This window comes from Haliotis rufescens, unplaced genomic scaffold (genome assembly GCF_023055435.1).
Source record: "Haliotis rufescens isolate VD_foot unplaced genomic scaffold, xgHalRufe1.0.p SCAF_6, whole genome shotgun sequence".
Lineage (NCBI taxonomy): Eukaryota > Metazoa > Mollusca > Gastropoda > Lepetellida > Haliotidae > Haliotis > Haliotis rufescens.
Genome location: NW_025964334.1, coordinates 38,924,790 through 38,985,737, shown reverse-complemented (window position 1 = coordinate 38,985,737; position 60,948 = coordinate 38,924,790). Strand labels below are relative to the sequence as shown.

The 60,948-nt window shown below is 39.1% G+C and overlaps 2 protein-coding genes across 9 annotated transcripts; one reads left to right on the top strand and one right to left on the bottom strand.

Annotated features, from left to right (window-relative positions):
* Nucleotides 1-1,893: 1,893 nt before the first annotated feature.
* Nucleotides 1,894-40,689, bottom strand: LOC124145812 (transcriptional activator protein Pur-alpha-like). Of its 7 annotated transcripts, none has more exons than XM_046515740.2 (9): nucleotides 40,506-40,651; nucleotides 24,977-25,083; nucleotides 13,125-13,227; nucleotides 12,514-12,528; nucleotides 9,113-9,231; nucleotides 8,328-8,457; nucleotides 7,393-7,499; nucleotides 6,044-6,085; nucleotides 1,894-5,410 (listed from the first exon to the last, which is right to left on the bottom strand). In XM_046515740.2, exons 1-9 carry the CDS (start codon nucleotides 40,555-40,557, stop codon nucleotides 5,297-5,299), a joined length of 789 nt encoding a protein of 262 aa, XP_046371696.1. In that variant the 5' UTR covers nucleotides 40,558-40,651; the 3' UTR covers nucleotides 1,894-5,296. The 7 variants fall into 7 exon arrangements, with proteins under 7 accessions (XP_046371696.1, XP_046371698.1, XP_046371699.1 ...); XM_046515742.2 differs by having other exon boundaries at nucleotides 8,337-8,457; XM_046515743.2 differs by lacking the exon at nucleotides 12,514-12,528 and having other exon boundaries at nucleotides 40,506-40,680.
* Nucleotides 40,690-40,867: 178 nt separating this feature from the next.
* LOC124145813 lies at nucleotides 40,868-54,321 on the top strand. Of its 2 annotated transcripts, none has more exons than XM_046515749.2 (5): nucleotides 40,868-40,935; nucleotides 50,996-51,351; nucleotides 52,242-52,573; nucleotides 52,737-52,989; nucleotides 53,295-54,321. In XM_046515749.2, the coding sequence occupies exons 2-5, from the start codon at nucleotides 51,031-51,033 to the stop codon at nucleotides 53,604-53,606; spliced, it is 1,218 nt and encodes a 405-aa protein (XP_046371705.2). In that variant the 5' UTR covers nucleotides 40,868-40,935; nucleotides 50,996-51,030; the 3' UTR covers nucleotides 53,607-54,321. The 2 variants fall into 2 exon arrangements, with proteins under 2 accessions (XP_046371705.2, XP_046371704.2); XM_046515748.2 differs by having other exon boundaries at nucleotides 40,882-40,935; nucleotides 50,982-51,351.
* Nucleotides 54,322-60,948: the final 6,627 nt, after the last annotated feature.

Sequence of the window (60,948 nt, the reverse complement as noted above, 5' to 3'; positions counted from 1 at the left end):
ATGAGCTAACATGAGGTGGGCATCCCAAAAGAAAACCAAGCAAGCTTTGCAAGGTTTTCGCTCTACATCGCACGTCACCATTATGACGTCATATCGCTCATTGTGACACAAAAGAAATGACGTCACAGTCATACATAGAAAAGCACCAAAATTCCAAGCTCTCTCTTGACTCCAAAACGTAAATACATTTCCTTTGTAGATTTCTATCGTGTTTTCTGCACATAATGTATTGCCACACATCCTTTGAATATTGTAGTAACTGCATCTGTGCATTTTGTAACCTGTAATTGTAGATATAATTATTCAAATATGCCTATCGACAATGACTGAAAATAGTACTATTCTATGAATATTAGCTTCAGTCAGAAGATATCCTTTTCTGGTGTACTTTGAATTACATTGTAGTAGCTTTCGATAACCTTTGGCAAGGAGTCTATTCTGAACTGTCTGTAGGAAACCCATTTCTCCAGCCAAGTGTCTTCTCTTGTGGTCTTCTTGTTGTCTGGCCAGATTAGTAGTATCTTTGAAATGACACACAATGAATATTGTATTGTGTGCTACAGCCGTTTGGTCCTAACCCATGCACCATTCCTATAACCTGAGCATTAATCATGTTCATACTGAAATTAACAACTCTTGTTGCCATTAGTAAAGCACTTTGAATGCAGGCAAACTGTTTTAGTGGGGGTCCAAAACAAGGTTATGATGAAAGTATTTGCTCATCTCACAGAAAACTGCACATTTTGTGTCCCTGCTATGGAGGGAATAATGCAAACTGTGGTGAAAAGTCAGCCTTTAACAATGAGTGGTGTTCTCCCAAGAATTACAATATCACTCCATATCATTACACTTCCATTCCTCCAACACTGATGATGCTAGTAACGCACACATCGCTAAAACCTTCTGGTGAAACCTAAACTAATCTGGGAACAGTATATTGTCCCAGTCTTGTACCTGAACCTCAGATGCTGTCTACACTATTTTGACTCAAAACAGGAATTGTCCAAGCTGTTAATGTCACAGTTTGGTATCAATTTTGAGATGCACCAGCCGAACATGGTCGTCTTGTTCATGTGACATCTCCTGTGGAGAACTCGCCCGTGGCTCACGAGTGTTGCCCTGCTGTAGAAGGAGGTTGTCACACCCAGTAGATTTTCAGCAAGCCATGACATTGCGCATGCGTTACTTATGGTTACGCAAACATGTTTGTTTAGCTATCAGGTGCTCATAAAATCATTATGTGCTGTTCACATGTGTGAATATCATGCTCCCAACAAACATACAAGTTGTGTGCCGTGTAAATTGTGAATCACAACCTTTAAGAGGATATAGGAATGGGTTCCGTTTGTCTGTCATTCACATGTTTTTTTTCGTTTCCGGAGCAGAACTAAAAAAACATAAGATATCTCTTAAGTAAATTTGGCGCACAGATAGGTCTAGTGTTAAACTGGTGCCTTTTGATAATTTTCGGATTTTTCTTAAATTTATTTTTCGAGTTTCAATAGCTACAACTGATTGAACATGGCGGTAGTGCTCTTTTCCTTACACACAACAGGACATGTCATATTGGAGGGGGACATGAGTATGTAAACATGCTTGTTAAATTACAGAGTAAATGAATTTTTATTGAACACTTTTCCAAATAATAAGGTAACAGCTGGTATCATGTGCAGGGCAGGTGCCTTGTGGACGAAGTGCTTCTGGTATCACCTTAAGAGTAAAACAATGCACATATTCCAGACACATTGAGGTGAGCTACAGAGTCCTGAGGATCTTCTTGTTTAATTTGCTGTTTTCAGTCTGCCATTTTCAGTCTTGTAATTCTTGTGACCTGAACTACAGTGTCCATTGGAATGGAGATAGATTATCAGTCCACATATCACAAACAACTGATCATGTCAACAGTATAGATTTAATGGTTGCACAACAATTTGAGAACATCTTTTCCATGTTAAGTAAAAGTACTGTACATTTTAAACTGCAATTACAACCTTGAATACCTCTAAGAACCTACCTAAAAAAATAACTTCTTTGGGCTTCTTTGGACTCTCCCCTCAACAGAGAACATGGTGGTACAAGCTAATGTATGAAATAGCCGGCTATAGTATAACAAAGTTTTGCTTGTGTATTACAGCCTAGCTCAGGGGAAAGGCAATAGGTGATAACAGGCTAGCTCAACATGTTTGCCTCTTATAATGGACCAATGGCTAAAACACTGGTACATGCCTTTCTTTGGCGAACCAGTGAATTCCTTCTGGTTAAGAGTCATAATGTCAACTAACCAGTTCTCATCAGATCACAGTGCTTTTTTTGTTGCATAACCAGTTGTACCGAGTGGCAAATTTAGGTGAATGAAACAACTCTTTTGATCAACTGGTATGAAAAATTGACAGCCTTGTTCAGAAGAAAAACCAGTGCCCTTCAGCGCATCATTTACAGTGCTTTCAGCAAGTCATTTGTACATCAAACTACGAAAGGAAGCACACTGAAAACCAAGAAGATGTGGTATTGTGCAGGTTAGCCAATTGATGATGAATACTGGATAGTGTTGACATTCTGAGCGATATGAGGAAAATGGTGTATACTAGCTGTATCAGGGAGGAGATGGTAAACAAGTCCAGGCCAGCCGGCAGGCAGGCGATAAGTTTTAACACCTGGTAGCTACAAATCACAGCTTAGTAAGAGCATTAACAGTAGGTAAGGTATAACAATCTAAAGGTCACAGTGTTGGTAGTAACAACAAGAAGCCCAAAATATGTTTTTTGTTTTGAGGCATGCAACATAACGAGAACAATGATAAGAGTTTGAATGAATAATAATATCTATAGAAGTGCAATAATTAATACATCAACATAAATAAACTCTTCAATTCGAAGACTTGAAAGGCTCTAAGCAATAACAGAGAAACAATTTATTTCCCTGGTTTCATAAATACTGTGTATTATCAATACATTAATTTACAACTAGTGATAAACAAAACGTTAAAATAATAGTAGTTAAAACATGAGGATATTGGGGACATTGTTTGATCCTGGCAGAATGAGCCTACAGGAAGCTACCATGATTGTGTGAGTGACGCAGAGGAGGGATGAGCAAGATAATCAGCAATGCTGGGAGAGACAGAGAGGACTAGGCAACAACAGGGTGCCCTGCTCAAGCAGAAACAATCAACATCACTATGTGCCTGGCACCATGTTGTATCTAATAACGGTTTCAGGTTATATTTCAGCTGTCAACCAATTCAGCCAGTTGTCTTGCCCATCTAACCACTTGCCACTAGGTTGTCGGCCCTATGCATTGTCTAGGATGGGTGGGGTGGGTCAGGGGTAGGTGGGCGAGTGGACATGGGGATCGACACTCCCCAGGCAGGGGCTAAAAGAGGGGAGGATTGAGACCCACTTGTGATTTCTGTTTAATTTTCATTGCTTAATTTTCATCAGTATCACAATTTCATAATCAATGGTTATTTACATGCATGTTCTCAATGATGTTATTATATTCTTTCTCCTTGAAGGCTTATGTTGATCTCATTTTTTTGGTATTTTTTAAGACTTTTTTCCACCGGACAAGTATATTGAGGGTGATCTCCCACATTAGACGTTCTGCTAGGCCAATCAGGTCGGCCTCAAGGACCTTGCTCGGGACATTTTCGTCGCCACCGCATTCAGAAAGCGAGCCAGAAACAAAACAGGAACATACATACATACCGTAGTCGAGAACAAGACCATACCAAAGTCCACAGGGTCAATCAACATAGTGGATGCTACCAGATACCATGTACACTGACAACAATAAATATTGCAACCAATTATCCACTAGCAAAACCATGTGAAAGAATATCAACACCTGAATGTAAAGTGCCAACCAATCTATATCCAGCCTACAATGGATGACTGAGCTCTGCAGCTGTGACAGGCGAGAAGGCAGGCAGGCAAGCAGGTGGATGGATGGACGGACGGATAGACAGATCCACATCTGCTGCCAGCATACAACCAAACAGAGCTACATCCAACAAGCACTGACTGATGCACTGGCAGCGGACATCAGTATCTGGCTGACCGGCCATCCATACCTCCCATAGTCAACAAACTGACCAATGCTTGAGTTTACACTACTTAGCCACAGCTCCCATCAAAGCAATGGTTCAGTCAGTAAGAGGGAGTGTTGTGATAGCCTCTATCCAGCAAGCCAACCGCCACGTTCTAGCAACAAATCATCAAGTGTTTATAGCTTCCCATATATTAAGTCTCATTCTGTCTGTGTACAATAATTTACAAATCCCAATCCATCGTTCAACAACAACAAAGTAACAGGGTTGCTAAGAGCATAACAAGCATTAAACCTTGTCGTCCATAACCACACTATTTAAAACCAAGTATGACTACATAACTGTAGATATACTCAAACAATGATGGGAAGATAACTCTCCTCGTAAGTCAGTCACCATTGACCAGTCCAAGTTGCAACGACCGGACAGATAGACAGAGCTGGTTGCCAGCCTGGTAGCGACAAAGGAAATGTGCTTAATAATCACCTTGAGTCCAACATGGATGATTTGGTATCAAACATAAAAAAACCACACCTGAAAACATGAGCATGTCAATGGGCAGTGTAGGCAAATGATGAATGATCTCGCTGCAAGCCTTTTTTGCCAACTAGGCACTCAATATGTTACAGCTTGGCTTGCCAAAAGTCAAACACAGTTAGTTGTTTCCGTGGGATGTCATTGTCATATGGCTTCTGAAAGCAAAGGTTGAACCTTCAGCGGTGGTTAGAAAGTAGCCATAGTCTTTGTGTTGCACTTGCTACCATCTTCAGATGAATGGCTGCCTGTCCTGGTGGTCAATAGACAGCCCATTGCCCTCAACTCTTCTCGGACTGTGATTCCACTGCCGTTTATGTTGATACTGCGGCCGACCTATCCATTTCTCTGTTGCTGCTGCAGCTGCTGATGCTGTTGTTGCTGATGATGCTTCACATTACTTCTAGTGGACACCAAATTAGAGCCAATCTTGACAGCATAAAAAACTTTATGAATGCATTATCAACAAATAGTGTGCTGTGGACCCCTGTTAAACTGTTCATGTCGCAAGTCCTCCTGCTCTCATTAGTAAGAAAGGTCCACAAACAAACGACATACATACACATGACGTGTGCCGGTGCTGGCTAGATCTCTAGCCTGTACAGTAGTCTCTTGGACACTGACAATGACGGCAGACATGACCAAGCACATTCCCTCTGTCACACTGGTTGGTTAGCTGTTGAAGAGTGTAGCCACTACAAGCGCCGTGTTGGCTTATTGGCTACCCTCCTTCTTCCCAGATTTGTCAACAAACTCAGACAGGGTGTCTCGAAACCTCGCCCAGGAGCGCTCTGGAATGGTGATGGCAGTGCGGAAATTGTTTCTCACCTGAAACAGACAAAGCATAATTGATGCATCATGGAAAGAGATTCTGTTAATGTGCAAATATATATATATATATATATGTAGGATGAAAGGCTGCATGGTAGGTAAACACATCAACAAGTCCCTGAAATACTCACAAATGGGTGAACTAAAATCATTATGGACATTTCTGAAATCAAAAACACAAATGATTGCTTCAATTTACCTTGCAAACTGTGGCAATTTATCCCTTGCAAGTGATATGTGTCATAAAATGTGAATGTGTCGAGCAACATCAAACTTAAAACAGAGCATGTGTGCATGAGATGTGTGAAAGTGAACACCTTGATGAACAACATGTAGTATGTGTTCTGTAGGAAAGAGGAAGGTCCTGTGATCATGCAAAGCAGGGAAGGGTACTGGGTCTAGTAAGAGGTGGAAGGAACATGAGAGTTAGTCTGTGACTAACGTGTACTGCTATCTACTGAGGACACTCCAACAACATCGCTCCCCTCTGTTCCACTGGAGTATGTCATAGCCACAACTATTGAAACTGTCATAACACCAGAAACCTGTGTGTGCATGTCAGCTAAGATGCATGATGAGACAACTAGAGGTAATAGACAGAGAGAAACAACCCAAATATGGCCTGGTTACCTGAGGGCTTGACCTAGACATGTAATTCCGATCAGGGACAACCTGAAATGAGATTAACAGCTTTTAGCACTCGGTCACAGACTGCGTCTAACTGAGTCCGCATGTTAGCATCATTACCTAGGCTATGTAAGTTACCCATTGGCATGACATTAGTTGGGACTATTGGCTATTAGGGGTTTCGTATCATAGCTGACATGTATACACCGGCTGTGTAGTGGTGCTACTATCAGCTTGTGTTCAGCACATGTAGAGCTAACTGGACCATGTGGACAAAGCAAACATATGACCGAGCTTATGTTAGGAGCAATACAGCAGAATTTCGGAAACAAAAACAACTAAATGAGATGGACTTTCATGCATCTAATAATACTGGCACTGTACACAAAGGCCCAACAATGATGATGAAGACAGCCATCAAATGGTGATGATATGATAAGACTTGTGATGATGCATGATGATACTCAGATAGCATGACTCAATGCAGAGTGACCACAAGGAAATTATATACAGGCATTATAAACACACATGTAACGAATGAACAACCATAACTCTAATCGTTTATCTTCAAGCTGATAATTTAGACAATACTGATCTCAAAAGGTAAGAATATTACTTCATCACGCCTGAGCAACCTTATTTTTGGTCTTTAAGATTTATTGGTCAATATCCATGAGGCAAGAACTACCAGTAAAACCATAAGTTGCAGAACTGACAAATGTAAATCATAAAATGTTTAATTAAGATAAAAAAATAAATCAAAGTTTTATTTGCAAAACATTTGTTTATAACACACATACAGTCTTCAGTAATATTTAATATAACAACACTACTATTAAAAATGGGGGGGTAGAAATGAGCATACTTTGAGAAAATAAACATTTTATTTTTTATTTTTATAATTTTACTTTTGCCTAGTCTATGGTACCCTCATCTGCAAAACAAACAAATGGCCTTCAAGAAGACAAAAAAGAAAAGAAGAAATTCCCATAAAAATTGGCCTAAAGAACTGAATTCACACATGCAGATCACTGCATTACAATAATGATCACAGGAAGCATCTGGACATCAACATGATCTTCCTTGTTTCACTTTGTCATTTCTGCTGTTAAATTTTTCTTAAAATCTGACTAGTCCTGTTTTTTAGATAACTCACTGGCAATGACCAAATCCTTCAATTCATAGAGTTCCAGTTCACTGTCATGACACTGTACAAACAATCAAACATCCAGACTCTGTATCAAGCCTGCATTATGGCCATACATATTCTAGCAGACCCCATCGTGACCATGCCAGCCCAGCCAGCATGTTCGCTTGTCAGAATGAGGTAGGGATCTGGGGACATTTCTTACCTCTGATACACGCATGTACACTCCTCGTCGGTTGGAGCCAACATCAAAATAGAACATTTTGTTTTCTACTCGCATAGACCGAGACTCTGGCAGCTCACTCTGAGGTTCTGAAAAGGAAAACCACTTTGATTTGACAAACACTGTGGGACAAATGTAGAAAACTATCCTTATATGAAATTGTTTTTTCAAGTAACCCTGGTAATGACTATGGGCAATGTTGACCTAGAGTGCACCATGGAGACAGAATATTCAGTTGTTTCTAAGCAGATATAAGTTGCTATTATTCATTTGTTTATGGTGCCCAAGAACCATGACTATCTAACAGCATGTGTTAGCACTAAACATAAGCACACCAGCAATATGCTTAGGAATTGTTCCCTGCACATACTGAATTTCCTCCAAAGGAAAAAAACATCTTATTAGGGTATAACTTCCACTAGTTACAGATTATTCGTATATTCCTAAAAATGTCAATGACAAGTAGTGATTCATTACTGAACATAAACCTGAAATATTATATCCATGCTTTATTTGACACCAGTTAGTAACATAAGTCAAAGACATAGCCTCTTGTACCATTAACCATTGATTTGAGTAACACCAGCATGTAAGAATAAAATCAGAAACAAATGGGACTATTTTTGTCAATAAAAAGCTGTAAAACAGATAACTGATCAATACAGAAACTAAAGAATTGAAAATGTCACATCTTACCATTTTTGTAATACTTACTTCTTTTACAGAAATAGAAATGTATTACACAAATAGATAAATCTATCAGGATACAATACAAAGTAATTCAAAACTTAAGTTACTCATATCAACATTAGTAAGTATCATCCAAGGCAATAAAATGAACTGTAAGAAGTTAGTGAGGTTACTGGTGGAGCTGTTGTGAGTAGGGAGGTACCTGTGTCACAGGAATGATCTCTTACCCTCCTCACCTTGATCGTCAGTACCGTACTCATCCAGGAGCTCAGTGAGTGCATCACGGAACTCAATCATGCCCTGGGCAGGGATCGCTATTTGCGACCGTGGACCTCCACGAGGAATTGTTTGTGAAACCTACAATGCAGATGAGATAGAATTGTGAAGCATTCAGAGGAAATACATGTATGTACCCACCATAGGTAATTGTCAATCAATAACTTGTTAGTGAACATTACCGCATTTCTTTCTTATCAAAGACCAAATTAAACTAACGTTGCAACAGTTTGCCAAGTGTACAGAGGCATGAAGCAGACAGCCCAGTAGTGTTTAAGCAACACAAGAAGTTTTCCTTGGCAGTCACCCATTCATGTATTAACAACACTAAAGACCCATTGTGGACAAATTATCCCCTTTCTCATCACTCACGGACTACTCCAGTAAACATGCAAACTCTTCATTTGCAAATTTTACAGATTCCTAATGTGCATACAAACTGCACTCACTAAAGTAACTGTACACACTAATGTTGTTTCTTTGTTGTTTAATGCCGCACTCAACAATATTACATCTATATGACGGCAATCTGTAAATAATATTAGTCTGACAATCCCGTGATTGAAATCATGAGCATCGATCCACACAAATGGGATACAAGGACATGCCTCAACCAAGTCAGCGAGCCTGACTACCCAATCCCAAAGGTCGCCTCTTACGGCAAGCATGGGTTGCTGAAGACTTATTCTAACCTGGATCTTCATGGGCTGAACAATAGTGTACATTTCCTGCTTACCCTGAGGAATCGGCCTCGTTGGTTCTCCTTGAGGTCAAGGTAGTATCTCTTGTTGTCCTTGACAATCATCTCACTCTTGAGCTTGCCATCTTCAGGCGGGTTCTCTGTGTTTGAAGGGCCTGAAACATATATGCACCTCCAAATTAAAACACTGATACATCACAGATAGGACCTTCTTGTCAGAAAAAAAAAACGTCTGATGAAAGAGTCGGATGCTTCTAAATACCTCAATCCTCACCTCAAATTCAGGAGGATTCTCAATACCAATATTTTCATTTCTAATTAATTGTTACATGTAACAAGAATGTGAAACATGAAACTTACTTATCAATATGCAAACAGAGATAGGGTCTATCGCATGCTATTTGAGCTATCTTTCTTCAGGACCTGATTTAATACCTTCTTTAATTATTTCCTAAAATTGTTATTGCATGACAACATTAATTAACTTAAATGTCTGACTAGCCATTGTCAAACATTAGTTTTTATTGAAATTATATTATCCACTATTTGTGCTCATGTGCCAATCTTCCTTTTCACTAGAAGAAAACAGCCTATTAACTAGCCTTAGTTAAAACAGATTGAGTCATGACACACAAATTGTTCATTCTCCAATGGCAAATGATACAATCATAAAAAGACTTTTGCAGATAAAAAAGAAAAGTACCACAGCCCATAAAGTGTGTAAAAACAGATTTGACACTAAAAGCATTTACCAGTCATTATGAGATTACACGCTTTGTTTATGTCTGATCAGTATGACTCAAACATTTGTCACATAGTTTGCTCAACATTCATAATTCACTGTCTACAAGAACATTTTGAATATATGTGGAAGAAGACTCTAAGCATTCTTTGCTATATACTAAACAGATTCTTCAGATATCTAAGTCAATATCTACAAAGGAATGTGCAATAGGTCCACAACCACAATGTACATCATCTACAAAGATGAAGGATTATGTATTTGTGTATATCAACATGCACAGACACCCAACAAAATTCTAGTATAATCCACCACTGCTAGCACTGTCAAGAGATGCTTGGGTAGGTAGGTGTGAGAGGCAACAGTGGAAGAAGAGGAGCAGTATCTAGACAAGCATGCTTGGTGGGTGGTGTCTGGTCACAATACTGTCATGTCACCAGTGTCTTCAGCACAGGGTCAGACTGTGTATCTAACTCCACATCACTCCCCAGGTTACAACTACACGGGACTCCTGTTATATTCAGGTTCAAAGGACCAGTGGGAAATCTCCGATAACCTTAAGGGTCTTTGGCTACAATATTAATCAAAGGAACTTATATAATATTCAGTCTGTGCCAAAAACTTTCAGTCTACCAGTCCGAACATTTCGGCAGATTTTAGTGTTATCATATTGACTATTAGCAGTTGAACTCACTAGATCTAACCAGAATTGTAATAGACTTGGACTTTGGATTAATTGCTGACTAAATTTTTAATCTTATCATGCTATAATCATGACTTTCCCTCAAAAACTGGATATGAATATATGAGAAGTTACTGTACAGAAGATTTTGAGAACTAACTGTATTAAAAGTTTGAGATAACAAGAGTCACTTGTGGTTGTACAACAAAGGGCACTGCAGTTCTTGATTTGTATTGCTTGGATTACAGTTTTAAATTGGGCAGAAACATGAAAGCAATTCAAGGCTAAATGGTCTAAATGTAAACTGCAAATTTTGATTATGTAGTTTGTGCTCATCGTTTAAATACAAAATCCATTTTTCAAGGTTCCACGTGCAGAAGTCTTGGAACCTGAGTTTGAGATGTGAAAAGGCTACCAAGTTAGTAATAGTTGTATTGTAGCATTTCAACACAAACCATTAAAGGATCTATTTGACCGTGCTGTAACGCAAGTGTACACCTGGACATGTGCCAATACTGGACCAGCAATGGTAACCTGGATCTAGAGAAAACAATGTATGAGACAGGGATCCCTTTAAGAAGGTTAGACATAAAAAGCAGTCTCTGAGTTCTCGCTATCGCTCAACAGAGATCTAAGGACATCCTATTAGGCATCACGCCTGAACGACATTTCATACGACCAATCAGAGCGTCACTTACCAGATTGGGAAAGTGACATTTGGAATGTGTTTTCTAAAAATGCAACCGCAAAAAGGTTAGTACAGAGTATTCAAAAAACAGTTACATGCTGTACGACTGACTCTGTTAATATATTTGTCTATCTCTCGCTAAAATGAGATAAACATTTGAAATGGAAGAGACTTTCCATAGCCTTAGGGAAGCACTGCCATACAAAATCAGACATCTGTTAAGACATTCTAGATTTTTCATTTGTACAGTTTTCCAAATTTTGAATTGATTTTATTTCGAAGTGTAGTCTGAAATGGAAGTCGTTAGTTTGAAATTTGCGCTCAAGAAAGCTGCTTTCTAATTGGTCAGCTTCTTGTTAGTCAAAGTTCGCAAAAGGTCGTTTTGACGTGACCAGTAATAGGAAGTCCTGAGATCTTTGTTTAGCGGTAGTGAGAACTAATGTCTGATTTTAATGAGATCGAGACATAAAGGGAATTTGTGTTAATAGATAGCTATTTTGTTACAAAACACATTAATGATTTATTGCTCAAGAATGTTTTTCTTCTTATCCACATTCATATTAAATATGAATATCTCATATGCCATACATCATTCCTATGTCCAATAGGAAGAAGTTCATAGAATAATTCAAGATGAAAATGCAAAAGATTACTTCAAATATGCAAATCATTACATAAAATAACATATTTGTAAAATTTAGATGACAGCAATGTTAGTAACAAGCATTACATCTATAAAAAAATGAAAAAGAGTAAAATGTATTAATCTAAAGATTTTTCATTTTGTTTCAGTCACAGTAAGTTTTTTTTTCTACTTCAGAAAACTTAATATTTTTATTTGGATTCAAATACAGCAAGCATCAAGCCATGTTATTACAGGACGAGCACAGATGCTAGCATACATTGTTTTCCCAGTGGCTGAGCCGTGCAAGACAATGCAAGATGAGCCTGCAACTACAATGTTAGTAAGGAGGTGGTGGAAGGAGTGAACACAACATAGTTCTTCCATGTTTGTTACGACACTGCCTCTGGTTGCTCTGCATTTGAACTGATAACAAATACACACACTCAGAGAAGTCTACAGCTCAACAGAGCTAGCCAAACTCAAAACATTACATAGTCGCAATTCGGTTTCAGGTGCAAACATTCTCAGGTAGAACACAAAGGTGAGTGTGGGACAATTTTCCCCAATTTTGAAAGTAAAACCAAGCTGCATACAGCCAGTAGCGAGTAGCAAGGACGGAGTGGATGGAGTTAACGGTGACCACGTTGTAGTGAAGATAACATATGGTAGAGAGATATCATAGCAATTTGGTAGTACTTACTCTCATCATTCGCATCTGGAACAAACATGAAAGATTGATTGTACTCAGACAGCCAGGACAGTAACACAAGGTAACCAAGACGACCACAACAAGCAATGCATGTCGGTCGTCCTTATACATAGCACTGGGCATTCTGTTGAGATGTGCGGTCACACCGTTAGATCAATAGTCCACTTTTCTTAAACAAGCCAGAGAATGTATACACATGCAAATTTGGCAACTTTGGAAAGCAGCCTGTAACCTCAACCTTCCAGATTGTCAACAGATATGTAAATCTGAGCTCATATTTATGGTTAGCTCTAATTGCAATCTGAAAGTAACAGAAATGCACTGCAAAGTAATTTTTTTTTTATCTGTTTAGGGAACTAAACCAGAAACAAATAATTTAAGTCTGGCATAGAATATAGCTTACCTAGGTGATTCCGTTTTTCACCAGTCAATCCACAACAAAAAAACAAATGTTTATTCCTTACCTACACATTCCACATGAGAAGAAGGTTCAAACAACATTTCTATTTAAACATTTGGCCCACAACTTTAAAAAATTGAAAAAAAATTGTACTTCTTTCATGTAGGATGATGTTTTGTGTCCTGTACGGTCTGCAACCCACCTAATGATGCATAATGTTCTGTGAACTCCGTGAGATAGTCGCGGAACTCTGCAGCTGAAGACATTGCCAGTAGCAGACGACTCTTCTTGCCACCAGCACCAACCTAAAAAAGAAACACTCATCATCATGATCATCATGTCTGGAAGTTGTTAAAGAAAGCATAATGCTGCACACTACAGATGAACTTGCCTGTGCCAGCCACTGTTACTAATGTGAATACATAATGCTGGTCCAGGAGCAACTAATGTGAATACACAATGCTGGTCCAGGAGCAACTAATGTGAATACACAATGCTGGTCTGGGAGCAACTAATGTGTTTACACAATGCTGGTCCAGGAGCAACTAATGTGAATACACAATGCTGGTCCAGGAGTAACTAATGTGAATACACAATGCTGGTCCAGGAGTAACTAATGTGACTAAACAATGCTGGCCCGGGAGCAACTAATGTGAATACACAATGCTTGTCCGGGAGCAACTAATGTGAATACACAATGCTGGTCCGGGAGCAACTAATGTGAATACATAATGCTGGTCCAGGAGCAACTAATGTGAATACACAATACTGGTCTGGGAGCAACTAATGTGACTACACAATGCTGGTCCAGGAGCAACTAATGTGAATACACAATGCTGGTCCAGGAGTAACTAATGTGAATACACAATGCTGGTCCAGGAGTAACTCATGTGAATACACAATGCTGGTCCAGGAGTAACTAATGTGACTAAACAATGCTGGCCCGGGAGCAACTAATGTGAATACACAATGCTTGTCCGGGAGCAACTAATGTGAATACACAATGCTGGTCCAGGAGAAACTAATGTGAATACACAATGCTGGTCCAGGAGTAACTAATGTGAATACACAATGCTGGTCCAGGAGAAACTAATGTGAATACACAATGCTGGTCCAGGAGTAACTAATGTGAATACACAATGCTGGTCCAGGAGAAACTAATGTGAATACACAATGCTGGTCCAGGAGTAACTAATGTGAATGCACAATGCTGGTCCAGGAGTAACTAATGTGAATACACAATGCTGGCCCGGGAGCAACTAATGTGAATACACAATGCTTGTCCGGGAGCAACTAATGTGAATACACAATGCTGGTCCAGGAGAAACTAATGTGAATACACAATGCTGGTCCAGGAGTAACTAATGTGAATACACAATGCTGGTCCAGGAGAAACTAATGTGAATACACAATGCTGGTCCAGGAGTAACTAATGTGAATACACAATGCTGGTCCAGGAGCAACTAATGTGAATACACAATGCTGGTCCAGGAGAAACTAATGTGAATACACAATGCTGGTCCAGGAGTAACTAATGTGACTAAACAATGCTGGCCCGGGAGCAACTAATGTGAATACACAATGCTTGTCCGGGAGCAACTAATGTGAATACACAATGCTGGTCCAGGAGAAACTAATGTGAATACACAATGCTGGTCCAGGAGTAACTAATGTGAATACACAATGCTGGTCCAGGAGCAACTAATGTGAATACACAATGCTGGTCCGGGAGCAACTAATGTGAATACACAATGCTGGTCCAGGAGCAAATAATGTGAATACACAATGCTGGTCCAGGAGCAACTAATGTGACTACACAATGCTGGTTTAAACTAAGCCGAAAACAGCAATCAGCTGTACACACGTTTTCTTGGAATGTACCTGTGATTCAGTCAAGACACATCCAATGATTTAACAAGGATTTTAATGCAGGGATCGGCAAAAATTTAAACTATTTTTTTTACCGGGAATAATATATTCCAATGTCTTGTTATTTTAGTTGCAGCTTTTACTGAATATATTTAAAATAATTATAACCCTTAGCAAAGCACCTGATCGCTATTGCCGGTTATTATTTTTCACATGGAACCAGTTTGACCAGTCACCCTCGAGGCTTTTAACGAGTCAAAGTATGGCATTTATGATATATGTTATCCATTCTCTGTCAACTAAAGTTAGTTTCAAGGCATCAATAGCGGTAATCTGACCGTAGTTGCTGTTAATAACGGTAAGTTGTGCGATCTTCCGATCGCTTTACACACGATTTCACCGAAATTAATTAAAACCATATTTAAAGTCAAGATATACAAAGAACACTTTTTATAGCCAGACTGTGTAATTATATGATTAATTTGCATACTTCAGTATGAATTTGTTGACACGATATTTCCAGTGTTACGTGCTCACGGTAACGTCTTTCCGTTCGAGGAAAAAAACATCAAAACTCATTGTTGCGTGTATAATGTGCACCTCCTTCTACACAGCTGTGTTGTTGTTTTTTAAAGTGTGCACTATACTCAAGAAAATATGGTAATCCAAGATAACCTTTGTTCATGATATCTGGTTTAACTAACATCAGTAAACATGGCGAGATCCTTTTTTTACATAAAAAAGATACATTGGTGGAGAGTGCAGACCAATGAAAATGTGGGATGCAAAGAAGATATATGAATGTACACATGGGACTCAACAGCAAGGCCACAGCCTTTACCATGTTTACAAGAGGCAAGACATGGATATTTTCATATTATCTGAAAGGGTCCATGATGCGACATACCACTTTTTGTTGAAGTAGTTGTAAGTTAGGCAAGTAATTTAAAAAAAATTCATTTTACCAATTTTAGGTTTGTTCATACTTTGGTGGTCAAATTTTTTGTCTCAAACTTAGTCATCAAATGAACATGTCAGCAGTCAAAATAGATTCCCTTGTTAGAGGATGCAGTAGAGCAGTGGTAGAGTATTATGCGCAGTAAAACCAGAGTAATCAGAAGATGACAAATCCCCCCAGCCCCTACAATAGCGAAAGGACCTCCCTGGTTAAAACATGTACCAAGTTTGGATGACAAATCTTTCACGGTTTCCAAGTTATGCTCCAGAAACTAAACAGAGACAAGCAGACAGACCAGATGATGACTATATCCGCCCTATATTATATGGCAGTGGGGATAAAAAAAACTACATAATATTCTTTCAGGTGAAAGAAAAGTGATAACAAACATGGTCAACACACATGGTGAACAATAATGTGACATTTGCGACAAAACATCACTAGACATGACACTTAAATTGTGTTCAGCGTTCCCTCGCTATTGCCCCCATCAATATAGCACTAACTTGGTGATAGCAAGCGGTATCGCATGGCTCCCCAAATTTATGTACATTTTTAATAAACTAAAGTTTTACACTGACATAATGTTTTATCCACATCACAAAAAAACATTACCAGCTGATCACTGCGAGCCGTAAATACCAATCAATAAATCAATAATTTACTCCTATTATTACACTATCTGGCCATAACAACGTTTGTTGTATATCTGTACTTACGTTTGTAACATATTTTATTAATTTTATTAAAAATTTCTTTCAATATTGTTTACATTAATTTCGGTAAAATCGTGTGCGGGGGGATCGGTAGATCGCCGTTATTTACAGCAACCATGGTCAGATTACCACTATTGACACCTTGAAACAAACTTTAGCTGACAGAGAATGGATATCATAAATGCCATACTTTGACTCATTGAAAGTCATATTTGTTGTAATTGGACTGTTACATGTCAACAAAGTTTTAACAATCGAGACCTCGTAAGCCTCGATGGTGACTGGTCAGCTGTTCTGAAGTGCTACTCTTAGGATTATTATTATCCCCCGCCCAACGAAGTTGGCAGGGGATATAGAAACGGGGCTCCGTCCGTCCGTCACGTTTCGTTTCCGGAGCAAAACTCGGAAACCGTTAAATATTTATTCATGAAACTTTGCAGGTCTGTCAGGTACATGCTCAACTGGTGCCTTTTACTATTTAAAAATCTTGGAAATTTATATTTTTATATTTCCATGGCAACAAGTTGAACTTTAAGAAATTTATAATAATATGAATTCTTCTTTTAAATACCAAAAAATTCAACTTGATACCCATTTAACCTGTTTAACATGTTTAAGGAATCTTATAAGTCATTATAAAGTGTCTTTTTGTGCCTACATTTTGTGTTTGTCATCATTTGGAGGTATCTCCCATAGTAGGGGAAACTGTGTATGCCTTCTACCAAGTTGTCAGTTTGTGCCTCAATAATGGTTGAGGGTAACTTTTGTTTAATGACTTCATTATCAATCCATCATCCCTACTTCTGCATTGATTATGACAGAGATGAGTGTGCGATAAGATGGCATACTAATGAAACTTTTTACAGTTTTTAGCACATGTTGATATGACGACTTTTGTGCTGTAGAATTTTAACATTCACATTTATGATATTGTCTTGTTGGTTTTTTCTCTTATCATATCACATGGTATGACCATATTGTTAAAAAGCCACATCATCATCATCATCATCATATAGGAGAACTTTCCTCATTCACTTGCAAACTCTGTTGGAGCAGCTGCCTCTTAATCAGTATAGGATTGTTATCACTGGGGACTTCGATATGGACCAGTCTGTCCGTGACAACAATGCACTATCCAACCTAATGGAGCAGCTTACATTCGTCCAGTATATCAGCAAACCAACCCACACTCTTGGGGGTACACAAGACTTGATCTTCTGTAAAGAGCCCATCTCAACAGGAGTTCCATACACTGACCATCATCTTGTGTGGGGTGTGACGGAATAGGTGTAGCATATTGAAGTGACTCATTATTTCTTTGTATGTTAATCAATGTGATAATGAACTGAACTTTTTGAATCTTAATATTTTGCATTTATTCTACCATGTCCAAAGCAACATCTTGGGTTTGAACTGGTAATGACCATAGTCACATATCACAAACTACAGTGATCCCTCGCTACAACGCTACCTTCGGGGTCCAAACAATTGATGAGCGTTATAGATGATCAGCGGTTTAACGAAGGTCGAGTTGTAGGTGGTAGATGACCAACAAAACAGTATACATGCTCTGCCTACATAACACGATCTAGGTTGCACATTTCAGAGTTTAAAAAAAGATTAGAATAGAAGTTATTTAAGATTCATAGTGTAAAAAAAGATTTATCGAGTATAATATGCGGTTTCAAAAACAACAACACATCGTATCCCTTCAGGTGAATAAGCAGGTAGATCTATAACAAACTTGGTCAATAAAGCTTGATATAAAACATCACTAGACATGATGATTTACCATTTAAAATGTATTTCCTGCTCTCAAAGGCATTGTTTTTTATATGCAGAGATTAAGATTACCATGCGTATTTTCTCGTAAACTAAGCCGGAAATAGCAATCAGCTGTGCACACGTTTCCTCCAAATCTACCGGTGATTCAGTTAAAACATACCCAGTGATACCACTTTAAAGAAATTTGATGCCATGGTCGGAAGAAATTATATCTGAAATTATTATTTTATCAGGAATAATATATTCCAATATCCTGTTATTTTAGTTGCAGCTTCCACCATGTATACTTAAAATTATAAGAACCACAAGCATAGCACTTTGGTACAGATTGTATGCAGGATATTTTTTGACGTATGGAACGATTTTGACCAATCACCGTAGGGACTTCACGCGCAACATGTATTTCGATTGCGAAAATGTTATGTTGACATTTAATTGTCAAACTGCCTCAAATATGACTTTTAGCGGTTCATGGTACGGCATTTGTGATATGTGTATCCATTCTCTTGCAACTAAAGTTCGTTTCAAGGCGTCAATAGCGGTAATCTGACCGTGGTTGCTGTTAATAACGGTGAGTTGTGCGATCCACCGATCACTTCGCATACGATTTCGCCGAAATTATTGTAAATATTATTGAATGAAATTTTGAATATAATTAAAAAATATATATTGCAAACATTAGTCCAGATAAACAATGAACATTTTTTTATATTCCAGATATTATTCTAATAGGATTAAATTGCGTACTTCAGTTCGGATTTGTTGACTGGTATTTCCGGTGTTACGTGATCGCGATGATCAGCTGATAATGTTTTCTGAGATGGGGGAAAACATTGTGTCATTTGAAAACTTGAGTTTATTGAAAATGTTAGAAAATTTTGGGAGCCATGCTTTACCGCGAGCTATAACCGAGGTTAGCGCTATATTGAAGGGCGCAATAACGAGGGAACACTGTAATACCATTTATGTTTCTTAACAAATATTCCATGTAGATATTATTACAAGTCAAAATGTGACTTGAAATGTTTTTTCTTTCTCCCACCCTAATGAATTCAGTAGTAAATGTAGTAACTGGTTTTGTCAGTTTGTGCTTCCATCATGTTTTAGTGGAGAAGGTTTCACTTTTTCTCTTGAACTTCATAGAAATTGTGTTTTGCAGCACTTTATTTTGCTTCTTCAGGACATTTTGCATTTACATCAAGTAGATGCTCCCATCCTGCCTTTTACTCAAATAAAATAATTGGTTCTCAGGCAATGGCTTTTGAAAATATAGTGCAGGCGGGTGGTGTTTCTTTTTTGGGGGGTTGTTCAAACTAGTATGTAACCAAAGAAACCAAATAAACAGTTGTGGGAAAGGTACTGGAATACAGTATTTGACTACCATTTGACTTGGAATATCTAAGGATTTAAAAAAAAAAAATAATTTTAAAATAGAAATGAAAATAAAATGTGCTGCAAACTTTATGATGGGGGCGGTGCCTGAGAACCAAGACTATTTTTTTTAGCCTTACAAAATTTTGAATATTTTCAAATGTATATGTTTTGTGTAATCAAATTTCACTATTGCTGGGCAGGAGACTTGGCCACGTTAGTGGCAAACTCTTCTTTTTTTTACAATTTCCTTGACAACAAGTTCCACCTCAGTTAAAAAAGGTTAGGGTTTGTTTAGATTTAATTATGTCATAAATTCTACAACAGGGGCAGGGGATAGAGCCACGTTAGTGGCAAAATCTTGTTACTTTTAATATATGAATAGTAAAGCTGCAACCAAAATAACATGATACTGGAACATATTACACCTGATTAAATAATAGTTTAATATACAATTCTTCCAATCATTGTATCAAAATTCTTTTAAGGGCAAGTTCACATGGAAATGAACCTATTTTTCTTGTACTTTTTCCACATTGAAAGTGTTAACCTAGTAGACAAAAATATAAAAATATCACAATTAATTAACATATGTTTTGCGTTAAAACAATTTATATTTCACATTTACCAAGTGTTCTATTTCCATAACAAAAACATCATGGCTTATGCCCCTTGCAATATGACGTCATTGGTGCCAATTGATAAACGTTATGACGTCAACAGGCTTTGTTAGAGCCGCTTCACGTGGTGTAGGTATAGGAATGTGATTCTGGCGTCTCAGATGCCAGCCAGCATAGTGTTATGCTGAGTCACCACTGCGCCGGCGTGTGTCGTAGGCCATGTTGTTTTACCGCAAACTGGTACTTGATATCTTTTGCGTTGAGAATAGAGAGAGACACGGTTGAATTGGCACCAATTACGTCATAATCCAAGGGGGATAACTCAGGCCTGTTTAGCTCGAAAAACGAAGGCCTCATAATGGCATATCATTTTCACAGTATTGTGAGCTTCCTACTTTCACTGTGGAAAAAGTGAGTGTATATTTTCAAACACAAATACTAACTAATTCTAAAATTGCGCTTTGTTTAGAAAAAAAAAGAAAGTGATTTTTGCATGTACACTTCCCCTTTAAGATCATATTATTCGGTAACTTTTAGCCAAATCACTGGAAAAGCTGGAATTAATCTGAGAAACATAAAATTAAAAAAGTGTGGCCTAAACGTAGCGCTTTGGCAAAGCATATTGCTATTGCCAAATATTTTTTCCGGATGAACAGTTTGACCAATCACTATTGAGGCTTCCCGCCGTCTTGCTATTTCAATCAAGAAAACATTATCATGATTATGTTGGTCAAACTAGAAGAAATATGACTTTTAATGAGTCACAGTTATATAATGATATATGCATCCAGTCTGTCAACTAAGGTTTGTTTCAAGGCATTAACAGTGGTAATCTGTTCCTGGTTGCTGTAAATAAACAGAGGAAGTGCGATTTACCAATCACTTCACCATGTTCAACCAAGATTTCACTGAAATTAATGTAAACAATATTAATATGAAATTTTGAATAATATTAAAAAAATAGATTACAGACATAAGTCTAGATATACAATGACTACTTTTTATAAGCAGATAGAATAACAGGATTAAATTCCATACTACAGCGCGGATTTGTTGAGATAGTATTATCGGGGTTACATGCTCTAAGTAATGTCTTTGAGGGGGAGAAACATCAAAACAGTGTAGGCCTGTATTATACGCAACCCCCTCAATGTTAATGTGTGGATACGAAACTTTGGGAATGACATTACGGTGGCCATCTTGGTTTGCTCTAGGCAGGCAGTTGAGTGACAACCTGTGTTACAACGGCATATCATTTTCACACTATTGTGAGCTTCCTACTTTCACTGTGAAAAAAATGAGTGTATATTTTCAAACACAGATACTAATTAATTCTAAAATTTCGTTTTGTTTAGAAAAAGATAAAAAGTGATTTTTGCGTGTACACTTCCCCTTTAATGCTATGCAGTATTTCGTACTTTGTAATGAACATTTTAACACAACACAAACTAATTGGAGAGATATCATGTTAACTTGCTTTGTTATTTCTTTTTTTATACCATTAAAGTTGGTGGTATTAAAAAATACAGTCAAGTCCCGTTGATCCGACATTGTTGGTTGCATATGATTATATCTGATTAACGGGTATGTCGGATAAATGAAATTTGGTCGAATCAACGTTCTTGATCGAAAATCGGACAACTACATGATAGATAACAATTCAAACACGTTGTAATAAAACAAAAGGAAAAAGGAAATATCTATATTGTTATGTTATATTGTTAGCGGAATATGTTTTATAACCATGCATCCTCTAAAGTTTAACACAAATTTTTACGAACTGTATGACTGATTCCAAATATGACTGATGACCACGGAGTACCCAGATCACTGTGTCGGATAGTGATTTCAGCAATTCGTTGCAAATTAGAAGTGTCGGAGTCGGAGTGCAAAACTGTGGGATTAACGGGTCTAAAAAGCACTGATTTAATCGGTTCCCATCATTGGTGTCGGATTTGTATATGAGAAAAGTCATTTTAATTTGAATTTCATTTTGCTATTTTGGATTTGTAAACAAACAAACAAAACAATTATCGCCTTATGGAAAACCAATGTCCCCAATAATGTCGTACCATCAGTTTTTTAATGCAAAAGTAGAAAAAGAGCAATAATAAAATCATTGTCAATCTGGTGCCTTACAATTCTCTTGGCTGGAATGTCTTATGAGATTCGTTTTTTCTTCTAGGTAACAAAAAAACCCTCAATATTCACTGTACATGTTAAAGAGAAACTCAAAAAAAATATTTACTGCCATCACACAACAGTGAAAATTGATTTTATTTTGAAGTTTGCCCATTATTAACAGTTATTTAAGGCCAATGGTGCTTATTCAGTTATTGATCTGCATATTGATTTTGATCAATGGAGCCATGATAGATCAATAACAGATTCAAATCATTTAATTTCTCATCCAGAAATTATCCAATGTAGGGGTGACTTTAGGGCTATTTTCATTATTGCAATAGTACTGTGACAGTAGTAACCCAACTGTTAGGCTTGCTAATCACTGTGAAAGAATGAATAAAGTATTGCCACAATGTAAAAGTCGGCCCTTTTCCATCATGTCCATGGTGTTGCTCCTCAAACCAAAGGGAAGTACATGTAACTCTAATCTGTAGTCATGATGCTTGCTATGAACACACAGCAGGTTTGAAATTTGACTAAGCACTGAGCTTTCTGACACATTGTTCATGTATTACTTGTAACTAACTGCGACATTAACAGTATTGAAACCATCGACTGTTATGCATACTATCGACAATACTATTGGTGTTAATAAATTCCTATTGACATAGTTGCAATCGCATTGCAAACAACTGCAATAAATCGATAGTTCGATTCATCGTTACAGTCCTTATACAATCAGTTGCTGCAGTGTTCCAGCACCTTCTGAGTGTATGTACATTAGATATCACTCCCTGATGAAATCTGGCTTTTGTAAAACATTCCAAATGTGACATAGAGAAGACAATACCATTGTAATCAATGTAACCCATCCTTGCATATCCAATCCCCATCTCCGCTCCCACTATCATGACACTCAATGATACTTCAACTGTGTTTCTGGTGGCATTTCTATCTGCCTGTCATGTGGAACGGTAGCAAACAAAACTACCTCTCCTGGGTAAAATGTACCAATCCAAAGCTCGCTAATAAACGATCAAAGACAATCATGAATGTACGACACCTGTTTTCGAACAGCCATATTGATAGTGATTTGTTGCGCTATCACAAGAGGTGTGATGTTATCATCAAAGCTGCCGACTTGACAGTGCAAACATCCGACTTGCAAACATTCATGTTACATAAACAGAAATCAGACTTGCTGGTCTGAATGTTTCACTCTTGCCACTGCTTGCTTACAAAGTATTTAGAACCACTGATGCCTACTGACTGCTTAGAAAGTTCAACTGCCATGATGTCCTAAGGTGTCCATACGACCGGGAGGTATTGTATAAGAGTAAAAGACCTGATTTTAATGAGATTGTAGTCTGGCCCCAACATACACGTCTATAAAAATGCCAGAAGAATACATAAGGTTAGTTCTTGACAAAGAAGACAAATCATTCATTTCCCCTGTCATCATTGTACACAATGTATGCTCTCAATATTATTCCAATTAATAAACTTAAATTCCTGTGACAGAAAAGGGCACCACTCCTAACCAAAACTTGCCAAGTTTCAAGTAATGAAAAGTTTTCGATAAACAGCAAAATTTCACCTAAATTCGTTTGAATTATTTTCATTAAATCCTGAATAGGAAAAGGCACCAGTTCAGTACTTGTTTGATGTGTATACCAAGTTTCATAAAGAATTATTGAACAGTTAATGTTCTGGAAACACGGCTCTTGATCTGATTAACGTTCCGGTCCCAACTGCTGAGGATGCCAATGACAGAACACGCAGAACAAAATAAATCTACATTCAAAGCCTGAGACTTAATGGCAACCTGTGAATCAAAATTTAGAAGACTACCGGGGGGTAATACAAATGACTTCCATGTAATTATAATTAGTATTTGGGATGTTAAGACAGAATCATAATAAAAAAAAAATCATATCTTACACTGAAAGAATCAATCTTTGTACCCTGTGACATTACACTCAAGAATGTCATAATATGACAACCAAAGGCCAGACTAATTTACTTATTACATTTTCATCTATGCCTGCCTCACTACCAAACCCCACCTTACAGTTTATTGTCAAGTGCAAACAGTAGAAGAAAATGGCTATTCAGAGTATTCCCTTCTTGCTTCACTTGAAATACAGTCATGTTTCATCTTTTATCACATCAGAGGACAGTTATGAATTAGGTGTCTTGAACATATGAAACTGGAAGTTTAACCCCCAAAATAAAAACACAATTTGAAATATTGGATGAACATCTGAAAATATATTAGGCTCAATCAAGGGTCATGTGAATAGTGCATGTCATGCACAACACAATATCACACGTGAAATATTGTTATCTCTGAGACTAGTCTTTAGTCCATGAAGAAAATTCTTTGCTGCCATTTTTGGTAAGGCTTTGTGATGACAATATCATTAAAGATTTACAGGAACATGTAATAACATTACAAAAAACTAAATCTACTACCGAGTCTCACTCTTGTCATCCCTTTTGAAAACTGGCAACTTTGTCAGTTAAGACCAGACACCCTCACAAATCTTCCAAAACCATTAAGCATACATTGAAACCAAAGTACATAGGCTAGAGAACATTAATAACTTACCTCAGCCACTTTGATAAAGCGACCTCGTCTGTTCTGTTTAACATCCAGGTAAAATCTCTTTGACTGGATGTGTAAAGTTCTTGTGGCAAGTTCCTGCTCACCAGATCCTGAAATTGTATGGAAATATATTCAGACCTGGGTAAAATAAAAGACTTACAGAATCTTTATAGGACACCATGAGCATCAATTTTATAGTATTAATGCTTTCTAATCTATCTGTAATGCATTAATTTCACATGTGATGGTATGTATTGTGATAATGCTATCCTCTTAATGCCATGAACTATCACCTTGCTCTCAGCAGTTTTTGGTAATAGACAGTTTACTTGAAGTGAATTTTAACACAATGCCTCCTCTAGCTCAGAACTTGGTTAATGGTTTGACCCACAATGGCATAAATGTGGCAGAGCAGCAAAGTACAAATACAAAGAAGAATCTTTTTTCTTCCGGTCAAGGCTCATAACAAATCTCAGTAAGAAATATACAACCTTCTAAGTACTTGACACGGGAAGGGAAGGAAAGGAAAGGAACTCTTTTGATTTGTTTATCATACAAATACTTCATGAAATACTTGTTTTCGTACGCTTTTATCTTATCCTGCCCAAAACAAGATCATACTATAAAAATGACCACATAGATTAATAAAAATGATATTTTGTTAAGTAATTACTTTAAAACTACAGCCTAACAATGACGGTCTTGTGTTAAGATGTTCATGTAGCAATATGCTCACAACCAGCAACAAGCAACCAGCTATCTTTGCTGAACAGACAACAAAAATTGGAACTTACTGTAATACATAATGATCATATTTCAGCTACCCACATAAAATAGCCCACAAACATACAAGTGGGACAATTTGATGATGCAGCTTCAGGGCTTGATTTAACCATATAAATCAAACACCAGTGCAACCTATCAGTGAAAAGTGCAACCTAATGCAAAGCTTCCGATAACTTTTTGAGCAATGAGTTTTTACTCTGGGGTTTCTGTTTTAATTGGGTTATTACTTTTTTTTATTGGGTAACCAATATTTTTTCACCCATCTATTCATCACTATAGGGTTTTTCCCAAAATTAGTGAATATTTTAAGGTTTAAAAACGGTGAAATAATGTTTTAGGCTTGACTCGGAAAGAAAATTAGCTCGTAATAGTGTTTTGGAAATTAGCTCCTTTGTACGCATGCTGAAAAAGCATCATTGGGTATTTACAGGAGCTGTTTTTATACATTTGAGTTTTTCATTTAATGCATGGGTTTCTGTACGCAACTTAATTGAATGTAATTGGGTTTTGAATATTTTTTGGGGGTATTTTACGCAAATACGCTGCTTTTCTGTAGCTCTGCTAATGTTTATGTCTACCTGCACTAGTGAGTGAGTGAGTATGGTTTTACGCAACTTTTAGCACTATTCAAGCAACATCACGGTGGGGGACACCAGAAATGGGCTTCACACATTGTACCCATGTCGGGAATCGAACCCGGGTCTTCAGTGTGACAAGCTAACGCTTTAACCACTAGGCTACCCGACAGCCCTCTACTTGCACTAAATGCAGGTAAAGAATTAATCAAATTTTGTGTCTGACTAACACTTATATTTCCACACGATTAGTGAACGCTCTCGGTGCCTCTGCATCACTAACCCCTGTGTTATTTATGATTACTCATGCTTTCTTGGGCTTGATTTCATTAAACTGTGGCTACTGCAAGATAATATTCCTATGATGTTTTACAACAATAAGTTATTAATTAATATAAAATCATGACACAGTCATCAGACATCTGAGATTTAATTTATTTAGACTAGTCTTTGCAATTGTCATGTCTATTTTTCAAGTTTAATAAGTTTATTGGACCAGGGTGCAACCTGGATTTGTCTGGTGAAACTAGATTTTCATGTCAACATGCTCTTGGTTCGGTTCATGTTAAATCAAGTTCATTAAATAGAGCCCTAAGCTAACAATAACTATTTTACAGCAATAGTAGTAATGTTAGCCAAAACAATTAAGTCTTAAAAACAAAACTTAGCTCAGGCATAATGTTCTGTAGGTTTCCGTCTTTTAATCATGTCAATATTGACTATCAACTTTGTACCTAAATATCTAATATTTAATGCCTAAGAAGAAAAGTGCGGTGATTGGTAAATATTCTTCCATAACTCTATGTCAAGATGTCCTCTGGAAAATAATACACCGAGTACTATCAACATCACATACTATCAACAGTATATATCTCAATATTAATGCATTTCTGATTTTCATTTGGGGTTTTAACAATGAAAGCAACAGGATCTATCATGATCTATATTGGGGGAAGATAAAAGTGAGCAGCTATTAATATGATAAAAGGAAGCAGATGAAATGTTTATGTGTGGCTGAGAACAAGAAACTATTTCAGCATGTTCAGTGTCTGGAAATATAGCGAACACAACAGATACATTTCATTAGTGTTGTATGTTGATGGTCTCAAGGTATTCTTTTGAACAAAGAAGTCAACAATAGTGGAATATCTCATACTGAATTAATTTAGATCTCAATGTCCATTCCACACTAAATGTATTGCATTTACTTGTCATCAAGCAAAATCTTTCCGAGCTGGACTTCCTTCATTTCAGATTCCAGAATGAAATTGTGTGACAAAGGACCAATTTATCATGTAATTAATGTTCCTCTTGTCTGGATTACACTGTGTTTACAAATAAGACACCTTCTCAAAATGCTTATATTTTTTCTCAAAACAAGTTAAAAAGTGAACGAGTACATATAGTAAGTCAGTATGGTTTAATGCCGCCTTTGGCAATATTACAGCAATATCACGGCGGGGTATACCAGAAATGGGCTTCACACATTGTATCAATTAGGGGAATCAAACCCAGGTGTTCGGCATGACGACAAGTTAAAAGGAATGGATTCCAATTTTTATCAAAGGTTTGTAGGGATACATTTTTTACTTTATTTGAAAATACTGTAGATACTGCAAACTGCCTCTTGAATAACATCAAATAACTATTGATGTTGTTCATATCACAAACTTTACCAAGTCAGATGACAGCTAACAAACAGTGCAAACTGGCATACTCGCCTGCTGGCCCTATCAGTTTCAGGCTTTTGTGGGATGTCCCAAGCCACACTCCGTCGCAGTGGTGACTCAGCATAACACCACTGCCACAGGCTAATTTGCATATCACGTGACTGGACTTTTCTCTTGTTTGTAAACAAACGCGCTTTTTCAGAAATCAGTATAGAACGGACTAATGCAAGTATTTCGGGGCGCTTTACATATTGTTTTGCATAACTATATAGATACTACAACTGCGACAGTGAGTTGCATGACCATATATATTTATGCATCAAAGTGACCGTGTCGCTAGCTCTCCGTTGGGCTTCGATGACAGCACGTGGAGCCGTACAACCAATGTAAACATAGGATAACTACGCAAAAACAAGTAGATTTTTACGTATTTGCATACTTTCTCAATGAAAGTTAACCATTCTTTGACATTTGTTTATGAAAATGTGTAGACTTGTCAAACATGAAACGGATGAAAAGCATATGCAATATCTTGAATGGACTGTGAAAGATGTGACGAATCGTCACATGGCGCTGGCCTGTGGCAGAGGTACTATGCTAGCTGGCTGCCGGCCGCATGGAACTCTGGGTAGGAGAGTGGTCCCAAGCTCTAAATCTAAGCCAAATGACCTTGACCTTCAATCTTGGCCATGAGCTGCCAGAAAAATTCACAATAAAAGCATATTTGATGTTACATTAAGTTACTGCCGCATACTGATTATACAGTCTGAATTAGATTTATTGTCCACAAGTCTTTCAAGGTGTCAATGACCTTGACACAAGGCAATTGAAGATTTGTATTATCATAAATTAAAGTCAAGTATTACATTTTTTTGGACACTTAAGTTTTCTAAAGAAGATAATTTATGGATGTCAGGGCTCGATTTAGATACAGGCAAACCTCATGTTGAATTTGGGGGACCTGGAAAAAAGTATGAGACGTCAGAGGAATTTGATGCTTAATTTGGGACTCCCAAATGAGTTCGGACAACTGGGAATTTGACACATCCAAGTTCAACACGAGGTTTCGATTGAATATAAAACATGCAAAGTGCAACCTATTTTGAAAAATGCAACCTAATAATATTTATGTCTACATGCACCAAGGGCATGTCAAAATAATTCAAAGCTTGTGTCTGACTAACCCTTACTTGTCCTCACACAAAATCAAACTTTAAATACACTCATTACCTCAAAAGGTATGTTTTAATTATTGATGAAACCCAAAGAAATACACTTACAGGGATAGATATTGGCACGAGCCCACACCAGCTTTGTTAATGTTGAAGGTATCCTAAGAACTAGTAGAATTTCAAACATTTTGGGAGGCTATTGCTATATATTAATATTATTATCACTATTCAGGCTAGTATATTTTCTTGGTTAATTTCAATCCCTGAGATGCCAACCCTAATTCACTTAATTAGGTTTGGAGTAATCAGTGAAAAAGAGTAATATTAACAATACCATGTTGCAGGTTTTCACTTCAACATTCTCATTCTCGTGTGTATTGGTTCGATTAGCGATAAACCTCGTAACCCTCAGGCAGTCATAGTGTGAGTAATCTAATTACTGTACTACCCTAATACATATGCTCTTGTCAAATCTGACTTCATATATACACCGTGGTGTTTTTTCATCACGTCTACGGTAATCAAAGTATAGACTCTCACGTCTTGACATTTCGTTTCACATGCATTCTCAATATTGAATGCAGACATATTAGTTATTGGCTGTTTTGTATTCGCCTTTACCCTGAACAAGAGCCTGAAACATGAAAGTTAAGCTGCCTTGAGTGTATTGTACATGTTCAGTGAGGCTCCCGACCCAGGTTATCTAAACTGCAGAATCCCCTCCATGGGTGAAATGGAACAACCAGGAGGTCTTAAAAAGTAACTTGCCAAACTCTCCCATACATAAAAGTTAAGCGGTAGTCATCCAAAATGCTATACTGAAGAAAGTACACCTTTTTCCTGGTACAAGAATGAGTGTGATATCACTTGTGGTTACAAATGAGATCAATTATCCCCTTAAAATACTTGCGAAAAGAACAAGATTTTGGGTGTGGGAGGCAAATAGGTCATTTGATACTCAGAAAAGGGGTGGGTGCAAATAATCTAAACCTGAAATGCAGAAAAAAACTAACTTGTCCTTTTTTTGTTTGCGAATTCACTATCTTGTATGCCCACAATTATCTTTAAGTACTGCCTGGCACATGTTGTATGAGGCCTAGCATTGTCGCGTTGAAAGATGACGTTCTCATGGGTTTTCGCCCATATTACGCTTCCATCGCCAAATCAGTCAACCTCCTGTATGCAGTCGGCAGCAAATTCTTCATGGTGAAATTGGTACATCCCAGCTTTCATATCAGCTCAATGCAGAGAAAATATAGCAGGCCATACCCAGCATGCTTGACACTACCAATGTTGCATTGGGCAATGTTGCGTCAAATCAACACCTCTAGATAAGCTGTTTGGCTCTGAGACGTGCCTACATGTTGACGTGCTGATGTTGTCAAGGATACTGTTGTAAAGGTTGTTGTGCACATTTAATCACCCCTGTAATAATGCATTTAATGTTAAAACAAATCCCCAGCAACCTATGCTGGTCGTAAGAGGTGACCAAATGGATCGGGTGTCATACTCGGTGACTTTGTTGATGGCTTGTCATCATACTCTAAGAGCATGGATCATTGTTTACAATATCAACCACTGGATTGTCAACGCACAGAATTGATTACTTACAGACTGCCATATCATACAGCTGAAATATTGAGGAGTGTGGCATTGGAACACACAAACAAAACAACTTAATTGCAATGACATAGCATTATTTTGCGATCCTGGGCAGCCATTGTTATACGAGGTCATTCTGAGTTGAGTCTATCATGTGACCAATGTTTAGGGACCAATTCAAAAGTTTGATGTTGGATAAAAATCATATTCCTTAAGTTTAGGGGTGGCTTAAAGGCCCCGCAAGTTTTCCATCCAACAAAATCAACCTTCCTGCATGCTTGCGCTTGTATTAGTCCGAACTAATGCCAATTCATAGTGCATGCCCACAGAGATACCATGTCACAGTTTAACATTAATATCCCACTCAAACACAGTATACTGCCTATTAGCGGACCAGCCCTTGTTTTAGCTCTTTAATGCCGAGCGCCAGACAGGGAAACAACAAGTACCATCTTTTAACGTCTTTTGGTATGACTCGGCAGGGGATCACACCCCGGACCTTCCAATCTCTGGGTGGACGCTTTACCACTCGACCACGGATGCGGTGAGTGACAAAAGAAGCCACTAAACTCGGAAATTCAACATTTTCAGAATAAAGTTTTTTTGGGGGGGTAATGTCTCAAAATTAAGGAATCAAGTTTTTTTATCAAACTGTTGAACTGGTGCCTTAGAGATGGTGCCCTGGGACACATTGAATAGCCAGCCAATCTCATTATAATCAGGTCTTAGTACTCGCCACCGCTTAACAAAGATCTGAGGACATCCCCCTTACAGGTCTTCTGTTTTAAATGTTTCTCACACAGAAGCGAGAGCTAGACTGAATGGTACAGCCCATAACTGTCGTTTGGAATACCCTGTGGTAACATATTAGTAGTATAGGTAATGGGGGTTCTGGACCACTTCCACCAGAGCCAGATTTATATACCAATACTGCTACTACAGGGGGAATTTTTTATGCAAAAATGATGATGCGATTTAACGATAGTCATGAGATTCAGCTAAATTGACTCTAGCTCACCACCACCTGGAGTCAATCAAAGCTTCTATGATATAAATTTTTATAGGTAATGGGGGTTCTGCCGCAACTCCACTGGAGCCAGATTTATATACCTACACCATCACTACAGGGGGAATTTTTTATGTGTAAACGCTGATGTGATTTAACGATCGTTATGAGGTGAGGTGAAATTGGGTTTAACGTCGCGTCCAAGATTATTGCACTTATATAGCGACGTTAACGATCGTTATGAGACTAAGTTAAATTGACTCTAGCTCACCACTACCTGGAGCCAATCAATGATACCATTAGTATAAAAACGATGATGATAAAAATTGTAATGAAAATATTCTCTATCATATTTACTAATACGCATACCATTATTTTTAACGAAGTGGTATTCAACATTTTTACTAAGTTCTTCGTTCATTTTACTAGGAGACCAGACTATAATTTCTTCTTGGTAATTGGAAAGAAACAATTGATGACCGTATTTGGTTGGTTTGACATCACTGATATAATATATACCTTGTGGTAATTCTCTCCATTTGATAATTTTGTCCCTGAGCATAAATGCTTCGATAGCGTTTTTGAGTTCTTCCTTTGTTGGTTTGTAATTCTCCATTATTATATACTTACGTAAGCATTTGTTTAAATGTGATCTAATGATAATAAGCAATCTATTTTTAATCTCCAACCAGTTCTTTGGTTTTGGCACGGAATAATTGACGCGCTTGTTGTCTCCCCTGTTCTATGAACTTTTTTTTCTCTTCTTCGCTAATACCACTGGTCTTACAAGAATTTGATTGAATCTCCTGCTTCATTACGTTGTATTTGGTGAGTTCCGACAAAACTAAAGGAAACTCCTCCTCGGATATCTTACAATTAGCCATTGCTGTTGAAATATGATCCTCAATGCTGTTCAACTTTGCTTCGGCGAGTATACGAATATTATCATGTTTTAATGCTTTCTTTTGCAACTTACGAGAAATGAATTTTATCGTTACTCCTGCCAGTCCTGAGACTCCGGCAGCTATTTCCATGCCAAGTACGATAGGCGCGGCGATTATAGTTGATAATAAACCAACACCGGCTACACCGAGGTCCCATGCCAGCCGTTACAAGCGCGGTGTCAACTCCGTTGAGAGCATTCATGGCTCTGCGAGACTCCGGCAGCTATTTGCATGCCAAGTACGATAGGCGCGGCGATTATAGTTGATAATAAACCAACACCGGCTACACCGAGTCCCATGCCAGCCGTTACAAGCGCGGTGTCAACTCCGTTGAGAGCATTCATGGCTCTGCGATACTTTTTATACAATCCAAGTCTAAACTCCCTCTCCTTATCTATTCGATGTTTTATGTCGCTTATTTGATGTAATCGAAATCCATGAACAGTATCCATCTTTTCATCGAGCGCTGGATATAAACTCATAGTGTATATTACGGTCATATAATAGTCTTTAATTGGTCTTGCTTAAATGTTTTGAGAGTATACATCAACCTTATTATATGTATATTATACGGCATGAATATCTTAGTAAGAGAAATGCTATCACTTTTAATAATTTGGACCCCCTCAAGGGTTGCAACGGGTGATGCTCCAATATGAATAATACAGCAACGTCGAAGCTCATGTTGCTTGAGCCTTTTAATCGATAGACCTGGTAATATTTCGAAGGCATCTTCCGGTGCATCTCCGAACAAGACTTCAATAATAAGCGTAGAAAGATTAGGTATTGCACTCAAGTTATCTTTGATATCATTAAATTCAGTAACCAAATTTAAACTAACATTTTTTGATGCCTGACGACTATATAACATATGACCTGGGTTTTCCTGTATCCTCTGAATTGATGTATCTAATGATGTGTTTATAGTATCGGACTCGGTTATAACTTCTTGATTGCTACGGAAATATGGTTCGGTATATTCAGTGCTATCGTCTGCGCTACTTTTACTCAATGACATTTTAATCGTGAGCTGGTATTTTATACTATGTAAATCATCTAATTCCTCGTTAATTTTACTCAATATGATAGGCTTAACATCATTAACATCCATGTTGGAATTAATATCCATCTGCCAACCTCTTAGATATTTACCAATGCCGGCAGATGTGTTTACAAATTTTAATTCTTGTTTTTTATCAACATCGTCAACTGATTTATTATCAACATCATCGGGTTGATTATTATCTAGTAAAGCGATCAATTCAGCTTTTCTCATTCGAGAATAACTTCTCAGCCCACTGTTTTTTGCTTGAGCTTTGAGTTCTCTAACAGTCTGGGGTTTGTTGTATTCCAAACCGAGTAAATCGATCAATTCAGTTTTTCTCATTCGAGAATATCCATGTAGACCACGTTGTTTTGCTAAAGCCTTCAACTCTCTCACAAAAACCATTGTGGTTTAATGGTATATGCAAAATGAGTCAAATCCCACATACAGAACATGTATAGTTAATGTTTCCCTGCCTGATGTAATAAAAGTGGATGCCACAGTAAATACCAACAGAACGTCGGTTGCATTGAGTCGGCTTCCCCATGAGTGTAAACCTGCACAGATTCATGGTTATACATCTATCATATCATTTGTCTAAATGCAAATGCAAATCACATCTCCACTGGTGAGTCAGGGTGACATGGCTATTTATAGATTAGCAGTCAGAGTAACTCGCTTGCCCGCCCTAACTAGGTCATGGTTTATGTGTAGTTATTGTGTAGCTAAAAATTGCGATGACTGATAACCCAAACATGATGAATGCGATCTTGCAATTTTTTTGTTCATCTGACGGTGTATAAAACTGACTTATTGTTGGTCTCGGCAGTGGGTCAAGTTTTTTTTCCATAAACGAGGAAGTATTTGTGCATGGCAGATTCAACATCCTTAAACGTTTGAATTGATATTTGCCACATCGCTTGTTTCTTTAACCAATCCTTGACCACATCTTTAGATACATTAGCCGCGGTGGCTAATTTTTTTTATTGCTCCTATACCTTTCCAATATCCTCATGGGCTATAGTAAATTTTATTCATTATTAATTAATATTGATGTTTCTTTTAATATGACTCATGACTATCGTTAAATCGCATCATCATTTTTGCATAAAAAATTCCCTCTGTAGTAGCAGTATAGGTATATAAATCTGGCTCTGGTGGACGTGGTCCAGAACCCCCATTACCTGTACTACTCATATTTCAAAGAAGCATGATTAGAAAACATCTTTACAGTCACAATCCCGATCTGGAAAGCGATGCTCCAATTGGTCAGATGAAAGGTCACTTTCATGTGCAGGCACATACATCAATCAAGGGGTTCTCATCTGGTATTACTTTTCTGTGTTGTTACGATTGGATGCATTTGTTTGTTTCTACTTTTTGACATTATTATCATATTCATGCTTCACAATTTGTTTAGGTGATACTTATATGTTTGTTTTTACTGTATTAATGCAAGGTAACAACTTTTGTGACAACAAGTACTACATACGGTGATACAAACCTAGTAAAATAAAGTTTGTGCCTCACATACAAGGAATTGTGAAATAGTGAAATCTGTTGTGTACATTTTACGTTGTCAATGAAGTATATCCACAAAACGTTAAGTCAATTGAGCAAATTGTTTCGGTGTGATAAGTCAGTAAATAAGCAGGGGACTGGGACCTTTGACAAATTGACAAACTTAAGTAACGTGCAGTGATCAATTACTTGCAGATAAAGGGCAAACACCAAAAACCATCCATGAAGATATGAGTATGACACTAGGGAAGGATGCCTCTTTCCTTGCCATCTTAATATTGTGGGCAGCAGCGTGGCAGGGAAAGCCTTAATGACCCGTCCTGGAAATCCTGCAATGTCAGCAACACCAAAAGTGATCCAGAGATTCCATGATATGGTGATGACTGACCAGCAAATGACTGAAGTAGATCAGTAGGCATTTCCAAGAAGGGAATACATTCTATTATCACAGAAACTTTGGCAATGAAGAAAGGATCAGCCTGTTTGGTTCCAAAGTTTCTGAAATCTGATCGAAAATGCACCAGGCTCAATTTGTCTAGTGATAATCTAGCTCTGTTTGAAGCTGATTCCGACAGATTCTTGCAATGATTTGTGACCTTAGTGTTGATGAAACTTCACCACTTCCAGGCACATGAGTCCAATCAACAACTATGGAAGCATTTGACATCACCATCCCCCAAAAAGACAAAGACTGGAAAGGTTATGGCCTCCATATTCTATGATGCCAAAAGTTGTCATGTTCCAAAAGGCCAGACAATGAAAGGTGCATATCATGCTGCACTTTTGAGGCAATTACGCAATCTAATTAAGACCACAAGCGATGGGAAACTGAGAACAAAACCAAGGAAAAGTAACAGTGCACAAATCAGACATGGTCATGGCTACAATCCACGTTTGGGTCTCTGAAGTCCTTCAGGACTCACCTTCTCCTAGTCTGGCTCCGTCAGACTTCCATCTTTTCCCAAATATTATCGAAAAGAAAGATCTAGTGGAAATCCTTTTTGACTTGAACATCATAGCAGCTGTGGAGAACATTCTGGACAGCCAAGAGAAGGACTTCTATGAAATTGGGATAAAATCCCTCTAACAACATCGGCAAAAGTTTCAATTTGGAAGGGGACTATGTCAAGTCTTTCTTTGAACTTATCAAATCCACCCCTGTAGTTGTGGTTACCATTCTCTTTCACCATTTCATTATTTAATATGCGTATTTTATATGTCACTAACGGGGGCTGTTTTAAAAGTCTGCCAATGTGTACAGTGGGACTTACACTGATTTGTAAAATCATGCACCATGCACAATTCATGCATAATTGTAGAAAATGACGCATCGACAAATACAGTAAGTGGCCTGCATGCACAGTAGTTTTCTTACCTGCGCCACCAAGTATACCTTCACTGACAAAATCACAAATTAATTTCATCACCATGACCAATGAATTGCCGATTGCCACCATTTTGTTTACACTACAGTATTCATTCATACAAATTCGTTCAGTTTTTAATACCTCTTGACACGTTTGAATTACGTATGTTTCCAAAGGGCCTACAGAATGTGACACAGCAATGGAAGCCATGGAAGAACCACCATGTTATTCATAAGATAGTTGGGTGATACCATATTTTCTTGAGTGCAAGTGTTCATTTGAGGATAATTGCTATTTGAGATAAAACATCACCAGTGATTTTGACACAAAAAGCTGTACACAGGTCAATGACTTGGACCCAAGAAATGTAATAAGTCAGTGGCAAAAGTCAATAGGTCACTTGAACAAAGATGCTGGATGCAGTAAAATTTCGAAGTTAAATCAGTACTTTTAAAAAGTCGGGCACAGCTTCCGCACACCCAGCTACCCGCCGGGTCTGGGAGCAATACTGCCATCAACTTCACCCCCCATCCCCCAGACACAAGGACAACTGAGTCTCGATTGGCAAAATCGATGGCTCCAAAATAATCCTTACTATTTACTATTTAATCATGAAATTATGACACGTGTGATGCCTTGCTTAGCATTTCTATCGGTCAAAAGTCCGACAACTTAAACAAACCATCGGTCAAATAGAAAGTTTATCGGTCTATGACCGGTGACCGAGGGCCATCTGAAACCCTGATCACTATACATAATTCTAAATCAATCTCATTACAATCAGATCTAAGTTCTCGCTGCCGCTAAGAAAAGATCTGAGGACATCCCATTAAGGGTCACGTCAGAACGACATTTCACGAACTTTGACCGACCTCTGAAACGACTAACAAGAAGTCGACATCAGCCAATTAGAAAGCAGCTTTCTCGAGCTTTACGGCACTCATTTCAACCTGGTAGCTTCCATTTCAGACTATGCTTAAAAAATATCTTGACAGAGTTCTTGATTAAAACTTTGAAAACTGAACAAACAAACATTCTGGAATGTCTAATATATGGTTGCGATTGTATGGCAATGCTTCCCACATACTGTGCAACACCTCCTCCCTTTAAATGTTTATCCCATGGAAGCGAGAGATAGACGATAATTTTGATGGAGTCAATCGTACGGGCCGTAACTGTCGTTTGGAATACCCTGCGTTAACGTTTTCGAGGTTGCATGATTAGAAAACATATGCCGACTATCACTTTCATGATCTGGTAAGCAACGCTTTGATTGGTCGGATGAAAGGTTGTTCTGAGGTGACCCATAATGGGATCTTTGTTACACCTTTTACGACACAAGTCACTGTTCAGACTTTCTGTGGTCTTGCTATTTCGATCACGAAAACATGTTGACATATCGCTGACTGATTCCATCAAACTTATCGTCTATCTCTCGCTTCCATGGGATAAACATTTAAAGGGAAGAGGCGTATCAACATATCAACAAAATCCATACTGTGTTACACTTGCATATGACATTTAACAACTCAATGTATGACATTTTGTATATATGTTTCCATTCCTTGACATCTTAGGTTTCAAGATATCAATAGCAGTAATCTGATCATGGCTACTGCAAGTAACGGTGAGTTGCTGCAATCTGCCAAAGAGTTCACACACAAATTCGCCTAAATTAATATAAATACTGAAAGATAACTTGAATACAATTAATATCACAAATAAGTACAGATATATACAATTAAACACTTTATTTATTACCAGATGCAAGCGTAACACAGTATGGATTTTGTTAATATGCTATTTCCGATGACATAAAAATGTATGTTTGTAAGAAAATTGATTAAATTTATGTGAGCCATTATGTTTCGTTTGTTATTTGGCACAGCAATATTTGTTGATGAAAAGACATGTTATGCTTTGAAGTCAAGATTTAGATCATAAAGCATACAATGTTTATTCAGCTGCAATGATCAGAGAGTGAAATTTATGGCCCATACTTCCAAAAAATATGGGGTCATAGGGCCATGAAGAAAGATTACTTCCCAATTATTAACAGAATAACAGTGCATTTTTACATCTTCCACTGGCAATAATTCAAATATTATTTCTAAAATCTACATACCTATCTCTTCCTTAATCACTTACCTCGAAGTATATTATATACTTTTGTACATTGAAAGTGAACTTTGAATGAGGATTTCCAGATCGAAAACAAAATCAGGTTATTGGTTTTGTTTGGATGCCTTCTCGTTTTCCAAAACCTGTACCAGAGCCCAATTTTGATGAGACCTATTCTAACACAGAATCCATATTGGGGTGAGAATGGTACTGGACCTGATGAAAAACAGCAGTAATATTTCCGTAACATTCAACACCAAGTGACAAAAAAGACACTTTGTTGTCTCCAGTCTACTGCAGATATTCCAAAGAAACTCATTGTATGGAATTAAACAATTGAAATTTCCACTTCTCAAAAACAGGATTTATGCAGAATTAACCAGGCTCACAGCTTGTTGAGATTTCAGATCAGAATTCTGGATAGATCCCCAGTACCTGGTTCCTGTGACAACTACAATGGGGAGCAGGTGGTCAGGCTCTGTGACTTGTCTCATAACATGTCATTGTACTTTGATACTGTGGATCATTGCTGATATTTTTGTATGCAAATAAGTTAAACATTGTTGAAAAAATACTTTTAATACAAAGGTATTTACTAGCCCTGTTCTGAAAGAAAGAGAATAGATGGAAGTTGAATCTCTTGCACTCACACAGTGCTCAATATAGGAAAAGATCTATTGCACATAAAGAATTTATATGCTAAAAACCTCCTAACATCTTATTTGTTACCAACACAAAGAATGCAAAGAACTGACCCAATATTGAAGATTTTCTTACTAATTAAGTCATAAAAGTTGAGGCTGTTTTTGTAAACATTAAACAAGTTCACAACAACTGCAATCTTTCACAAATGTTACAAACAGCGGTTACATACAATATACCAAACTACTGAGGTGTCATCTTATCGAGATACAAGTGCTAAACAGATATTTCATGCTACTGACAGTCAATACTACTGTCTAAAAACTACTTCCTCTACAACCACCTGTTCCCTCCAGTTTCTAGTGATATCATGGTTATAGGAAACAGGCGGACTTTCTATTTCCTTATTCTACAAAAACGACTTTCTACGTTCAATTTATCTAAAGCCGCATTGGTACCAATGTTAACACTGTTGCATGTGGATCATTTATCTGTGGGGAATCACCATTTAGAGCTACCAAAACAAACCTGACCTAGAAAAATTTGACAGCTTGCACTTCCGATGAGAAGGCAACCACAGTTGTCAGTTCAACTACCAATGTAATCAGTACGAAAATAATAACCTCCTTATGAAAAGTATTTGCTTTGGTGGGTTGTTCGCTTAATTCATCGATGTCATATAGAAAGCAACAAGTGATAATTAGGTTTCCGCAGACAACTTATATTCAGGAACTGATGCCGTGCTCGCCATGTTGAATTTCAGCTGACCATAGAAAATATCAATACAAGGCTTCTGCGATCGCTTATTTTCGACTTGATCCGTAAATTAGGCAGCTGAGGACTGGGGCACAACCATATGAATGAATACTGTACCCTAAGAAACCTCTTACTCGAGCAGGTAAACGCAAAATGACAGCATTTTCTCAAGGAAACGCTGACCCGACCAGTGGACAGAAGAAAACATGGACCCTGTCAAACCGAAACGCAGTCATTGACAGCGCATAATGTTGAGCAAAATGTAATGCCATTAACATATCGTATCAACGCTTATATTTTAAAAGAAATTCATATAAAATTGTACCTTGAGCTTGCGACTGTTGCTGCTCGTCACCACTCAGCTCCCGATCCGACATGGTGCAACCCTTCCTGAGCAAGCCTCCTTCTAACACTTCATGAATAATTCATGAGGTCATACACGTATCTCGTGCGCTGTCAAACGAGTTTGAGATTTTTGTTTCAAAGGCGTATTTTCACCCTTGCAAACTTATGGATGTGACAGGGGAAAGAATATTTTTCAATGCAAAATTAATTTAGTTAACCCTTTCCAATCGGAGAGCTCTATTTTCTCTCCATACCTTGTTCAGGTGGTTATCTAGTTCGAGGTCGGTGTTTAGGTACTCGGAGAATTATTCTGATTGGCCGCGCGCTTTGACCCGTTACGTCACAGAGGTCACAGTTTGTTTTCAAAATAGGGCATCCACGAGGCATTTGGACAAGTCCAACCTAATGAGGTATGTTCATGTAAGATATCTTTAAAATTACGTGTGTTAATCAGGCAATAATAGTAAAATACATGTGCGCGCACTGACTCATATCAACATTCTCGACAAATCTGTGTTTTCTACTCCAAGACAGCTATAATAATGTGGCACTAAATAGTTACATACTAGCTATTCTCATCTAAATTATCTCTTATAATTAACTAACGTAGTAATATCTTCATATTGGCGTACAGACAATGCGATGCTGTGTATTAATAATTTAAATGCCTTGGGGTTTCTTCTATGGTTTTATATAGGTCTACATATTGATAAATTACTCCGGTCGGCTATCTTTTCTGACATTCAAGCATACACAAGATGAAAAACAAGCAAATAATCTTTAAAAGAGACATATTGTGATTTCTCAAACGTTATTTTAATGCAATGGTAATGAGTAAAACACTTAAATCTTATAATTGTGAAAGAATGACATGCCCCAGGAACATTACTATTTATTCGATTTGCGCACGCAACTTATACATAAATGCGAATTGGTCTTGCATATTAGTTTATATACGCAGCTCATTGGGTGCCAGTGTTTGGTTTATGGAGAAAGAAACTGACTACATCCATTAGCTGAATTACAAAGCTAAATGTCCTTGTGATCCTGAAATTTGAAACCAGGGATGATGCGAGTCAAACTAGTTAAAAACAAATTGTCAACTCATTTCCTATACCGACATAACTCTCATGGCGTTATTTGGCAATATCATTGATTCCCAAGACAACAAAATGTATATAGAAATTCAATTAGAAGAGTAGATGTAAACAATCATTCTTTTCAAATGGTAATTTATTGTTGGACTGAGGATCTTTGACAATGCGTATATTGTTATCTTTTCGTATGGGTGGATCATAGGTTTTCGGACATCATACGTTCTCGGACGGCCATGTTTTTCGCGATTATTCGCACTTTAACAAGGGGTGTGGCGTCACACAGACATTGTAAATACACAGATGATGGCTTGTTTATTAGATAAAGTTGTCTTTTATAAGTGAGTGAGATCTTTTACAGTTGTTCTTGTGATTCGCGAGAAAACTACGAATGTTTCTAAGCGTCCGAAAAACCCATAACACGGGGATATATATATGGATATATGTTGCCATGAGGCCAATAGTACAATGACATTTTGTTGTAGGAAAATACGCCGTGGAGCACTACTTGTATATTGTATCTGTCTACATGTACACATTTGAGTTTTATTAATACTAATATATATCAGCACTTGTGTTAGGGTCAAGGTCAGTAGAATAACAAGTTTCAATCGAAACCAGGCTAGTGACAAGAGCATGTCATTTACAAAGCGTCTAAACAGAGAGCGTTTAGCGCAGCCTGTAGCATGTCAGGCTTCTGTTCGAAGGTCGCGGGTTCAAGTCCCAGCCGAATGTATAGATCATGAATATAATTTGCTCGTCTAAAGTTATAGTTGTTGTAGATGTATATATGTATGTATGCATTAAGTTTAATCCATCTGGACTCCCTAGAGGTGTTATTATGGAGTGATAATCTTATAGGGATATATGTAGCAGCACAACAGGACAAAATCAAAATCAACATGTTGTTCGGATTAGGGGGAGATTAGGGAAGATTATATAATTTGTAGCAAAACAATAAGCTTCACATTTGTTCATTCCAGAGAAAGAAGATATTTTGGGAAATCTGTAATAATTCTTTTCTCAGTAACAATAAGGCCCATGGAGATTTAAGAGGATATGTATAGGCCCGTACTGTGAATTGAATGTCTCAATAAAATGGAAATTTTAAAAAAAGGTGTTATTGAAATTGTCGATTATGTTAACATGCATCATCTGCTCTATCAGAAACTGTTCTATAGGTCCCTGTCTAGATAGAACATTGTTACCATAGAATCTTTGTTACCACTACAATATTTAAATAATTGCAACATCATCTTCCAAGTTGTATTATTCATTCTAAAGTATTTATATCAACAACCGAAAGTTCAATTTCCCTGACGCATATAGATTTGTTTGTTTGTTGTTTAATGCCGCACTCAGAAATATTCAAGCTAAATGACGGCGGCCTGTAAATAATAAGATAGAATAAGATAACACTTTATTATCCCAAAAGGAAATTTGGGTTACATCTTCACAAGGTCTCAGCTTATTGATAAACACATTTATCATTTAACTTAAGCATTTATCCATGACATAAGCTTATGACATAAAAACATGTATGTCATACCCCAATGACATAAGTATGCAAATTAGATATGCAAATTAGATAACCGGAAGAGCGAGCGGTTTGATTTGAAACTATATATTATAAGTGAAGTTACACCTTAATGAATTTTAATTTGGTGAAATGAAATCATAACTGAGATTGTTGGTGGCTGTATCTTCACAGGGGGTTGAAGTATCGTAAAACAATTGTCCCCCTGGGAAGGTACGTAAGTCCAGTATTATTCAACGTATCATTTCCTTTCTCTGTGCTTTTAATCGTAGTATTTTTGTTGATTTTAACTCTTTGGCTAATCTGTCTGACAATCGCCAGTGGCCAGAGGGATGGTGTAAATCCTGCTGGGGTACCATGTAGGTAGCAGAAGTACCGTAAGTCCCCATGGTCCCTAGTATGGTGGCCTAACTTTGGTTGCTGGCGATCTACAGCCCGTTTTTATATTGTATCGTTTATATTGTATCTGATTATTTTATTGCTCTAAAACTAGTTTTAAAATTATAATTTGTGATATATTGCTGGTTGTTGTACTGTCCTTCGATGACAGCTTTTAATATATAATATAAATACCTAACTTGTTCAACCTAGTTCACATCGCTATATGGCTGAAATATTGCCGATGCGATGTAAAATTTAACTCACTCACTCACTCACACTCACCAGAGATATAATCAGATTACACAGAATCGTTGTTGTTACCGTTATTAAAGTTTCAATTATTCTGCAAAAGTCTGTTCAAGTATTTTGTTTAAAATAATCCGAGGAACTTTTTTTCTCAGCGAATTGTTTATTTTGGTTTACATGGCTATGGAAAACATGTATCACTACGCACGATCTATACGTAAGATTTCGACAAGTTGCTGATGTTAATGTTTAATGCAATTATTCCTTAATTTGGAAGCAAAAATGTGAAAATGATAAAAAGAATTCATCACTCGTGTTTTTTAATATGGGAAATATCAACCGAGTCTTAGTTAATCGGTATTTGCCGAGCCTTTGGCGATGAAACACTCGTGATGAATCCTCTATATACAAATAAATAACAACATCCCAAACGTAATTAGCACTAAATGTGGTACTAGCGAATAAATGCTCAACAATTATTGATCACAAAACGTATTATAAAACCTGGTAGTATATAGCTGGTTTGAATGTATTCCGGGGCCTGTGTGTTCTTAACATCGGCAATCGTATTAGTTGGCGACCAGAAGGAAGAAGTTGATACTCCGAATGTAAAACATGCGAGATATAACTCACTCTTTAATTGCTTTTTTTAAACTATTTGCTGCTCATAATTACTGTCGATGTGCTGAATAGAAATGCCATACATACATATTGTAAGATTTTTTTTGTGTTGCGAACATTTAGATTTCCGTACCAACTAGTGAAGTTAAAAGTCAGAATACTTCAAATAAATGTTTTATAATACATGGACATGATGGTAGAGTCAGCTTGAAAATGTCTTAGACCACGAAGAAAATACAACCTCAGTTTGTTGACCCTTTATATTATATACTGTATTTTCATCCCTTGTGAGTTTTTAAGATATTTATACTTGTCTCCAACTTCTATTACCTCATTATCAATAACAATTGGATCAAAATATGAGCTATCTTTCCAAACATCTGTTACTATTTCTTTCGTTTTCCTGGCATTTAAAAACAGATAATTATCCTTACACCAGGACAAAAAAATAGAAATTTTATTTCTGTACTCTCGTTCCGAATCTTTGATAAGACCTGCAAGTGCACATTTTTACAGTAAAACAAGGCTCGATTCCTCTATTGTGGAAAATATTATTCATTGTTCCTGCTCCCAAAAGCAAAACAAACCCAACAGTACACAATAACTGTCGCCATGTGGCGTCAACTTCAATATCTATGAAGTCAAGAGATTGTTATTTTTTTTAAGTTCAGCACATTCTCGCCCATTTTGTTTATTTTGAACACCAAGGATTGTATTTGCTGTTTTCTTAATAACTATGTCTTGGGGTCAGACCACCCGATCCCGTTAGTCGCCTGTTGCGACACGCATGGGTTGCCTAAGAGCTAAGACCTATTCTGACCCGGATCTAAACGGGTCGACGCATATCAGAATGCATATATACTATCGATACACATTTATTATATTAATTTTTAAAAAATGATTAATGCTTAAATGACGAAATGAGCTAAAAGTTAAAATACACAAACCTGGATATCATCCGCCATTTTGGTAATTAGTAACGTTTTCTAAGTGTTTTTCGTCACCTCGCTTAAGTAACATGGTGTTTGGGTAGGTTGCTTGCAACGACTTTAAACAAATGCTTCTGTAAGTAAATGTCGTTTTTAGTGTCTAATGAAAAATATGTTTTGTTCAAATGTGTGGCTGGCGGATTTCACTGATGAGGTTGCCGCGCGTCATAACGGAACTTCTATATATTTTGAGTAATATTATTTTTTGTTGTTGATGAACATTCGATGATTATGAATTTATGTTGTTTGGGGGTTTAATCATGTTAAACCATACAAATGCAAGCGGGATTATGTTTTCTGCTTATTTGGAGCTTCATTGTCCTATTTTATATAATAGTCACGCTATCGCTTGCTGCTATATTAATATCATGAAATTAACCTGGCGGATAGGTGTCCGGTATTCTGTAGGTGTACCTTATAGTTAACGATGACGTCACTAGGAGGCTGCTCGAGTACGCACTCTAGGGGTTCAGTAGATATGGGTAACTAAGGGCAACTGAAGTATGACGTAAAACGGTTATGTGCATGCTGACATTGGTCAACCAGGGTTTGCGTGTTGACATTAATTAAGAAATAAACGACGAATGGGAGTTGTTTATCGTACAATAAAACAATGCAGGGAGAATAAACCATGAGGGGCGCTGCCCCGAGTGGTTTATTCTCCCTGCAGTGTTTTATTGTACGATAAACAACGACCGCGAGTCGTCTCTTTCTTATATGAGATATCAACATTATGTACAGCCTCTTTAAGGATGTTGATAAAATGCGCAAGCTTTAAAATATTTACCTTAATATTAATAATGAAGACTCCCTGAATAGAATCCGACCTCGTCAATGTCGGACAAGTCTATTTTATGAATAGGTGGGTTAGGTTTTGTACGCATTTTCTGACAATCCTCACGTCGATTATTTGTACCTTTTCTCCTGATACCAATTGTCATATCGCTCCTAATTTTGAATGCGATTTGATTTTCGATTGCCACTTCGGTTATCTGCGTACCCCAGCTACATCTATGAGGAACAACTCACTAGACACTTCACTCTAAAAATAACGTCGACCAATATATGCATATTCGAATTGCCAGAAATGACGTCATGATAGAATTTTTTTGTATCGTGAAATAAACCACGCTTCGTTATTTGCGATTTATCGTGTAGCTATCTTGTATCACAGATTATAACAGCGAGTGTGTACGTGTTTGTCTGAACCGTTCCCGAGCAAGTCATAGTATGTATATTACCCACACCTTATAAGGATGCTGCAGAGAAGTAGGGAGTAGTCCCTGCAGCAGTGCAACATGCCGTCAACAATGTGTTCTGGCGTCATCTTTATTGTGACGCGCAAATCAATGTGTCAACAATGCTGTATGTTTTAATAGAGATTTTTTATACGACATACTGGTATGTGTCATACTGATGTTACGAAACTAGGGTAATACACAATTCTTACACGAGTTTCGTACAATCAGTATGACACGCATGTCGGCGTAATAATTTCTTTATTACCAATTCTACCGTGAATTTTGAATTTACTCGATTCTGATTGGTCAATCAGAGGCTATTAAATCACAATAAACCCCCTCTGATTGAAACAGCTGGTTTGACGGCCGCATCACCGCGGAAGCTAATATTAATAGAATAGTACTATTTTCAGTCATTGTCGCGTTCGGTTCCAAATTCAATTTAGCGGGGTTAAATCTACAGGTAACCTAGCTCTACATTGAAAACACAGTATCTTTATCTCCTAATTATTTCTTGATCCCATTGAGCTCTCTCTCCTTTAAAAAAAAAACGTACCGATCAAAACTACAATTGTCGAATGACGTTAACAATATTCAGCTCACTCTCCTACCCAGAGTTCCATGCGGCCGGCAGCCAGCTAGCATTGTACCTCTGCCACAGGCCAGCGCCATGTGACGATTCGTCACATCTTTCACAGTCCATTCAAGATATTGCATATGCTTTTCATCCGTTTCATGTTTGACAAGTTTACACATTTTCATAAACAAATGTCAAAGAATGGTTAACTTTCATTGAGAAAGTATGCAAATACGTAAAAATCTACTTGTTTTTGCGTAGTTATCCTATGTTTACATTGGTTGTACGGCTCCACGTGCTGTCATCGAAGCCCAACGGAGAGCTAGCGACACGGTCACTTTGATGCATAAATATATATTGTCATGCAACTCACTGTCGAAGTTGTAGTAGCATATCTATATAGTTATGCAAAACAATATGTAAAGCGCCCCGAAATACTTGCATTAGTCCGATCTATACTGATTTCTGAAAAAAGCGCGTTTGTTTAAAAACAAGAGAAAAAGTCCGGTCACGTGATATGCAAATTAGCCTGTGGCAGTGGTGTTATGCTGAGTCACCACTGCGACGGTGTGTGTGTATTCAGCTATGACGTCGTTTCTAGTGTGACGTCATTCCGACCTTACATCACAATAAGATTCGAATGACGTCAACAATGTCGTTCGGATGACGGAAACAATCCACTGGTGCGCGGTGAAATGATATTTGCACTTGCGCACCAACGAATTTAATTAACTCGGTTATTTCTAACCCTACGGGTAATAATGTCAACAACGGCCCTGACATAACGTCAACAATGCTTTTGATGCGCGTGAGGTATTATACATGTGCTTCATATGCTTGTTTATCCTATAATGGATAATGTTATCGATCTGACAAACCAATCTGATAAAGTGGATGTCACGATCCGATGCGATGCCTTCGTGCTCGGTAAACTATTGTATATCATTCGAGACAAGTTTAATTTGAGGTTTGTTTTGTCATGGGACTGCTTCTGTAAACAAACGTCGCTTCAAAATATTTGGCACTATATGACAAACCGGTCGGTTTACTCATTGCAGTCATACGCGATTCCTACAGTGAAAGACCTTCTCCGTGGTATAGTGGATAGAGCGTCTGCCTTGAGAGAAGAGGATGGGTGGTTCGATCCCTGGCCGCGTCATATCAACATACGTTAAAAGATGTTTAACGCCGCAAACAGCAATATTCCAGCTATGTGACGGCGGTCTGTAAATAGTCGAGTCCGGATCCGACAATACAGTGATTAACATCATGAGCATCGGTCCACGCAATTGGGATACGATGACATGCATCAACCAAGTCAGCGAGCCTGACCACCCGATCTCGTTAGTCGCCTCTTACGACAAGCATAGTCGCCTGTTAAACCCCATTTCACCTCCAACAGTGAAATGAAATACCTCTGAATCTTCAATCGTTTTTAAAATGACATTTTATTTATACTAGATTAAAATAGGCCAAGGGACCGCATAATTCCAATTTAAGTCCTAATGTATGATATTTACGATACGAACATACTCTCACGAATAATGTTTACCATCTCAACACTCTCCGGTGTGATATGAAACCGCTTCGTCATTCTTGAATTTCTCGTTTAAAAAAAACAATCCGTTTCTCATCTCTCATAAACAGTGCCTCATAAACAGTTTTCCTGAATAATGCGTATTAATAGATAACGTCAGGCCATTTATTCGTCAATCGGGTAATGACAACAGTCAATATCGTTCTAACTGAAACCGGGGCGGGTCGGGTAGCCTAGTGGTTAAAGCGTTCGCTCGTCACGCCGAAGACTCGGGTTCGATTTCCGACATGGGTACAACGTGTGAAGCCCATTTCTGGTGTCCCCCGCCGTGATATTGCTGGAATACTGCTAAAAGCGGCGTAAAGCCATACTCACTCACTCTAACTGAAACCTGTTTTTTTAGACAGTGGGGTAACTACCTATTTAAGAAATAAACAACGAATGGGAGTTGTTTATCGTTATAAGGTTCCGGAATTTTGTCGCGCAGCTATCTTATATAAAATATTATGTTTTCTTATAAATTAGAAGAACCATTTTCCACATGTTGTTCAAATACTTTAAAAGGGTAATGCTATCAAGTATGCATTTTTTGTCATGTGTTGTCGCGGTGGTCGTCTAAAACATCACATTACGCTGTGCAGAAGTACGTCCATTTCGAGCGCCAGTAACCAATTACATACTTTTCAAATCCCAGATTCGCTCTGATAATGTTTATTAAGCACTAGCCATTGAATTAAGTACACTCGATTGTCCAGTATTCTAATTATGTGTATGATAAACATGATAATCTACAGTATCGTGACCTAAAAGCCAATCAGTTGACAATATCTACACTTACAAATTCAATGACACTCATCTTATTTAATAACCCTACTGTCACCGACTATTTCTTAACCTGGGCTTGTTACTAGTGACATAAAGGCAACCCTCACCACCCCTTCCCAACCCAACCCGACCCTAGGGCAGGTATAGGCTGTGATCTGTGACGCTTTACGAAACAATCATACCACAGCTGGAAGTTGTAAAGCCGTACGCTAAGTTAGCAGGGGTAATCTGGAGATCAGAACCCACCGAAACAACAGCTCCAGTATGTAAACCATAGTACCATGTACACAACAAGTCATAACCCATACGGCTTGAAGAAAACTCCACAGGTGTTCGCTGATAGTTGAACTCGTAAAGTCGCTTTGCATGCGTTGGATCTTCAGTCGTGGTGTTACTGTATGTGTGGCGATATCAGTGAGTACGTTGTCTTCTTCGTACATATATACATCACACTACACTGTCGATCGATAATGGTGATTTCAGTCACAATTAAGTAGGCATGTAACATGCACTCTTCACGGACGTCTGATATGACATATGCTTTTGACGGGTCTCTTAAATATCATGAATATAGTATATACCGTAGATGTGTCGTGCGGTTGCGCTGATGGTTACGTTTATGCATGACGGTGGCTGACATCTGCAGGGAACTACTGCACTTGCATAGTACTGACATATTTCCGTATTTGTTTAGTAGTGGGTGAGTATTGTTTTATGCCGCCTTTAGCAATATTCCAGATATGGGCTTCACACATTGTACCCATGTGGGTGGGTAATCGAACCCGGGCCTTCGGCGTGACGAGCGGACGCTTTAACCACTAGGCTACCCCACCACCCCTATGATTATGATAATGAGGGGAAATAACACACACAATAACGTCTTCATGGCCTATCCATGAAGATAGCCATAGGGATGAAGTCCGGTAGTAACTGGGGAGTACTTCTTCCTTACCTGGGGGTGAGTAATAGATGAAGAACAACGTGACAGGGCCGAGTGTGTAGTATGTTAGATCATGCGTGCAGATGTATGACAGGTACGTCATTGACAGTTCAGTTATGATAAATTTAAGTTATCTCTACTACCACTAGGGCACTAGTGGTAAACTGAAGATCCGTAAAGATCCTGGTTAGAATTGGTCTTCAGCAACAGCGACTATGCTTGTCGTAAGAGGCGACTAACGGGATCGGGTAGTCAGGCTCGCGGACTCGGTTGATGCAGGTCATCGTATCCAAGTTGCGTATAGCTCGATACTCATGATGTCAATCACTGGATTGTCCGGTCCAGACTCGATTATTTTTAGACCGACGTTTTATAGCAGGAATATTGCTGATTGCGGCATTAAACAACAAAAAAATAAATAAAAAAATATATGAAAGCCTGACCCCAACATCCTCTCCCTGACCCCAGGTTTAACCTTACAGCAGCAGCGGTGGCATCCTCCAACAGCGACAACGGGATGCACCAGTACCTCAATGGCTCCACAGTCACGTGCAAGTACTCAGCGGAATTCCGTGGTTTGGTCTATAAGGTCAACCCGCATGACTTGTCGTGCGTGTACAAGCGCATGTTCGAGATGTGCGCCACGAACGCACTGCGCGACCTTGGGGTAAATGAGTGGCTTTACAAAATGGCGACGGATTTTGGAGTGCCAGAGCGGATATGTGCGTCACCGGTGGAAACGGAGAAGCGTCATGTGGCGTCAAGAGTATCATTGATGCAGAGCAACTTAGTGGGCGTTCCCATCTTTTATCCTGCCGAGGCCAACAAAGAAACGAAAGTAGGTATTCGCCCACAGGAACAGAAAGCGTATCATAAATATACAATGAATGCTCTGACATGATTTTTTGGTTTGTTGTTTAACGCCGCACTCAGCAATATTCCAGCTATATGACGGCGGTCTGTAAATAATCGAGTGATTGATATCATGACGTCGATCCACGCAATTTCTGACATGAGTTCAGGTATTTTACTGATGATTTTAACGCACGTTACCCAGATCAGAACCCCCACTACAGGACGTCGTCATACTTCCGTTTTGGGGTTCAGTCACTCATTAAACTATTTTTGTTTCTCCTTTTCAGACTCTCCCGTTTTGTTTTGTTTTTATAGTTTTGTGAGATATAGTGAGAGGTCCATGCTCATTATCTGATTTGCTGCAGGAGTGAGTGAGTGAGTGAGTTGGGTTTTAACGCCGCTTTTAACAGTATTCCAGTTATATCACGGCGTGTCAGCTTTATGTGGGAGGAAAGCCCGAAGTGATGCAGGTCTCAGACGTTTACCACTTCGGTGAAACCCACAAGCACGGGTATGGTGCTGACAAACCTAGAAACATAATCGGGGCGTACCGGGATTCGAACCCACAATCATAGGTTTCTGGCGTGCCAAAGGGACGCAACTCTGAACAGCGACTCGCGGAGCTTTAGACGACTGGGTCACCCGTGCCCCCGATTTGCTGCAGGAGTAACTGGTTACCCAGCAACATATTTGCATTTTGTTGCCCGTTATTATAATACCACGATGAGACGTGAGGTCACAAACAAATGCTGAATCAAACATGCAAGGACTGTCAATTTGCCCGAACAGTGACGCCAATTAACGCAGGGTTCTTAACGTCAGCAATTGTGAGTTGAGTTATATAACTATGCTCGTGTGTGTTTATGTTTCCAGCATATACAGGGATGGCAGACCTGCCAACAAACTCATTCTTCCTCCTCGTTGCCCGAGCACCGCCCAATGGTGGCGAACCTCTCCAAAAAGGAGAAACATCGCAGCCAATCTGCACTGGGAAAACTCGAATGCGGCGGGAAAGATGAACGCCCCCGCCCCGTTCGTGCTAATAGCGTGCAGTGTAGGAAAGCCATGTCGTCCGAGGTGATCAGCAATAAACAAGAAACCCCCCAAAACCTGAACACCCACACCTTCACCCTTGGAACCACGCCACAGATCAGCTACCGGTTCCGTCACCATGACGACCTTGACTGCTACATGGAACAATATAGGTCTGCATGATGTATGTACTCATGTCTTTCTTAGATCAAGCGACATCACAAGACTTTGCTAAAGATTGGAATTGGGATAATAGATGTTCTTGTGTGCAACTGTTTAAATGAGATCACACAGATTATATGATGCCCTAAATAGTTTATGTTTCATCACTTGTAGGGACCAGTACACATACAAGCGCTTGGCTCTGATAAGACCCAACATGAACGAGATGCGTCCATACCAGATTACCCTCCCTGTACCCCCTCTCCTTCGGTGTTTTGACATGTTTGGGTGTATCCAGCCACCCCCGGGCTGCGGGCCCCGGATGAGCGTCAGTCGCCTTTCGGCCGCCGGTAGCACCCCTACAGGCCGGACCACGCCCAAAATGCAGGCAAAGAAAAAACTGATCAAGGCGTCGATAGGAATAAAGGTCTGGCGTTTCTTTCTTTGTTCCTGATTAACTCCAGTGTTCTTGTTTCATAGACCAAGATTTTCTCTTGATATTACTGACATTAGAATGACGTTTTAAAAAAGACCCTGAGTCTCGATCCACACGGTGACATTCGCAGCAGCTAAAATATCAAAGTTGAATGAGTCGCAGTCTGGTTTTTTTCACCTGTATTTACAGCATATTTTTCGTCAACAACATGTTGTTTATCTGGTATGACTTTAAATACATGCTTCTGTTTGTTGCATGTGAATGCATGGTGACACGCTCTGTTTCTCCGACTTTAGTCTCCCGAAAGCCGCCCCGAAAGACAGACGTCCAACGTGCTGGCAGCCGAAAACGGCATCCTCAAGATGGAGTTCCAGGGGCAACCACTGCCACATGTTCAGCCGCCTACAACACAAACACTGACCAGCGGCCGGAAGTCTTCCACCAGTGTGTACAGCGACCCCTGTCTGTCGTCTGTCTCTGTCAACAACATCAAAATCCCCATCGTCTGCCGCACCAGGCCCACCATCCCCAGCAACGCCCACGGCACAATCTACGCCTCTTCCACGGAGACCCCGACATACGTTGTCTCTTACCACAAGAACAAATGATGTTTGTGTAATGCCTCGGTGCATCTGTGTTCTCACAGGACGACCTTTTGACACGAGGCTGTATAAGGGGTCTACTGTGGCTGGTCCACGGGCTGTGGCTGTCGCTATACAGTGAGGTTGCCGTGCAGAAATGTGAACTGACAAATACTGCATGGCCACACGTTTGAGCCATTGCCTATGGAAAATACGCGATCAGTTATCAACACGGTGTTAAACCCGCAAGGCATTATCAACTTACTTGATCTCTTATAATCCTCGAACTAACGGTTTGATCCGATTCCCTATACACGTGAGAAGTGGAATTTGCTATAGCTGGTCCAGCATATGTCATCATTCCAAGGTGATGTTTTCCGGGATACTGTGATAGCCATGACGGCGCTCAATATTCCAGCAGGAACCATGACGTGTATGAGACTGTACGTTAATGTATTCTTGCAGTAGTGTGTGTCCCACACAAACATAACAACACGGACCTTGAAGAAGAAACTTTATCTCGGTGTATTGAAGAGATCAGTCGATGTTGACAAACTTTCGTTTTGTCGTAAACACTTGAACGGTGTGATTTTACGTGCGCTTCCAGCTAATGCCCCTGTGACTACCTTGATAAGGGTTATGTTTTTGCAATGTTATATCAATGTGCATTTTGGCACATTTCCAAAAGGCAATCGTAGCTCTGTGAGTCTCACCTTCGAACAATAGATGCATGCAAAAGTCAGGGTGTGGTGTTTATAACTACATTAGGCCACGTCAGTGATCTAGGGGAACATGGGTTTGAACGGTAGTGTAGTTTATCATGAGGTTCCCAGACCGCCTCCGTGGTCTAATGGTAGAGCGTCCGCCCGGAGAGCGGAAGGTCCGGGGTTCGATCCCCAGCCGCGTTGTTGTTACCCTGTCTGACGCTCGGCATTAAGGGGCTAAAACAAGGACTGGTCGGCTCGGAGTCAGTATACTGTGTCTGAGTGGGGTATTCATGTTAAACTGCGGCATGGTATCTCAGTGTGCTAGCACTATAAATCGGCATCAGTCCGGACTGGTACAAGCAGCCACACACACACACACACACACACACACACACTATATATATAAGTGCAATAATCTTGGACGCGACGTTAAGCCCAATTTCACCTCACCTCATCAGGTTCCCAGCAAGATATGGTAGCCGTAAGAGGTGACTTTATGAATCAGCTGATTAGACTAGGTGACTGTTGATGGTGTGTCACCGTACCCCGTCAATCTCTTTCTGAACTCCCAATGTTTGTAGGAAGCCCCAGATGATCCAATGGGTGACCGGGAGCTGCAGGATAAGGAAATGGTCCTTGGTGGAGTGACCACATAATCAGACCACGTCCCAGCTGTGACCTGGCTCATCTAGTGTGCAGTCGTACTCCATTGACGAGGGTCTGGGCTGTCCCAGGCCCAACAACAACGTTTAATAGCGCTTTTCCTCCTACTTAAAACCTCCGTCCAGTTCGCTCTGTAATCTGACCAGACCCAGTCCAGCGATTTAAACGACGGTCAGCTGAGGCTATAATCCCAGCATAAGAAGACTGGTTTCGGCCAGCGGAGAGAGCAATCCCAGTACGCACACAGCGGCGTACGTAATCCCCTTCATCCCTTGATAATCAGTTTTTCCTTGCCGTTTCCGGATGTCCTGCGTTGTATTGTGCGTCATACAGAGTTTGATAGAACGCTATGACCTCAGGCTTACCTTCAGCGCAAATGCTTCAAAATAGACCCTCGATTGAATTGTGAAGGCTTCCTAACTCCTACCGCTGAGACCCTTTGTGCACGGAACAGCCAAGCTGGATCATTTAAGTGCGTGAGTGAGTTGGGTTAACGCCGCTTTTAACAGTATTCCAGTTATATCGCGGCGTGTCAGCTTAATGTGGGAGGAAAGCCCGAAGTGATGCAGGTCTCAGACGTTTACCACCTCGGTGAAACCCACAAGCACGGGTATGGTGCTGACAAACCTAGAAACATAATCGGGTCGAACCGGGATTCGAACCCTCAATCACAGGTTTCTGGTGTGCCCAAGGGACGCAACTCTGCCCCCGGATCATTTAAGAAAACGCGAAGACATTTGTATATAGTTTCATAGACGATCGGACCACAGATGGCAATTTTCAATCCGTCTTACCACCCAGAAGATATACTGTGCAAGTAGCTCACCTCATCACGGGCCCTTTTCAGAAAGAAATCTGAGTGCGTGTAAGTGGATCGGGTGGCCAGGCTCAGCAGCGGCGTGGAATGTTGCTAATATTTATCACTGGATTATCTGGGCCAGATTCGATTATCTACAGCCCGTCAGACAGCTGTAATATTGCGCGTTAAACAAAAAACAAAATATTGACTTACGACCGAATCCCGAGCACGTTTATATATACAGTGAGTGAGTGCGTTTGGGTTTTTAACGCCGCTTTTAACAGTATTCCAGTTTTATCGCAGCGTGTCAGCTTAATGTGGGAGGAAAGGAAGCGCTGCAGGTGTCAGACGTTTACCACTTCGGTGAAACCCACGAGCACGGGTATGGTGCTCACAAACCTAGAAACATCATCTGGACGAACAGGGATTCGAACCCACAATCATAGGTTTCTGGCGTGCCCAAGAGACGCAACTCTGCACAGCGAATCGTGGCGCCTTCGACGACCGTGCCCCCCTTATATATACAGGAGCCACGAGGTGCCTCAGTTCGGCGCACTAGGCAATGTCTAGTATTTAGATGAAAGACCGACCACTCGGCTGGGATTATGATGCTAAAACAGTCAGGGCTGGTCGCTGGTCACGTAATTTCGGACGCTGGTTTGCCTGGTCCAGACTGGCTATCGCCATACAGAGGTGATATTAATCGCTAATAAGTTGTAATTGCATTCAGTCGCTGCCTGTAAGCATTGTATTACTCTATCATTATACACAGGCTGAATGTCGATTTTATTTCTTATATTTCGTTGAATGTGATTTTGAAAGTGTCATATCGCTGCACCCGGAAAAATAAATAGTTCATGGTCGTTCATGGCTTTAGTTTGATGATGTTTCTGGAAATGATCGTCGTAAGCGTTACATTATATAAACTAGAGGCACAGAGGTGCACAAACCCACCTCTTTCTTTTTATAAGCATACTAAACATGATTGTATAGTCGGATCCGGAGCCAACAGTGGTATTCTAACATGGGATCTCAGATTTCACCGCTCATTTTCCAGAAAGCTGTACCCTTGTACAAGTATGTATAGTGTATATGGGGTATGACGTCAACACTGGCAAGCACACAAACATACACATAGACACAACTCGTATATATTACTCACAAGGGTAGAATGAGAGTAAGTTTGGTTTAACGCCGCTTTGAACAGTATTCCAGTTCACGGTGACCCACGAGCATGGGCATGGTGCTGACAAACCTTGAAACATAATAAGGGCGAACCGGGATTTGAACCCACGATCTATGGTTTCTGGCGTGCCCAAGGTACACAACACTGCACAGTGAATTGCGGCGCTTTAGACGACTGGGCCATGCAACGAAAAGGGTAATAGAATAATGTGATGTTTGCATTTAGTGGCTGCTGATAATTGACTTGTAGTATTGAGCTGATGGAGTACGTCCGTGGTGAATAAAGAATAATATGAACATTGGTTATTACTATGTTGAAAATCAGGGTTCACGCCATTCTTGTGTATACATGTGCAATTTCCGCTTATAGTCGGACATTATTGATCACCCTGAGTGATACAAATAGATAGACACACTGGTGTGAAGGCCTTTAAAATGACGAATGACTGTCTTGGCGCGCTGAAGTAGCTGACTAGCGTGGAGACGAATAGCGACGTAAAACATGGGAAGTCTTGGGACTAGTAATGTGTCATGGAGAAGTTGTGGGGAGGGGTAGGGTGCGACCGGAATAGGGAGGGGGTTGTTCTTAAATATAAGATAGCTACGTGATAAAGAACATGATGAGTGGTACATAAAAACATACCAACATTGTTCAATAATGACGTCATCTCTGGAGATTCGAACAGACACTGGCAACTTGGTGACGTCGTAAATTGGACGACGTTATATTTGAGAGGGAAGTGTCTAATGGATGGTTCCCATAGCTGTAGCTGGGCATGGCCGCACGGTCGCATCTAAAAGTGAGAGGGATATGACGACCGGTATTGGGAGAAAAGCTATAGATAATCAGCGTCAATTGTGAGAATATCCGGGGAATACCAAACGTAACCCCCGCTCGCGGACTTGGTTGATGCATGTCATCGTATCCATGTTGCGTAGATCGATGCTCATGATGTCAATCACTAGATTGTCTGGTTCAGACTCGATTATTTACAGACCGCCGTCATATAGCTGGAATATTGCCGAGTGTGGCGTTAAACAACAAACAAACAAACAAAACTTGCCCATTGCTAATCACCCATCAGCGCCAATTAAGTTTGGCTTCCCTTTTCCACCTTTGTTGTTCTTACAGGTAGGTATATATGTTCTCTGCTGGACATCCATATATTCTCGACCTTTAGTGCGTTTGTTTGCAAACAAGGGGAAAGTCCGGTCACGTGACAAGCCTTCACCCGCGGTGTGGTCACTGGAGCAGAGACGAAATAAGGTGAGTAGAGCAGAGACCATGCTTCCTCATCTAGTCCATACGGAGAATCGAACCTAGAATTCTCTGTGACAAGCCGGCGATCTTCCCACTAGGCCACCATGCTCTGGTTCAGCTGGTGTGGCCGAAGCCGCCACTGCTGCCATGATGGCGAAGGTGTTGTAAAATCGATCGCTGTGGCACGAGGAGTCTCGTTACACAACTGTTACGCAACGCCCAGCGAAGCCAGGTGCCAGGTGTGTGCGAGTGTGAGTCTCTATAAATAGGAACATCGTCACTTCTATAGTTAGCCGCCGAGTGGCTTACTGGAGGATGGGATATCCATGTAGAATTGGTTCATGCATCGCGGCTCTGCAATGTTAGAAATAAGTATAGCTGATCCCATATTATCTTTTGTGGTTACTATTGAATTTAATTAAAGACGAACTGTCTTTATTTAAATCGTTTTCATAAATGAAGAAAAAATGACGATGTTCCCTTTAAACGGACATATTCAACATCCCTTGTTCCATCGACGGGGTAAAGTGTCACTCGCTGTATAAGTATAGACTGTTTCCCAGTCTCCACAACACAGAATACGCATCAACCACCGAAAACTAGTCAAACTCGTGACTTGGCATAATGCGCATCGGCTATCACCGCATGGTTAATCCCACATTGCTGTCACCAGCATAGCGAAAACAAGACGTAGCTCCCACAAATAAATCACTGGCTCACCATAGCCTTTGCAGTTGAGGGAACGAGACTTTGCAGGCTACATATATCATGTTTGACTGAATGACGTATACAGATCATGTTTCTACCCTGGGAAATAATTAGAGAATAACAAACGAGCTACGAGGCATTACGGATTATGTGTCTTAAGTGAATGAATGGTGTTAATCCCGAGCCTTTGGCGGGACTTACGATATTCATTGGGGATACATAATCCGTAATTCCGAGTTGGAGTAGGTTATTCATCACTCATTGATCACTCAAGAGGAAATGAAGAAAAAAACGCACAAAATGTCAACCTTAAAAACAAACATGTCAATTTGTGACGTATTAACAATGGGTGACGCCCTATCGTTTGTTTATAAACCATGAAGCGCAGTGACGTCATATGGCTTCAACTGACCAATCACTACTGAGAATCGCTAAATTCCACATGTGCAAATATCGGAAAGTTATTACACACGATCATTCGGCCTCTCCTACCCAGAGTTCCTTGTGGCAAGCCTGGAGCCTCTGCCATGCCCAGACCAGCGAAATGTCATCGTCATCTGTTACATTCTTTTCAACAAATTATACATGTTTTTCATCTCTTTCATGTTTTTGAAAGTCTACACAGTCTAAACATATTTCAATAATTTTGACACGCTACTGGGCGAGAGGTGTATGAGCAACACAATTTGACGTTCATACGTTTTCACGAGACTAGTCCTGAAATAACGTAAACACTGACGGACTACTTCCCCTGAGAATTCCCCAGCGCGATTACACATCTCATTCTTGAACTCCGCATTTAAGCAAACACTGAAAAACTCCCGAGACTTTGACTGCATGATCGTTTACGACTATCCTCGATACGATCCATCCTAGTGAACAGAGGAAGCAATGAACATGCACACTTTGTCCAGAAATAAGCCAAAATGGATAGTTTGTTGGTGCAAGAAATGAGTACTTTGTTTTGTGGAAAATACCCAAAGGTCAATTTTTGTGTTATTAATGAAATCGAATAGATTGTTTGCTGGTGCTCAGTAAATAAAAGGTTTGTTGGATACATCTGGAAAAAACATTAAAAAACCGCCCCCACTTTACAAATCAAATGGATGGTCCTTCCTCTACGAGTATGAAATGTCCAAGATTCAATCAGTGTTCTGGAAAAGAATACACCTAGTTATTGAAGATGACAGCAGTTTCTAACCCACTCGATTATCCAGTGTATTAAATCTTTATTCTATTATGGTAAATACCTTATGATACCCTCAGCAAAATAACACATTTCATTGGGAGACTAGCTTACTGGCCAGATTCACACTGAGCTGGTATTCCGAGTACAGATCTCCAACGTAGACTAGAGTAGGAGGTAAACACCACATAGCCAGCACACAGAAACAATGACTGGATCAGGAAGTACATGTATACAAGGAAGATGGTATAACGTCTTGACATGTGCAGTGCGCCATGCTCCTGACCACCTTGCTGCTGATGTAATGTGCACAGTTCCGTTAGTCCGCCAGCACGGCGCGTGGCCGTGTTGTGTACTGGTACCAGCATGGCCTGTATGTACACACACGCTTACCCTGCGATGCAAACATTGGCAATTAGATCATTCATCCAAATGTGTGTGTGAGTCTCTGTGTCTGTGTGAATATGTGTGTGTATGTGAATTTGTCTTCTTTTTTTGTCTTTTTCTTTCCTCACTTTATATTTTCAAAAATATAAAAACACGATTTTACATTTGGATTGACCACGTGGTCAGGGCAGAAGGTCATTTGTTAATATAATTCAGTACAATTTAACAGTTTCATACTTCATCATAACATATCACGAGGCTGCACGGCTGCAGGGAATATATTCCTATCACTGAGCTACTTGAAATGGTGACCCGTGATGGTCCGGGGTAGAATAGGTCTTCAGCAACCCATGCTTGCCGTAAAAGGCGACTATTCTTGTCGTAACAGGCGACTAACGGGATCGGGTGGTCAGGCTCGCTGACTTGGTTGATGCATGTTATCGATCCCAATTGCGTGGATCGATGCTCATGGT

Coding starts and splice junctions, on each gene's coding strand:
- LOC124145812 (XM_046515740.2), bottom strand. CDS start 40,557: ATGTCGGATCGGGAGCTGAGTGGTGACGAGCAGCAACAGTCGCAAGCT. Junction 8,458..9,112: donor AACGAGGCCGATTCCTCAGG/GTAAGCAGGAAA, acceptor TCTGCATTGTAG/GTTTCACAAACAATTCCTCG. Junction 5,411..6,043: donor TGTCTAGGTCAAGCCCTCAG/GTAACCAGGCCA, acceptor TGTCTGTTTCAG/GTGAGAAACAATTTCCGCAC.
- LOC124145813 (XM_046515748.2), top strand. Junction 51,352..52,241: donor AGGCCAACAAAGAAACGAAA/GTAGGTATTCGC, acceptor TTATGTTTCCAG/CATATACAGGGATGGCAGAC. Junction 52,574..52,736: donor TGCTACATGGAACAATATAG/GTCTGCATGATG, acceptor CATCACTTGTAG/GGACCAGTACACATACAAGC.